The sequence below is a fragment of the Amblyomma maculatum genome, chromosome 1, assembly GCF_055883805.1.
Source record: "Amblyomma maculatum isolate TAMU_Amacu chromosome 1, ASM5588380v1, whole genome shotgun sequence".
Lineage (NCBI taxonomy): Eukaryota > Metazoa > Arthropoda > Arachnida > Ixodida > Ixodidae > Amblyomma > Amblyomma maculatum.
In genome coordinates, this window is record NC_139344.1 from 58,947,541 (window position 1) to 59,007,927 (window position 60,387).

General features: G+C 48.4%; 2 protein-coding genes and 18 non-coding genes across 20 annotated transcripts; all 20 read left to right on the plus strand.

Annotated features, from left to right (window-relative positions):
* The first annotated feature begins 5,578 nt into the window (after positions 1-5,578).
* On the plus strand, positions 5,579-5,650 carry TRNAH-GUG (transfer RNA histidin (anticodon GUG)). The gene has a single exon. It is a non-coding gene; the product is annotated as a tRNA-His (tRNA).
* A 5,473-nt stretch (positions 5,651-11,123) lies between these two features.
* TRNAH-GUG (transfer RNA histidin (anticodon GUG)) lies at positions 11,124-11,195 on the plus strand. The gene has a single exon. It is a non-coding gene; the product is annotated as a tRNA-His (tRNA).
* Positions 11,196-16,534: 5,339 nt separating this feature from the next.
* Positions 16,535-16,606, plus strand: TRNAH-GUG (transfer RNA histidin (anticodon GUG)). The gene has a single exon. It is a non-coding gene; the product is annotated as a tRNA-His (tRNA).
* A 222-nt stretch (positions 16,607-16,828) lies between these two features.
* LOC146202504 (uncharacterized) lies at positions 16,829-24,764 on the plus strand. Its single transcript, XM_084601438.1, has 2 exons — positions 16,829-17,729; positions 23,442-24,764. Exons 1-2 carry the CDS (start codon positions 16,846-16,848, stop codon positions 23,671-23,673), a joined length of 1,116 nt encoding a protein of 371 aa, XP_084457564.1. The 5' UTR covers positions 16,829-16,845; the 3' UTR covers positions 23,674-24,764.
* Positions 21,902-21,973, plus strand: TRNAH-GUG (transfer RNA histidin (anticodon GUG)). Its single transcript has one exon. It is a non-coding gene; the product is annotated as a tRNA-His (tRNA).
* Positions 22,125-22,196, plus strand: TRNAH-GUG (transfer RNA histidin (anticodon GUG)). The gene has a single exon. It is a non-coding gene; the product is annotated as a tRNA-His (tRNA).
* Positions 22,348-22,419, plus strand: TRNAH-GUG (transfer RNA histidin (anticodon GUG)). Its single transcript has one exon. It is a non-coding gene; the product is annotated as a tRNA-His (tRNA).
* Positions 22,570-22,641, plus strand: TRNAH-GUG (transfer RNA histidin (anticodon GUG)). Its single transcript has one exon. It is a non-coding gene; the product is annotated as a tRNA-His (tRNA).
* TRNAH-GUG (transfer RNA histidin (anticodon GUG)) lies at positions 22,793-22,864 on the plus strand. Its single transcript has one exon. It is a non-coding gene; the product is annotated as a tRNA-His (tRNA).
* Positions 23,016-23,087, plus strand: TRNAH-GUG (transfer RNA histidin (anticodon GUG)). The gene has a single exon. It is a non-coding gene; the product is annotated as a tRNA-His (tRNA).
* TRNAH-GUG (transfer RNA histidin (anticodon GUG)) lies at positions 23,239-23,310 on the plus strand. Its single transcript has one exon. It is a non-coding gene; the product is annotated as a tRNA-His (tRNA).
* Positions 24,765-27,248: 2,484 nt separating the features above from the next.
* Positions 27,249-27,320, plus strand: TRNAH-GUG (transfer RNA histidin (anticodon GUG)). Its single transcript has one exon. It is a non-coding gene; the product is annotated as a tRNA-His (tRNA).
* A 151-nt stretch (positions 27,321-27,471) lies between these two features.
* Positions 27,472-27,543, plus strand: TRNAH-GUG (transfer RNA histidin (anticodon GUG)). Its single transcript has one exon. It is a non-coding gene; the product is annotated as a tRNA-His (tRNA).
* A 151-nt stretch (positions 27,544-27,694) lies between these two features.
* Positions 27,695-27,766, plus strand: TRNAH-GUG (transfer RNA histidin (anticodon GUG)). The gene has a single exon. It is a non-coding gene; the product is annotated as a tRNA-His (tRNA).
* Positions 27,767-27,917: 151 nt separating this feature from the next.
* TRNAH-GUG (transfer RNA histidin (anticodon GUG)) lies at positions 27,918-27,989 on the plus strand. The gene has a single exon. It is a non-coding gene; the product is annotated as a tRNA-His (tRNA).
* A 151-nt stretch (positions 27,990-28,140) lies between these two features.
* TRNAH-GUG (transfer RNA histidin (anticodon GUG)) lies at positions 28,141-28,212 on the plus strand. Its single transcript has one exon. It is a non-coding gene; the product is annotated as a tRNA-His (tRNA).
* Positions 28,213-28,363: 151 nt separating this feature from the next.
* TRNAH-GUG (transfer RNA histidin (anticodon GUG)) lies at positions 28,364-28,435 on the plus strand. Its single transcript has one exon. It is a non-coding gene; the product is annotated as a tRNA-His (tRNA).
* A 7,352-nt stretch (positions 28,436-35,787) lies between these two features.
* TRNAH-GUG (transfer RNA histidin (anticodon GUG)) lies at positions 35,788-35,859 on the plus strand. Its single transcript has one exon. It is a non-coding gene; the product is annotated as a tRNA-His (tRNA).
* An 11,030-nt stretch (positions 35,860-46,889) lies between these two features.
* On the plus strand, positions 46,890-46,961 carry TRNAH-GUG (transfer RNA histidin (anticodon GUG)). The gene has a single exon. It is a non-coding gene; the product is annotated as a tRNA-His (tRNA).
* Positions 46,962-52,161: 5,200 nt separating this feature from the next.
* LOC146202520 (uncharacterized) lies at positions 52,162-53,081 on the plus strand. The gene is made up of 2 exons (XM_084601445.1): positions 52,162-52,966; positions 53,074-53,081. Exons 1-2 carry the CDS (start codon positions 52,162-52,164, stop codon positions 53,079-53,081), a joined length of 813 nt encoding a protein of 270 aa, XP_084457571.1.
* Positions 53,082-60,387: the final 7,306 nt, after the last annotated feature.

Sequence of the window (60,387 nt, forward strand, 5' to 3'; positions counted from 1 at the left end):
TATGTACGCGAAAGTTTTAGGAAGCAGCAGGATCCGCCGCCACAATGGCATTGTCTCTTTGATGAGTTAGTGCACTTGAAAAGATTTTAGCCACGTACGCGTCAGCTCAAGTGTAGTTGACGTTTTTTCATAATGTGTATTTTTTTTTAGTTTCACGGCAGTAAAGAAAAAAAAAGAAAAAAAGTACCTTGCGTGTTGGCCGCAATAACCCAGGTTCGAATCCTGGTCACGGCATTTTATTTTACTTTATTTCCCGATTTTTACAGCCCTTCGTTTCGCTCTCTTTGTCCCTCCTCTGTGGTTTCGTGCTACCTGTCCAAGGTTCTTTAGAACTAAATATCCTTGTCAAAGGCGCTTTCCACTTGCGCACCGTCCCTCTTGGACAGCCGTCATCGTATAGTGGTTAGTACCTTGCGTTGTGGCCGCAATAGACCAGGTTCGAATCCTGGTCACGGCATTTTATTTTACTTCATTTTCCGATTTTTACAAACCTTCTCTTCGCTCTCTTTGTCCCTCATCTGTGGTTTCGTGCTACCTGTCCAAGGTTCTTGAGAACTAGATATCCTTTTCAACGGCGCTTTTCATTTGCACACCGTCCCTCTCGGACAGCCGTGATTCTGCTTCCGGCCACGCCAGTAAACGGACGCAGGATGCAGGGCTCCTCAGGAGCGGCTTCAGCGGCCATATGTCAGGCCGCGGTAACAGGACTGCGGAACAGGACAATACTTACCAGGTTGTTTTGCCTGCACTGCCCACAGGTCGGTTTGTTTTGAATACCGTTTTTTTGCATGCCGATATCAGGGCCCGCCCGTACCGGGTGGAAGATTTCCGGGATGCTTTGGCGCAACACTCGCTAATCCCCGACGTTATCGCAATGGGGGCGTATCGGATGAGCCACGTCTGGGCCGTCACTCTCAAAGATACTGAAGCGGTGAACAAGATTGTAAGTGTAGGTGAGCTGTGTGTAAAAAACGGTCGCTGCTTGGTGATTGACCCGGCGAACCAGGACGTGTGACTCAAACTTCACTGGCTGCTACACAACGTGCCAGACGAGGATGTTCGTGCTGCATTTGCGCCGTACGGAAAGGTGTCGGAGGTTTCCCTGGAGCGCTGGCGTGTTAAATGTATGCTAGAAAAGGGCTCCACCACTAGACTCGTCACGCTGAAGCTGAAAGCTCGCTTGAAGCTCGACGACCTTCCGCATCAGTTGAATGTTAGCGGCGAGCTGGCGCTAGTGATTGTGCCAGGCAGACCCCCGTTGTGCCTACGCTGCCAGAGTACGGGTCACATCCGCAAAGAGTACCGGGTTCCTCGCTTCGGAACCTGTCGACGGTTCGGGCATGAAGAGAGCCAGTGTGCTCGTACCTACGCTAGCATTGCCGGGCCTGGAACCAGCGAAGACTCGTCCGAGTTAATTATGGACGAGGCGGATGCGGAGGAGGCTGCTGACATTAGAGGTCAGTCAACGAAACAGGACGCGCCTTCCATGACGGTTTTAAAGAAGAATAAGGTGACGGCTTCTAATGAACAGAATGAAACTCTGCATGTCTTGAACGTTCCATCCCAGGACCATGAAAGCACGTCAAAGGAAGCGTCAGAAGACGTAATCAAATTTTCTGATGCTGAGGACCATCTCAGTACTGAGCCTTCCTGTACTGATGCCATGGAGGTTGGGCCGGAGACAGCATCCTTAATTGCCGCGAAACGTCCGCACGAAGAAAGCGTCGAGGAGACTCAGCTGCCAGGCGGTGTTTGTGGTGAACCGCCTCCGAAAACTTCGGGCATCCGAAGAGCAACTTTGCGACCGAAGCCGAACTTCTCGGCCGACACGCGGCAGGCGGGGAAACCGCCTCCGTAGTTTTGTGGTGTCCTGAACGATTTGTGGGTCGGCTGCCTACCGACCAGCGTCAGGGACATTCTGCAACCAAGAGGGGCGTGTGTGGAAAAAAAATGAAAGACGGTGCTTGGACTTCGTTTGAATGCAGCCCGATGTTCTGCTGGGAGGACATTACATGCACACATACGCCGCTGTTCTTCAGAAGCGGAGGCCACGCAACCATGAAGAAACGGGCGTCTCTTTCTAATTCATGACTCTTAAGCTTAATTTACCGTTACACGTAGCTACTTTGAATGTCAGAGGGCTGGGAGCGAGAAGGCGACAATGCCAGCTCAGTCGCCTCCTTCTGGATAATGATATAGATATAGCAGCTGTGCGAGTGTCAAAGATTGGGAGCCAAGAAAGCACTGACCGTATGGTGCCTTCTTTTCAAGCAAACTTTTATGTGTGTGTATGCCATTCTGTTGGTGTATCGGGTGGATGCCTTTTATTTATACGTAACACGCTGGGAGTAAGTGTAGAGTTCGTTTTTGCCTGTCCAAGTGGTCCGCTTTTGGTTACTGATTTTACCTACTGTAATTTATGCTGGCGTGTTGTGTGTGTGTATGCTCCCAATTCAGAATGCGAACGTGAATTGTTTTTTGAGTCTATTGAATTGTAGTTGAAGGTCGACAAAATCTTGCTTGTACTTGGCGATTACAACTGTGTGTGCGCAGCTGTGGACCGAGCGGCGAAGTGTAAACCTTGAAGAGACAGAAGCTCCGAGCTGTTGAATGCACTTGTGCATGAATACGGCCTTGAGGATGTTGGTAGTTTTTTCTCCACTGGAAACCAACCAGAGTTCACGCACTTTCAGCGAGAGAGCCATGCTAGATTGGACAGGGTGTATGCCTCGGTTGATCTTGTTTCCCTATGTACTGCATATGAGGTCAAACCTGTGTCTTTCAGCGATCATTGTCTCGTGAGTGCAGTGTTCGGTAGGGCAGGAAAGAAATCGCGCTTTAACTGGTACCTATGGAAACTGAATGCCAAACTTCTCGCCGATGAAGAGTTCCTTACGGAAGTTAAGACCGAGTTTGAAGATCGTCTGGATATGCGACCAGTAAGTTTTGCAGCGGAATGTGACAGCTTCAAAGAGTGGGGGAAATTGAAATCCATAGAAAAGAGCAGTAAGGTGCGACATAAAGAGAAAGAAAAAGAAAAAGAACTGAATGAACAACTTCAGTTTTTTTTTTGAACATGGAAAGTACTGTGCCAGGGCATTTCGCCAGTAAAATACGAGAGATTAAAAGGGAGCTGGAAACAATCGACAGCGAAAGATACACAGCGGCTGTCATACGTGCAAGGGCTCAAAAACTTTGGGCTGGAGAAGTGCCGACAAAACGAGCCCTAGCAGACGAAAAAAGATACGCCTGCCAGAAAGAAATAAGGAGTATAAGGTATGCCGGCCATATCACTGAAGATGCTAAAGATATTCAGCGTGCGGTGGCAGAGCACTTCGAAGAACTGCTTAGCGCTAAGCTTGAGACTGTAGGCGGCTTTCAAACAGATTTTCTAAGACTGATGCCTGCACTGGATGACGAAAGTAAAGCGCGCCTAGAAACACCAATAACGTTGGAGGAGATAGAAACTGCAATAGATGACCTGACACCTGGGAAAGCACCTGGGCCGGATGGTCTAAGCGCTGCCTTCTTTAGAACCTTTCAGCAGTATGCGGCTCAGTTTATGCTCGATGTAATCACTGAAGCTTATGAACGTAATACTGTTCCATTGTCTTTCGCTACATCGCACATTGTGCTAATACCCAAGACAGATGATCCACAGAAACGACTGTTGGTGGGGTCATATCGACCGATTAGCCTCCCCAATGTTGACTACAAGGTGTATATGAAGGTTTTAGCAAAAAGACTGCAAAGCGTAATAAAAAAACTGGTTGGGTCTCATCAAACGTGCGGCGTCAAGGGTCGATCCATTGCCATGAATAAACATGTCGCAAGAACCGTACTAGAATGTGTTGATGCACTCGGTGGTCAGATAGCCATGATGCAGTTAGATTTGGCGAAAGCCTTTGACCGTGTTTCTCACGAAATACTTTTTCCATTCTGGAGCGTTCTAACCTTGGAAAAGTCATAGTGGAGGGTGTTAAAATGGTTTACGCGAACTGCACGACCCGTATTATAGTGAATGGTGAACTGACTGACAGCATCGCAGTCGTTCATCGGTAAGGCAGGGCTGCCCGCTCTCACCCCTGCTTTTGCACTGTATTTATCGCCACTTTGCTTGGATATCATTGATAGCGATCGCATTTTAGGGTTCAAGCTGCAATCAGCACACGTGAAAATGCTAGCATATGCTGATTACATAGCAGTGTTTTGTGCAACTAGAAAGAGCATCTGTGAAGTTACGGGTGTCGTCCAAACATTTTGTGTTCAAACCGGATGTAAGATCAATTGGGAGAAAAGCTCTGGGTTTTGGCACGGTGATTGGGACGCGGCACCTGATTTCTTCTGTAAGCTGCGATGGTCTGCTCTCCCAACGCGATATCTAGGCGTGCCTTTATATTGTTATCGAGATCCCAACGTGAACTGGATGGAAGAAACATCCAGAGCGAAAGAAAAAGCGGATGCCTAGCAAGGAAGGCAACTCTCAATGTTTTCGCGCGCTTCTAATTGCTATGTTTTTCTTATTTCGAGGCTGTGGTACCTCATGAATGTGTTGTGTGTCTCACGAACCTCAATTCAGAAAATGCACCGCGTTTTTGCTGTTTTTATTTGGGCATCCACATGGGAAAAAACCGCCCGGACGAATTTGTTTATTTCTGTTAAAAGGGGCGGGCTTGGCCTTGCCCATTTGTTCTTGCGTCAAGTTGTTTCGCGATTTATATTCCTGCGTGATCAAAAAGATACCTTTCTGAGAACTGTGATGCAAGTGCGATTGCAGAGGCTGCTCCCTGATTGGATTGTGTCATGTGAAAGCATGCCTGGTACTGTGACTGGCTACCTGCGCGAGGTTGTTTTTTCGTGCAAGTTGCTGGAAGTGCGGTTTTCTTTTGATTATCTTTTCAATGTTCCCAGAAAAAAACTGTATAAAGATCTCATTGATGTGATGCTACCGGTGCCTTTTTACCGGGCATTACACTGTGGAGGCCCAGGGCAGGACGTTTTGAAAAGAGTCAAGAAGATGCCCGTGAGGCCATCTGCTAAAACGTTCCTTTTCAAACTTCACTCTAATACGCTCCCTGTTAAAACCTGGCTGAATGAAAAAAGTATCTTCGTCCCATGGACAACAAATTGCCTGTTGTGCAAAAAACCGGAGACAATTGAGCACGTCTTCTTACAGTGTTGGGATGCTGTCTTTCTATGGGACGTCCTCCAAAGGACAATTAAAAAGGAACTTCCCCTAACTCCGTACGGTATCAGATTCCTTCCAGTGCAGAACGATGATGCACCTTATGATTTAATTATGCTTCTTGGCCTCCATAGTTTGTGGAAAACACGAACGCAGGTGCAGAACGCAGATATAAATACACGATCTGCGCGTGAAAACTTCAATGAAAGTGCGGTGTATATACGCGAAACTTTCAGGATGCAGCAGGATCCACCACAATGGCAATGTCTATTTGATGAGTTGGGGAACCTGAAAAGATTTTAGCCGCGTACGCGTTAGCTCAAGTGTAGTTGACGTGTTTTATCATGTGTATTTTTGTTTTGTGTTTCACGGCAATAAAAAAAAAATCGGACAGCCGTGATCGTATAGTGGTTAGTACCTTGCGTTGTGGCCGCAATAACCCAGGTTCGAATCCTGGTCACGGCATTTTATTTTACTTCATTTTCCGATTTTTACAACCCATCTCTTAGCTCTCTTTGTCCCTCCTCTGTGGTTTCGTGCTACTTGTCCAAGGTTCATTAGAAATAGATATCCTTGGCAACGGTGCTTTCCATTTGCACACCGTCCCTCTCGGACAGCCGTCATGGTATAGTGGTTAGTACCTTGCGTTGTGGCCGCAATAACCCAGGTTCAAATCGTGGTCACGGCATTTTATTTTACTTCATTTTCCGATTTTTACAACCATTCTCTTCGCTCTGTTTGTCCCTCCTCTGTGGTTTCGTGCTACTTGTCCAAGGTTCTTTAGAACTAGATATCCTTGTCAACGGCGCTTTCCATTTGCACACCGTCCCTCTCGGACAGCCGTGATCGTACAGATTCTGCTTCCGGCCACCGTAGTGAACGGTCGCAGAATCATGTGCTCCAGCGGAGCGGCGATAGCGGCCCTTTCCAGCCGCGGAAACAGGCTTGACGACATGGACGATAGCGAATATCAGATTATTCTGCCAACTTTGCCCACCGGACGCGTTGTTTTTAACACGCTTTTTTTGCACGGAGGTGTGCGAGTCAGGCCATACAGGGTCGAGGATTTCCGCGACGCTCTGGTCAAGGCTGGTGCGCTCCCCGACGTTGTGGCGTTGGGGGCGTATCAGATCAACCATGTTTGGGCGGTCACGTTAAGCAGCACAGAAGCAACGAAGAAATTGGCGGCTTTCAAGGAACTCGAAGTTAAGGGACGCCGTTGCCTCATTATTGATCCCGAAGACCAACAGGTGAAGCTGCGACTTCACTGGATGTTGCACGGTGTGGCAGACGACGACATCCGGACCGCTTTTGCTGCGTTTGGGAATGTGACCGAGGTGACCCGGGAAAGGTGGAGAGTTCAAGGCGTCCAGGAGAAGGGGTCCACCACGAGGACTGTGCTCCTCAAATTGAAACCCGGCATTAAGGTCGGCGACTTACCTCACCAGCTGCGAGTTGCCGGAGAGCTAGCCCTTGTCGTGGTGCCTGGGCGAGCGATGCAGTGCCTGCGCTGCCGCGGTACCGGTCACGTTCGACGTGAATGTAAGGTACCGCGTTGTCCAAAGTGTAGACGCTACGGACATGACGAGGCTGCCTGTGTGCTTTCGTACGCTTCGGCCGCGGGACATGGAACTGCGGAACGGTCGGCGGAGCTCACAATGGACGTGGTCGAGGCGGAGGAGGCGGCGAAGGGTGCCGGAGAGGTGCGAACGAAGACACGGGAGACGGATTCGTCGGTGGACTCGGCAGAAAGCGGCAATGCTGCGAGGGATGTGGGGAGAGCGGACTCTGCACCTGAGCTCCCTAGCAATGAGGAAGGCACGGCACTTGAGCCGGCAAACGGTATGGAGCAGGGTAATGGGGAGGAGCACTCGGACACCAGCGGTGTTCGTAAGCCAGGCGTCCCAGCCCCAGACAAGCGATCCCACACACAGTCCGAACCCGAAGGTAACCAGGTGTCAGCCCCAAGCGTCGACGAGCCACCAGCAAAAACGGGGCAATCCCGGCGGTCCACGCTACGTCCGCGGCCAAACATTTCATCAGAGAGACGGGCAGCGGATAAAGTGCCCCCGCTGCCGGGTCAGCCATTCGCACCGGACGGGGATGGATCCAATGACGGCGTCTAGCAACGCGCTAGACGGGAAAGGTAAGCACCATGCTTTCGGGCTCTTCACCCTTGATGAAAATGGCGCCCGAAACCACCTTAAGAGTAGCCACGTTAAGTGTCAGGGGATTGGCAGGCAAAAAGAAGCAGAGCCAGGTGCACCGGCTCTTAACTGACCACGATATTGACGTGCTTGCCGTGCAAGAATCTAAGGTTGATGGGGAGGAAGAGACCGGGAGCATGGTGCGACGTTTCACGGCTAGATTTTACGCCATTGTTAGCCACGCAGTTGGGACATCGGCCGGGTGTGTATTGTTCGTCAAAAAGCTGCCTGGTCTGGTTGTAAAGGGCTACTCCTCATGCTCTTCTGGACGGTGTGTAGTGGCTGATTGTGTATACAGCGGTGTTGAGTGGCGCATTATTTGTGTGTACGCTCCTAACTGTGTGGAGGAAAGAACAGTGTTTTTCGAGAATGTTATGCAGCAGTTAAGTACGGAAAGGCAGGTAGTATTGATGGGCGATTTTAACTGTGTACTGAATGCTCGAGACAAAACCAGCACACGCGGATTCAGAGACAAGACCACTGAAATGTTATGCCAGTTAACAAGCGAATGGAATATGGAGGATGTGGCTGATTGCTTGGAAGGACCGCGTGCCGTTCAGTACACGCACTTCCAAGGTTCTAGCCACGCGCGTCTGGACAGAATTTACGCGTCGCTGGATTTGATTCCTTCATGCAATGAATACCGAGTGGTGCCTATGACATTCACGGATCACTGTTTGGTGCAATGCTTATTCGGCACCAAAAAACGAAGCAATGCATTCAGCTGGGAGTTATGGAAATTTAACAATAAATTGCTTAGTGATGATGCCTTTAGACGCGTGGTATTGAATGAATTGATTAAAGTGAGGCCAGGGACTTTGCTCGAAATCTGGAAACAGTGGGAGTTGTGCAAGGAACAGATTAAAATTAAAGCCATTGACAGATCCAGTTGCCTGACGTACGAGAAGAAAATTACAGAAACCCAGCTTAAGGCTTTGCTCGCAAAACTACACGAACAGGAATGTAAGGCACCTGGCAGATGGATAGAGGATATTCGAAAAATAAAAGAACAGATTAACTTGATAGAAGAAGACAGATACCAAGGAGCGTTAGTGCGTGCAAGAGCGGAAAAATTGGCCATGGATGAGACGCCGACAAAAAGATCGTTGGGAATAGAAAAAGCAAATGCAAGGCGAAATCACGTGGCAGAGGTAGATTGGGCAGGACGCACAGAAACCGATAACGAAGGAATCGCGAAAGCTTTCCGGTAGTATTATGAAGATCTATTTTCGTCCCGAGAGGTTTATTTGGACCGTTTTAAAGAATCCTTTCTTGACGCGATGCCAAAAATTGACGAGGAACAAAAAGAAAGACTGGAGCGGCCAATAAGCGAAAAAGAAGTGCAGCAGGCAGTAGAAAATTTAAACCCAGGGAAATCACCCGGGCCTGATGGCCTGAGTGCGGCTTTTTATAAAGAGTTCAAGGAACAGCTATCTCCTTTGTTGTGTGCCTTATTTATTGAAGCGTATGAACTGAAGGCACTGCCTGCGTCTTTCGGATCGTCGCACACAGTACTTATTCCGAAAACTGACCAACCACATAAGCTTAGGCAGTTGTCGTCTTACAGGCCCATTGCTCTGACAAACGTTGATTACAAGATTTATATGAAGGTGTTTGCTGGCAGACTACAAACGGTTATATGCGAACTAGTGGGCCCACACCAAACGTGCGGTATCAAAGGGCGATCTATCTTTCAGAACATTCACAAAGCGCGAAGTGTGCTCGAATGCTGCGATGGAACTCATGCATGTGTTGCGTTACTGCAGTTGGACTTGGAGAAAGCTTTTGATTGTGTGGCACATACTATTCTGTTCAGTATATTAGACTATGTTAATGTCGGCTCTGTTATTCGAGAGGGAGTGGCTTTGGCGTACCGTAACTGCACTACGAGATTAATTGTCAATAAGTCACTGGGGGCCCCCATCAACGTACGACGTTCGGTGCGCCAAGGTTGCCCCCTCAGCCCTCTTTTGTTCGGCATTTATATTGAAACGTTGTGTTTAAGCATCCTACAAAACAATGACATTGATGGTTTTCGACTGCAGGGGTCAGAAGTCAAATTGCTGGCTTACGCAGACGACGTTGCGGTTTTTTGTGTAAATAAGGAGAGCATAAAGAGGACAGTGGATGTGGTAAAACATTTTAGCAATGTCACAGGGAGTAAAGTTAACTGGGGTAAGTGCCTGGGATTTTGGCACGGAGAATGGCAGCTGACCCCCGACACTTTCGCTAATATGTCGTGGGTTACAATGACTGCAAAGTACTTGGGTGTGCCCTTGAAATTTTACAAGGAAAGCCAGCCATACTGGCTAGAGCAGGTCAAAGAAACCAGTGAAAAAGCGGAGAAATGGAAAAGTGCTCAATTATCAATATTTGCAAGAGCCGCAGTTTGCAACCTGTTTTTAATTAGTAAGTTATGGTATGTTATGCAAGTGTTGCATTGCTCCCGTGTAAATGTGCAAAAATTGCATCGAGTTTTTGCGGTGTTTGTTTGGGCCTCGAGGTGGGAGAGGTGCAGTCGGACAAATTTGTTCCGGCAGGTGAAGCATGGGGGGCTTGGTCTCGGTCATTTGTTTGTGCGACAGATTGTCAACCGGTTTATGTTTTTTAGGGATGCCAGCGATCCATTCCTGCCCACAGTGTGTCAACAAAGACTTGGTCGAGCGTTGCCTGATTTCGTAGTTTATACTCAATGTATGCCTGGTTCTCTGTTTGGATTCTTTAGGGAAATTGTTTTGAGCGTGAAATTCTTAAGCGCACGTTTTTCGAAAGAGTATTTAAGTAATGTTAACAGGAGAACATTATACAAGGATGTTTGTGAAGTGGTCTTCCCGGTGCCCTTGTACCGAGCTTTATACTATGGAGGCACAGGAAGTAATGTATTAAAACGCGTAAAGAAAATGCAAGTTGCTCCGGGAGCTAAAACGTTTTTCTTTATGCTACATACCGGTACTTTGAGTGTAAAATCATTTATGGAGGAGAAGGGTATGTTCCTACCGTAGGGGGCCCAATGTCTCATCTGCAAACAGCCAGAGACAATAGATCACGTGTTTTTGCATTGCTGGGAGGGGGTATATTTGTGGGATGTTCTGCAAAGGACAATAAAGAAACAGTTGCCACTTCATTCCCATGGCATTAGGTATTTGCCATTGGATAACCACGATGATATGCCGTTAGGCCAGGTTATGTTAATGTGCCTCCACAGTATATGGCGCGCACGAATGGCTGGTTATCACTGCGATCCAGATGCACGGCCAGCCCGCATGTATTTCCGTGAAAGTGTGCAGCGATGGCTCCACGGGCTTAAAGTGCAACCATGTGCTCCTGAGTGGCTGTCAAAGCTGGAACCTTTGACGGTGCTCAAGGAATTTTAACATGACAATGCCTGCCCCTCAGTGGGTGTTAGGCCACGCTAGCTACCTTTGTGTACATATATTATTCCTTTTTTCCTGTTGTTTTGAGTTTCAGTGCGGTGTATTTGTGTCAAAGCCAGGCAATAAAGAAAAAAAAAAGACAGCCGTGATCGTATAGTGGTTAGTACCTTGCGTTGTGGCCGCAATAACCCAGGTTCGAATCCTGGTAACGGCGTTTTATTTTACTTCATTTTCCGAATTTTACAACCCTTCTCTTAGCTCTCTTTTTCCTTCCTCTGTGGTTTCGTGTTCCTTGTCCAAGGTTCTAGATATCCTTGTCAACGGCGCATTCCATTTGCACACCGTCCCTCTCGGACAGCCGTCATGGTATAGTGGTCAGTACCTTGCGTTGTGGCCGCAATAACCCAGGTTCGAATCCTGGTCACGGCATTTTATTTTACTTCATTTTCCGATTTTTACAACCCGTCTCTTAGCTCTCTTTGTCCCTCCTCTGTGGTTTCGTGCTACTTGTCCAAGGTTCATTAGAACTAGATATCCTTGTCAAAGGCGCTTTCCATTCGCACACCGTCCCTCTCGGACAGCCGTGATCGTATAGTGGTTAGTACCTTGCGTTGTGGCCGCAGTAACCCAGGTTCTAATCCTGGTCACGGCATTTTATTTTACTTCATTTCCCGATTTTTACAACCCTTCTCTTAGCTCTCTTTGTCCTTCCTCTGTGGTTTCGTGTTCCTTGTCCAAGGTTCTTTAGAACTAGATATCCTTGTCAACGGCGCTTTCCATTTGCACACCGTCCCTCTCGGACAGCCGTGATTCTGCTTCCGGCCACGCCAGTGAACGGACGCAGGATGCAGGGCTCCTCAGGAGCGGCTTCAGCGGCCATGTCAGGCCGCGGTAACAGGACTGCTGATCAGAATAGCACTTATCAAGTTGTTTTGCCTGCACTGCCAACAGGTCGGTTTGTTTTGAATACGGTGTTTTTGCGTGCCGATATCAGGGCCCGCCCGTACCGGATGGAAGATTTTCGCGACGCTTTGGCACAGCATTCGCTGATCCCCGATGTTGTTGCGATGGGGGCGTATCGGATGAGCCATGTCTGGGCTGTCACTCTCAAGGGTTCTGAAGCGGTGACCAAGCTTGTTAGTGTAGGCGAGTTGTGTGTGAAAAACGGTCGCTGCTTGGTAATTGACCCGGCGAACCAGGATGTGCGGCTGAAACTTTACTGGCTGCTACACAACGTGCCAGACGAGGATGTCCGTGCTGCCTTTGCGCCGTACGGAAAGGTATCCGAAGTTACACGGGAGCGCTGGCGAGTTAAAGGTATGTTAGAAAAGGGCTCAACTACTAGACACGTCACGCTGAAGCTGAAAGCTGGCATGAAGCTCGACGACCTGCCGCATCAGCTGAATGTTAGCGGTGAGCTGGCGCTCGTTATTGTGCCAGGCAGACCCCCGCTGTGCCTACGCTGCCGGAGTACGGGTCACATCCGCAAAGAGTGCCGGGTTCCTCGCTGCGGAACCTGTCGACGGTTCGGGCATGAAGACAGCCAGTGTGCTCGTACCTACGCTAGCATTGCCGGGCCTGGGACCAGCGAAGACTCGTCCGAGTTAATTATGGACGAGGCGGATGCGGAGTAGGCTGCTGACATTAGAGGTCAGTCAACGAAACAGGACGCGCCTTCCATGACGGTTTTAAAGAAGAATAAGGTGACGGTTTCTAATGAACAGAATGAAACTCTGCATGTCTTGAACGTTCCATCCCAGGACCATGAAAGCACGTCAAAGGAAGCGCCAGAAGACGTAATCAAATTTTCTGATGCTGAGGACCATCTCAGTACTGAGCCTTCCTGTACTGATGCCATGGAGGTTGGGCCGGAGACAGCAGCCTTAATTGCCGCGAAACGTCCGCACGAAGAAAGCGTCGAGGAGACTCAGCTGCCAGGCGGTGTTTGTGGTGAACCGCCTCCGAAGACTGCGAGCATCCGAAGAGCAACTTTGCGACCGAAGCCGAACTTCTCGGCCGACACGCGGCAGGCGGGGAAACCGCCTCCGTAGTTTTGTGGTGTCCTGAACGATTTGTGGGTCGGCTGCCTACCGACCAGCGTCAGGAACATTCTGCAACCAAGAGGGGCGTGTGCGGAAAAAAAAATGAAAGGCGGTGCTTGGACTTCGTTTGAATGCAGCCCGATGTTATGCTGGGAGGACATTACATGCACACATACGCCGCTGTTCTTCAGAAGCGGAGGCCACGCAACCATGAAGGTACGGGCGTCTCTTTCTAATTCATGCCTCTTAAGCTTAATTTGCCGTTACACGTAGGTACTTTGAATGTCAGAGGGCTGGGAGCGAGAAGGCGACAAAGCCAGCTCAGTCGCCTCCTTCTGGATAATGATATAGATATAGCAGCTGTGCAAGAGTCAAAGATTGAGAGCCAAGAAAGCACTGACCGTATGGTGGCTTCTTTTCAAGCAAACGTTTATGTGTGTGTATGCCATTCTGTTGGTGTATCGGGTGGATGCCTTTTATTTATACGTAACACGCTGGGAGTAAGTGTAGAGTTCGTTTTTGTCTGTCCAAGTGGTCGGCATTTGGTTACTGATTTTACCTACTGTAATTTATGCCGGCGTGTTGTGTGTGTGTATGCTCCCAATTCAGAATGCGAACGTGAATTGTTTTTTGAGTCTATTGAATTGTGGTTGAAGGTCGACAAAATCTTGCTTGTACTTGGCGATTACAACTGTGTGTGCGCATCTGTGGACCGAGCGGCGAAGTGTAAACCTCGAAGAGACAGAAGCTCCGAGCTGTTGAATGCACTTGTGCATGAATACGGCCTTGATGATGTTGGTAGTGTGTTCTCCACTGGAAACCAACCAGAGTTCACGCACTTTCAGCGAGATAGCCATGCTAGATTGGACAGGGTGTATGCCTCGGTTGATCTTGTTTCCCTATGTACTGCATATGAGGTCTAACCTGTGTCTTTCAGCGATCATTGTCTCGTGAGTGCAGTGTTCGGTAGGGCAGGAAAGAAATCGCGCTTTAACTGGTACCTATGGAAACTGAATGCCAAACTTCTCGCCGATGAAGAGTTCCTTACGGAAGTTAAGACCGAGTTTGAAGATTGTCTGGATATGCGACCAGTAAGTTTTGCAGCGGAATGGGACAGCTTCAAAGATTGGGTGAAATTGAAATCCATAGAAAAGAGCAGTAAGGTGCGGCATAAAGAGAAAGAAAAAGAACTGAATGAACAACTTCAGTTTTTTTTTAGCATGGAAAGTACTGTGCCAGGGCATTTCGCCAGTAAAATACGAGAGATTAAAAGGGAGCTGGAAACAATCGACAGCGAAAGATACACAGCGGCTGTCATACGTGCAAGGGCTGAAAAACTTTGGGCTGGAGAAGTGCCGACAAAACGAGCCCTAGCAGACGAAAAAAGATACGCCTGCCAGAAAGAAATAATAAGTATAAGGTATGCCGGCCATATCACTGAAGATGCTAAAGATATTCAGCGTGCGGTGGCAGAGCACTTCGAAGAACTGCTTAGCGCTAAGCTTGAGACTGTAGGCGGCTTTCAAACAGATTTTCTAAGACTGATGCCTGCACTGGATGACGAAAGTAGAGCGCGCCTAGAAACACCAATAACGTTGGAGGAGATAGAAACTGCAATAGATGACGTGACACCTGGGAAAGCACCTGGGCCGGATGGTCTAAGCGCTGCCTTCTTTAAAACCTTTCAGCAGTATGCGGCTCAGTTTATGCTCGATGTAATCACTGAAGCTTATGAACGTAATACTGTTCCATTGTCTTTCGCTACATCGCACATTGTGCTAATACCCAAGACAGATGATCCGCAGAAACGACTGTTGGTGGGGTCATATCGACCGATTAGCCTCCCCAATGTTGACTACAAGGTGTATATGAAGGTTTTAGCAAAAAGACTGCAAAGCGTAATAAAAAAAACTGGTTGGGTCTCATCAAACGTGCGGCATCAAGGGTCGATCCATTGCCATGAATATACATGTCGCAAGAACCGTACTAGAATGTGTTGATGCACTCGGTGGTCAGATAGCCATGATGCAGTTAGATTTGGCGAAAGCCTTTGACCGTGTTTCTCACGAAATACTTTTTTCCATTCTGGAGCATTCTAACCTTGGAAAAGTCATAGTGGAGGGTGTTAAAATGGTTTACGCGAACTGCACGACCCGCATTATAGTGCATGTTGAACTGACTGACAGCATCGCAGCACGTTCATCGGTAAGGCAGGGCTGCCCGCTCTCACCCCTGCTTTTTGCACTGTATTTAGAGCCACTTTGCTTGGCTATCATTGATAGCGATCGCATTATAGGGTTCAAGCTGCAATCAGCACACGTGAAAATGCTAGCATATGCTGATGACATAGCAGTGTTTTGTGCAACTAGAAAGAGCATCTGTGAAGTTACGGGTGTCGTCCAAACATTTTGTGTTCAAACCGGATGTAAGATCAATTGGGAGAAAAGCTCTGGGTTTTGGCACGGGGATTGGGACGCGGCACCTGATTTCTTCTGTAAGCTGCGATGGTCTGCTCTCCCAACGCGATATCTAGGCGTGCCTTTAGATTGTTATCGAGATCCCAACGTGAACTGGATGGAAGAAACATCCAGAGCGAAAGAAAAAGCGGATGCCTGGCAAGGAAGGCAACTCTCAATGTTTTCGCGTGCTTCTATTTGCTATGTTTTTCTTATTTCGAGGCTGTGGTACCTCATGAATGTGTTGTGTGTCTCACGAACCTCAATTCAGAAAATGCACCGCGTTTTTGCTGTTTTTATTTGGGCATCCACATGGGAAAAAACCGACCGGACGAATTTGTTTATTTCTGTTAAAAGGGGCGGGCTTGGCCTTGCCCATTTGTTCTTGCGTCAAGTTGTTTCGCTATTTATATTCCTGCGTGATCAAAAAGATACCTTTCTGAGAACTGTGATGCAAGTGCGATTGCACAGGCTTCTCCCTGATTGGATTGTGTCATGTGAAAGCATGCCTGGTACTGTGACTGGCTACCTGCGCGAGGTTGTTTTTTCGTGCAAGTTGCTGGAAGTGCGGTTTTCTTTTGATTATCTTTTCAATGTTCCCAGAAAAAACTGTATAAAGATCTCATTGACGTGATGCTACCGGTGCCTTTTTACCGGGCATTACACTGTGGAGGCCCAGGGCAGGACGTTTTGAAAAGAGTCAAGAAGATGCCCGTGAGGCCATCTGCTAAAACGTTCCTTTTCAAACTTCACTCTAATACGCTCCCTGTTAAAACCTGGCTGAATGAAAAAGGTATCTTCGTCCCATGGACAACAAATTGCCTGTTGTGCAAAAAACCGGAGACAATTGAGCACGTCTTCTTACAGTGTTGGGATGCTGTCTTTCTATGGGACGTCCTCCAAAGGACAATTAAAAAGGAACTTCCCCTAACTCCGTACGGTATCAGATTCATTCCAGTGCAGAACGATGATGCACCTTATGATTAAATTATGCTTCTTGGCCTCCATAGTTTGTGGAAAACACGAATGCAGGTGCCTCACGCAGATATAAATACACGATCTTCGCGTGAAAACTTCATTGAAAGTGCGGTGTATATACGCGAAACTTTCAGGATGCAGCAGGATCCACCACAATGGCAATGTCTATTTGATGAAATGGTGAACCTGAAAAGATTTTAGCCGCGTACGCGTTAGCTCAAGTGTAGTTGACGTGTTTTATCATGTGTATTTTGTCTTTGTGTTTCACGGCAATAAAGAAAAAAAAAAGACAGCCGTGATCGTATAGTGGTTAGTACCTTGCGTTGTGGCCGCAATAACCCAGGTTCGAATCCTGGTCACGGCATTTTATTTTACTTCATTTTCCGATTTTTACAACCCTTCTCTTCGCTCTCTTTGTCCCTCCTCTGTGGTTTCGTGCTACTTGTCCAAGGTTCATTAGAACTAGATATCCTTGTCAACGGAGCTTTCCATTTGCACAGCGTCCCTCCCGGACAGCCGTGAAATGGCGAAAGATTATTTCGTATATTGATGAGGAACTAGAGCGTTCTATTTCCGGCCACCGGCGTGTACGGACGCAGAAGCATGAGCTCCGGCGGAGCGGCGTTTGCGGCCCAGGCCGGCCGCGGAAACAGGTTTTTTGACGCTTCGGCTGACGAGTATCAGGTGATTCTGCCAAGTTTGCCAACCGGGCGCATTGTGCTTAATACTGTTTTCATGCATGGTGATGTGAAGGCTCGGCCATACCGAGTTGAAGACTTCAGGGACGCGTTGGTTCGTCTTGGATTGCTCCCAGAGGTGGTCGCCCTGGGGGCGTACCAAATGAACCACGTTTGGGCAGTGACGTTTAAAGACGCCGAGGCCACACGTAAGCTGCTCGCTGTCAGTGATGTGAAAGTGAAGGACCATCGCTGTGTAATCGTCGACCCCAACAACCAGGGCGTCCGGTTAAAGATTCACTGGCTGTTGCATGGCGTTCCTGACGAAGACGTGCGAGCCGCACTGTTGCCGTATGGGACGGTGTCTGACATCGCAAGGGAAAGGTGGCGCGCACAAGGAGTTACCGACAAAGGGTCAACTACGCGCACCGTGTCCCTAAAGCTGAAGACAGGGGTGAAAATTGACGACATCCCACACCAGCTGCGAATTGCCGGTGAGCCAGCGCTCGTCGTCGTTCTGGGCAGGGCTCCCCTGTGCCTTCGCTGCAAGACGACGGGTCACATCCGGAAGGAGTGCCAGGTTCCGCGCTGTGCTCGTTGTCGTCGTTTCGGCCACGACGAACCGCAGTGTGTAAAGACATATGCAAACGTCGCAGGGCCCGTGAGGAACGACGACATGTCGGAACACCTCATGGACGAGGCGGATGCGGAAGAAGCAGCTAAGGAGTCAGGCACCAGCTCAGCAGAAACAACGGTCACTCCCCCCTCCCCAAACGCGGACGAGGTGAAGGAACAAGGTGTCAAGAATTTGCAAGCGTGTTCCGTCGGCGTCGCGGACGCTAAGGTGGCCAGCAGCAGCAACTCAACTGGGGACACGGAGGTCAGTCACAGCACAGTATTCATTCATGAGACATACAGCATGGTCGAATCTGAGGCAGCGAACTCGGCAGCGGTAGCGAAGCGGACACACGACGACACGGAGGACCGAACACCAGGTCACGAAAATGCAGACGTCGAAGGACCGCCGACAAAGACTTCCACGGCGGTACGGCGGGCGTCCTATCGGACTAGGTCGAACTTGTTAGAGAAAAGAGGAAGGGGCTGCATCGCTCCCACCTCAGACTTAACACCTGACACCATGGAGGGGTGCTCGGCCACAGACATCACTAAAGGTATGACCATGCTCCCGGGTATTCGTTCATCACCAATGATTTGCCTAGACAAAGCCATTAGATTCGCGACTATTAATGTTCGAGGGCTCGCAGCAAGGCGCAAGCAAAATCAACTGTTTCGTTTGGTTAGCGAGCTGGAGCTAGACGTCATCGCGATTCAGGAAACTAAAGTTGATGGTGAAGAAGAAACCGGGAGAATGGTTAGCCTTCTTACTTCAAGATACAATGCCGTTGTAAGTCATGCAGTTGGAGCAGCGGCTGGTTGTGTGCTGTTTGTGCGTCAGTGCCTTGGTGTCACAATTCAAGCTGTCACGACTTGTGCGTATGGCCGCTTCGTTGTTTGCGATCTCGTGCTGTATTCATACGAATGGCGCATCATTTGTGTTTATGCACCGAACAGCGTGGGCGAAAGGCGCGATTTCTTTGAAGGTATTCGTCAGTATTGCAACTCTGAAAGGCTAACTGTGATAATGGGAGACTTCAATTGTGTACTCTCCGCATCAGATAAAACGAGTAGAAGGCCGCATAGTGATGCCAGCACCTGTGTTCTCGCAGAATTGGTAAATGAGTTTAACCTTGTTGATGTGGCTGGGTGTCTGGAGGGTGGACGAGCGGCACAGTTCACTCATTTCCAGGCTTCTAGCCACGCTCGACTCGATAGGATGTACAGTACTCACGGATTGAAATAGGACACTCGGAGCGTGTGGCCGTCGCTGCATGCAAGGCAGTGTGGTAAACAACAGGCCGGCTGATTGGCGACCGGAAGGAGCAGTTCTGCTTTTTAGAAGTTCTCCCCCTCGCGCTATACCACAATGCAGCACCTTGGTTCCATGAGCATCCGCGGGCGGCGCTGCATGCAGCGACGGCCACGCGCTCCGAGTGTCCTATTTCAATCCGTGAGTACTGTACATATCTCTTGATCTGGTGCCTGTATGCCACGAATACCACGTTGCCAGTATCGCTCAGCGATCACTGCTTGGTCACCGTCACTATCGCTGGGAACAAAACTAAAAGTCAAGGATTTGACTGGCAAATGTGGAAGTTAAATTCAAAATTATTATCTGATGACAGTTTCCAAGCCGACGTTGAAAGGCATATAGCAAATATGAATGACAAAGGCGTAACAAAGTTAGGGGCTAAATGGGAGGTTTTTAAACAGAATGTCAAAATGACAGCATTGGAAAGATCGAGCGCTATAGCCAGACAAGAAAGGGCCGAAGAAAGGTCCCTTCGCGTGAATCTACAGCGTCTAATCGATGTGGAAAGCAATAACCCGGTTTGTTCATAGACGACATACGAGCCCTTAAGGGCAAGCTTGAACTACTCGACGCTGACCGATATCGCGGTGCCCTTGTCAGAGCTAGAGCCGAACGGCTGATAAGGGGGGAAGGTCCGACAAAAAGGGCGTTAGGCACAGAAAAGTGGCACGCTCGAAGGAATCAGATAGATGAAATTGAATACCAAGGGACCATTACCAATGAAAAAAAAGAAATCCAGCAAGCTTTCTTCGAGCATTATCGTCAGCAGTTCGCACGATGTGCAGTTGATATCGAGAGTTTCAAGAGAGTTTATTTGCCTTTAATGCCACAACTCGACGAAAAGACGACACGTGTGCTAGAGACCCCCATCACGGAGGACGAAGTGAAATGCGCTATTGGGAATTTGAACCCCGGCAAATCGCCTGGCCCTGATGGACTTAGCGCCGCATTTTATAAAGCTTTCCAGGATTTTCTCTCGCCGGTACTGGAAAAAGTGTATAATGAAGCATATGACCTTAATGTGCTGCCGCCGTCCTTTGCATCTTCTCATACTGTGCTAATTCCCAAAACGGAGGACCGAGGTCAATTACGCAGTGTTACCTCTTACCGGCCGATTAGTTTAACCAATGTCGACTATAAAATTTTTATGAAAATACTAGCTAAAAGTCTGCAAACAGTTATTAAAGATATTGTTGGAGACCACCAAACATGCGGTATTAAAGACAGGTCCATTTTTACGAACATTCACATCGCGAGGGCCATTCTTGAATGTTGCGATGCTGGTGGACTTGGAGTAGCAATGCTCCAAATAGATCTTGAAAAGGCTTTTGATAGAGTGCCCCACGACTTGCTTTTGTGTATATTAGACTATGTCAAGGTCGGATGCGTCATCAGAGAAGGAGTGGCTATGGCTTATAGTGCTTGTACAACTAGACTAATTGTGAACAAATCTGTCGGTGACAGTATTGCTGTCCAACGCTCAGTTCGTCAAGGTTGCCCCCTTTCACCTCTTCTCTTTTGTATCTATCTTGAACCCTTATGTTTAAGCACTATCAAGCATGAGAAAATGCGGAGCTTCAAGCTGCATCAAGCAGAAGTGAAGCTTTTGGCTTATGCCGATGATGTCGCGATGTTTTGTGTAGACTACGAAAGCATCGTAGAAGTTGTGAAAACTGTAAAAGATTTTTGCGCTGTAAGCGGCAGTGCTGTTAACTGGGGCAAGTGCCTGGGCTTCTGGCACGGTGACTGGCCAGCGACCCCAGGCATTTTTGCTAACATGAAATTTGTTACCAACCCTGTCAGCCACCTTGGTGCCCCTCTTGAATCGTATCGGGACAGTGACCCATACTGGAAAAACCAAGTCGGTAAATTGAAAGATAGAGTGGACAAATGGAATGGATGGCAGTGGTCTGTGTTTGCGAAGGCCACGATTTGTAATTTGTTTTTAGTGACAAAAGTTTCGTACGTGCTTCAAGTGTTATATTGTTCAAGAGCTAATGTCCAAAAGATGCATCGTATCTTTGCCGTCTTTGTGTGGGGGTCTTCGTGGGAACGGACAAGTCGGACAAATCTCTTCCGCCGGGTGAAGGACGGCGGGCTTGGTTTGGCACATCTGTTTCTGCGCCAGTTAGTCAATCGTTTCATGTTTTTCAGGAATGTGAAAAATCCATTTCTTCGTACGGTCTGTCAGTTACGCCTGGGTCAAGCTCTCCCGGGAATTGTCGTTTCTTCTGACCGCATGTCAGGAGGTGTCCACGGGTATCTAAGGGAAGTGGTCTTGGCGTACAGGTTCTTGATGGTGCGGTTTACTTTAGACTATTTGTGGAGTGTAAACCGGAAAAAAATGTATAAAGACTTGTGCGATGTGGTGCTTCCAGAACCGTTGTACAGAGCTGTGTACTCGTCTACCGGGGGCAAAAATGTTCTTAAAAGAGTGAAGAGGATGATGGTGCCGGCAGGGATGAAAACGTTCTTTTTAAGCTGCACACTGGAACATTGGAGGTAAAGAAATGGAAGGAACAGAAAGGGCTTTTTGTACCCTGGGGTGTCCACTGCATAATATACAGGAAAGAGGAGACGATTGAACACGTGTTTCTCGAATGCTGGGACGCCGTATTTTTATGGGACGTGCTCCAGAGGACGCTTAAAAAGGAACTACCCATAAGCCCACATGGTATTCGATTCTTGCCAGTAGAAGCGAACAATGATACACCGTTGGATCTTTTGATGCTACTGGCTCTCCACAGCATATGGAAAAGCAGAATGGCTGTAGAGCATGGTGACGTCGATGCACGTTCAAAGAGACAGCTATTTAGAGAGAGCATACGGGCATATGTGGATGAACAGAAAGCGTTAAAACTAGAGTCAGAATGGTTGGTTAGTTTTGAAGGGTTGTCACATATGAGGGATTTTTAATCCGACAACTTCAGCTAAGGAAGGCCGAAGCTTTAAGTCAATGCTTGATCTTTTATTTTGTCATGTTATTGATGTCACATGCGTCTTTTTTGTGTACGTCCTCGGTCAGGAAATAAAGAAAAAAAAATCCCGGACAGCCGTGATCGTATAGTGGTTAGTATCTTGCGTTGTGGCCGCAATAACCCAGGTTCGAATCCTGGTCACGGCATTTTATTTTACTTCATTTTCCGATTTTTACAACCCTTCTCTTCGCTCTCTTTGTCCCTCCTCTGTGGTTTCGTGCTACTTGTCCAAGGTTCATCAGAACTAGATATCCTTGTCAACGGAGCTTTCCATTTGCACAGCGTCCCCCCCGGACAGCCGTGATGGTATAGTGGTTAGTACCTTGCGTTGTGGCCGCAATAACCCAGGTTCGAATCCTGGTCACGGCATTTTATTTTACTTCATTTTCCGATTTTTACAACCCTTCTCTTCGCTCTCTTTGTCCCTCCTCTGTGGTTTCGTGCTACTTGTCCAAGGTTCATTAGAACTAGATTCCCTTGTCAACGGAGCTTTCCATTTGCACAGCGTCCCCCCCGGACAGCCGTGATCGTATAGTGGTTAGTACCTTGCGTTGTGGCCGCAATAACCCAGGTTCGAATCCTGGTCACGGCATTTTATTTTACTTCATTTTCCGATTTTTACAACCCTTCTCTTCGCTCTCTTTGTCCCTCCTCTGTGGTTTCGTGCTACTTGTCCAAGGTTCATCAGAACTAGATATCCTTGTCAACGGAGCTTTCCATTTGCACAGCGTCCCCCCGGACAGCCGTGATGGTATAGTGGTTAGTACCTTGCGTTGTGGCCGCAATAACCCAGGTTCGAATCCTGGTCACGGCATTTTATTTTACTTCATTTTCCGATTTTTACAACCCTTCTCTTCGCTCTCTTTGTCCCTCCTCTGTGGTTTCGTGCTACTTGTCCAAGGTTCATCAGAACTAGATATCCTTGTCAACGGAGCTTTCCATTTGCACAGCGTCCCCCCCGGACAGCCGTGATGGTATAGTGGTTAGTACCTTGCGTTGTGGCCGCAATAACCCAGGTTCGAATCCTGGTCACGGCATTTTATTTTACTTCATTTTCCGATTTTTACAACCCTTCTCTTCGCTCTCTTTGTCCCTCCTCTGTGGTTTCGTGCTACTTGTCCAAGGTTCATTAGAACTAGATTCCCTTGTCAACGGAGCTTTCCATTTGCACAGCGTCCCCCCCGGACAGCCGTGATCGTATAGTGGTTAGTACCTTGCGTTGTGGCCGCAATAACCCAGGTTCGAATCCTGGTCACGGCATTTTATTTTACTTCATTTTCCGATTTTTACAACCCTTCTCTTCGCTCTCTTTGTCCCTCCTCTGTGGTTTCGTGCTACTTGTCCAAGGTTCATCAGAACTAGATATCCTTGTCAACGGAGCTTTCCATTTGCACAGCGTCCCCCCCGGACAGCCGTGATGGTATAGTGGTTAGTACCTTGCGTTGTGGCCGCAATAACCCAGGTTCGAATCCTGGTCACGGCATTTTATTTTACTTCATTTTCCGATTTTTACAACCCTTCTCTTCGCTCTCTTTGTCCCTCCTCTGTGGTTTCGTGCTACTTGTCCAAGGTTCATTAGAACTAGATTCCCTTGTCAACGGAGCTTTCCATCAGTGGGAGTTCAGTGGGTGCCGGAACTGCAATTAAACGCCCCCACGACGCAGCCGGCGATCTCGACGACATGCCGTATACAAGCAGTGTTGACGAGCCGCCTGTGAAAGCGGTGCAGGGACGGCGGTCGTCCTTCAAGCCGCGACCTAACATCGCAGCGGAACGAAAACCTGTCGACAAGCCACCCCCGCCGAAAAGCGAGACCGGCCAGCCGGGCGGCTCCGGAGGCGTCTAGCGGCTTGCTAGACGTTAAAGGTAAGCACCATGCTCCTGGGCCTACCTCATGATTAGAGCAACAATGGCACCTGAACCGTCTCTAAGTGTAGCCACGTTGAATGTCAGAGGACTAGCGAGCAAAAGAAAACAAAGTCAATTGTATCGGCTGATAACAGATAATGACATTGACGTACTAGCTGTTCAGGAGACAAAAGTCGAGGGAGAAGAGGAGACTGGGAGCATGGTGCTGCGTTTTACCTCAAGGTACTACGCTCTGGTTAGCCACGCTGTTGGGTTGTCGGCAGGATGCGTACTCTTTGTCAAAAAGTTACCGGGTCTTACTGTGCAGAGCATCACATCAGGGTCCTCTGGAAGACTCGTTATTTGTGATTTTAGTTATTGCCAAAGAGAATATCGGGTTATTTGCATATACGCACCAAATGCAGTGGATGAGAGATATAATTTTTTCGCTATGGTTCAGCAATATGTGGACCCTGAAAAATGCCTCATTATTTTGGGGGACTATAACTGTGTACTGAATTCTAGAGACAAAACCAGCGGCACGGCTTTCCGAGATAAGAGCACAGATTTATTAGCCGATATTGTTACCGCAGCCGAGTTAATCGACGTGGCCGAAGTCCTAGAGAGTGGACAGGCAGTGAAGTACACTCATTTCCAGGGGACAAGCCACGCACGCCTAGACCGGGTTTATGTAGCACTCGACTTGATCTCAAAATGCCGCACTTACACCGTGCTACCGCTGTGTTTTACTGACCACTGTCTGGTTAAGTGCGTAATAGGAACAAAGAAAGAAGTTAGGAAGTTTGCTTGGGATATGTGGAAAATGAACGTTAAGCTTCTCAACGACGAATATTTTGTAGCAAAAGTGACAGAAGAAACCAACAGAATAAATATGAACGATTACTGTAAGGTGGGACAACAGTGGGAACTATGCAAAGAGCAAATCAAAATCACAGCGATTGATAGGGCCAGTTCGATTCGATTTCACGAAAAAATTAAAGAAAACGAACTGCAGAAAACACTAAAGATGTTAATAACAGAGGAATGCAAAAAGCCAGGCGTTTTCAAAGATGACGTGAGGATTATAAAACAGCAATTACAGCTGATCGATGAGGAGCGAGCTAGAACAAATGCACTAAAAGCGGGCGAAGTACCTACGAAGCGGGCTTTAGGTTTGGAAAAAACGAACGGCCAACGAAACCACGTATGCGAGATAGAGCGGAACGGCGTTGTGGTGTCAGATAACGACGGCATTGGGCGAGAGTTCTTTGAGCATTATCAGGCGTTATTCGCGTTTCATGAAGCTGACTTGGACGGTTTCAAAAAGATGTTTCTGGGTCAGATGCCGCGACTGGCCGACGAGGTAAAAGAAGTTTTGGAGCGGCCAATAACCGAAAGAGAAGTGTGCCGAGCAATTGAAAACTTGAACGACGGAAAGTCGCCTGGGCCCGATGGCTTGAGTGCCGCGTTCTACAAGTTTTTCAAAGATAAGTTGTCTGCAGTGCTTACAGCTGTATTCAATGAGGCATACCAACTGAAAGAATTACCACCGTCATATAGTACATCACATACTGTTCTCATACCAAAAACTGACGATACAGAAAGACTTCGCCTTGTAACGAGTTACAGGCCCATCTCTTTAACCAATGTTGACTATAAAATATTCATGAAAGTCTTAGCAGCTAGGCTCCAGACAGTGATTAAGGACATAGTAGGGTGCCACCAGACATGTGGAATCAAGGGAAGGTCTATAGTAAGCAACATACACAAGATGCGGTGCGTGCTTGAGTGCTGTGATGTCATGCAATCTGGCGTCGCGGTTTTGCAGCTCGACCTAGAGAAGGCCTTTGACTGTGTATCACATGTTATCCTGTTCGCCATTCTTGACCATATTAATGTCGGTTCGGTTATCAGAGAGGGTGTGGTCATGGCGTACAGGAGTTGCTCAACGCGGCTTATTGTAAACAAGTCACTGGGGGCCCCCATTGCCATGCAGCGTGCGGTACGCCAAGGCTGCCCCATCAGCCCACTTTTATTTTGTCTGTACATCGAATCACTATGCTTGACTATTATTAAAAATGATTCTGTTCACGGTTTTCGACTCCAAGCTGCCGAAGTGAAGCTCTTAGCATATGCCGACGACGTCGCAGTATGTTGTATTGATAGAGAAAGTATTATAGCAGTGGTCGAAGAGGTAAAATGTTTTCGGGACATCACAGGGAGTTTGATCAATTGGGAAAAATGCCTGGGATTTTGGCATGGAGAATGGGCGTCAACCCCAGACACGTTTGCAGGCGTAACGTGGGTGAAGACCCCAGTGAAGTACCTGGGTGTCCCTCTGCAATTCTACGAAAGCAATGATGGCCTCTGGAGAAGCCAGGCGCATGAAATACGTGAGAAAGCAGACAGATGGAAGGGGGTTCCTCTCTCGTTTTTTGCCAAGGCAACTGTGTGTAATCTTTTTTTTATAAGCAAATTATGGTATCTAATGCAGGTTTTGCATTGCTCGCGGCTAAATGTGCAAAAGCTGCACAGAGTGTTTGCCACCTTTATTTGGGCATCGCAGTGGGAAAGGTGCAGCCGAACAAATTTGTTCAGAAAGGTGGAGGACGGCGGTCTTGGTCTGGCGCACCTCTTTGTGCGACAGCTTCTTAACAGGTTTCTGTTTTTCCGGGACACAAAAGACTCTTTCTTACGAACGGTGTGCCAAATGAGATTAAGACGGGCGTTGCCAAACTTTGTGATCGGCACGAATGAAATGCCAGGGCCAATTAAGGGCTTTTTCAAGGAGGTGGTGATGAGCGTATGTTTCTTGACAGTACGATTTTCCAACGATTATTTGTCTGCGGTGAAAAGGAAAACACTGTACAAAGATGTGTGCAACAGCATACTTCCTGTACCGATGTACAGAGCCATGCACAGTGGAGAGCCGGGCCAGAATGTGTTAAAACGGGTGAAGAAAATGCAGGTGACACCAGGCATGAAGTCCTTTTTTTTTTAAACTTCATACTGAAACACTTCCAGTCAAAACATTCCTTGAACAACGAGGTTTTTTCTTGCCATGGGGAACTAACTGTCTAATCTGCAAGATACCCGAAACTATAGATCATGTTTTTCTTCACTGCTGGGAAGGAGTGTATTTCTGGGATGTTCTGCAGAGAACAGTGAAAAAGGATTTCCCTCTAGATCCACACGGGATCAGATATTTGGCGACAGATAACGAAGATGGTTTTCCTTTCGATCTCGTAATGTTGGCTGGCCTCCACTCTGTATGGCGCTCCCGCATGGCCGGCTTCTATTGTGATCCTGATGCGAGGCCTGCACGGTTGTATTTTCGGGAGAGCATTTCCCGCTTCGTTGAGGTGCAGAAGACACTTGAATGTGTGCCGCAGTGGCTGCCAAGGCTGGAAGCCTTGGCAGGCCTAAGGGAATTTTAAGTGACAATGTCAGTACAAAACTGACAGCGTTTCCTTTTTTGTTCCACGTCTTGCCTGTGTTTGTATATAGTGTATCGTGATGTACTGAATTGGTTGTCGGAGCCCGGCAATAAAGAAAAAAAAAAAAAAAAAGACAGCCGTGATCGTATAGTGGTTAGTACCTTGCGTTGTGGCCGCAATAACCCAGGTTCGAATCCTGGTCACGGCATTTTATTTTACTTCATTTTCCGATTTTTACAACCCTTCTCTTCGCTCTCTTTGTCCCTCCTCTGTGGTTTCGTGCTACTTGTCCAAGGTTCATTAGAACTAGATTCCCTTGTCTACGGAGCTTTCCATTTGCACAGCGTCCCCCCCGGACAGCCGTGATCGTATAGTGGTTAGTACCTTGCGTTGTGGCCGCAATAACCCAGGTTCGAATCCTGGTCACGGCATTTTATTTTACTTCATTTTCCGATTTTTACAACCCTTCTCTTCGCTCTCTTTGTCCCTCCTCTGTGGTTTCGTGCTACTTGTCCAAAGTTCATTAGAACTAGATTCCCTTGTCAACGGAGCTTTCCATTTGCACAGCGTCCCCCCCGGACAGCCGTGATGGTATAGTGGTTAGTACCTTGCGCTGTGGCCGCAATAACCCAGGTTCGAATCCTGGTCACGGCATTTTATTTTACTTCATTTTCCGATTTTTACAACCCTTCTCTTCGCTCTCTTTGTCCCTCCTCTGTGGTTTCGTGCTACTTGTCCAAGGTTCATTAGAACTAGATTCCCTTGTCAACGGAGCTTTCCATTTGCACAGCGTCCCCCCCGGACAGCCGTGATCGTATAGTGGTTAGTACCTTGCGTTGTGGCCGCAATAACCCAGGTTCGAATCCTGGTCACGGCATTTTATTTTACTTCATTTTCCGATTTTTACAACCCTTCTCTTCGCTCTCTTTGTCCCTCCTCTGTGGTTTCGTGCTACTTGTCCAAGGTTCATTAGAACTAGATTCCCTTGTCAACGGAGCTTTCCATTTGCACAGCGTCCCCCCCGGACAGCCGTGATCGTATAGTGGTTAGTACCTTGCGTTGTGGCCGCAATAACCCAGGTTCGAATCCTGGTCACGGCATTTTATTTTACTTCATTTTCCGATTTTTACAACCCTTCTCTTCGCTCTCTTTGTCCCTCCTCTGTGGTTTCGTGCTACTTGTCCAAGGTTCATTAGAACTAGATTCCCTTGTCAACGGAGCTTTCCATTTGCACAGCGTCCCCCCCGGACAGCCGTGATCGTATAGTGGTTAGTACCTTGCGTTGTGGCCGCAATAACCCAGGTTCGAATCCTGGTCACGGCATTTTATTTTACTTCATTTTCCGATTTTTACAACCCTTCTCTTAGCTCTCTTTCTCCTTCCTCTGTGGTTTCGTGTTCCTTGTCTAAGGTTCTTTAGAACTAGATTGCCTTGTCAACTGCGCTTTCCATTTGCGCACCGTCCCTCTTGGACAGCCGTGATTCTGCTTCCGGCCACGCCAGTGAACGGACGCAGGATGCAGGGCTCCTCAGGAGCGGCTTCAGCGGCCATGTCAGGCCGCGGTAACAGGACTGCTGAACAGGATGGTACTTATCAAGTTGTTTTGCCTGCACTGCCAACAGGTCGGTTTGTTTTGAATACGGTTTTTTTGCACGCCGATATCAGGGCCCGCCCTTACCGGGTGGAAGATATCCGCGACGCGTTGGCACAGCATTCGCTGATCCCCGATGTTGTTGCGATTGGGGCGTATCGGATGAGCCACGTCTGGGCTGTCACTCTCAAGGATCCTGAAGCGGTGACCAAGCTTATTAGTGTCGGTGAGTTGTGTGTGAATAACGGTCGCTGCTTGGTAATTGACCCGGCCAACCAGGACATGCGACTGAAACTTCACTGGCTTTTACACAACGTGCCAGACGAGGATGTGCGTGCTGCCTTTACGCCGTATGGAAAGGTGTTGGAAGTTACAAGGGAGCGCTCGCGTGTGAAAGGTATGGTAGAAAAAGGCTCGACTACTAGACTTGTCACGCTTAAGTTGAAAGCTGGCGTGAAGCTGGATGACCTGCCACATCAGTTGAACGTTAGCGGTGAGCTGGCGCTCGTTGTTGTGCCAGGCAGACCTCCCTTGTGCCTACGCTGTCGGAGTACGGGTCACATCCGCAAGGAGTGCCGGGTTCGTCGCTGCGGAACCTCTCGACGGTTCGGTCATGAAGACAGCCAGTGTGCACGTACCTACGCAAGCATTGCCGGACCTGGGACCAGCGAGGACACGTCCGAGTTGATAATGAATGAGGTGGATGCGGAGGAGGCGGCCGACATTAGAGGACAGTCAAATAAACAGGACGCGCCTTCCATTACGGTTTTAACTAAGCATAAGGTGACGGTCTCAAGTGAAAAGAATAAAACTCGGCACGTCTCGCACGTTCCATCGCAGGACCAACAGGACCACGAAAGCGCTTCAAAGGAAGCGTCAGAAGACGTAATCAAGTTTTCTGACGCTGAGGAGCATCTGAGCACTGAGCCTCCTTGCGCTGATGCCATGGAAGTTGGGCCGAAGACAGCGGCCTTAATTGCCTCAAAACGTCCACACGAGGAAAGCTTCGAGGAGACTCAGCTGCCAGGCGGCGTTTGTGGTGAACCGCCGCCGAAAACTGCGGGCATCCGAAGATCGACTTTGAGACCGAAGCCGAACTTCTCTGCCGACACGCGGCAGGCGGGGAAACCGCCTCCGTAGGTTTTGTGGTGTCCTGAACGATTTGTGGGTCGGCTGCCTACCGACCAGCGTCAGGAACATTCTTCAACCAAGCTGGGCGTGTGTGGAAAAAACAATGAAAAACGGTGCTTGGACTTCGTTTGAATGCAGCCCGACGTTCTGCTGGGAGGACAATACGTGCACACATATGCCGCTCTTCTTCAGAAGCGGAGGCCACGCAACCATGAAGGTAGGCCCCATGCGGGTACGGGCGGCCCTTTCTAACACATGACTCTCAAGCTTAATTCGGCGTTACACGTAGCTACTTTGAAGGTCAGAGGGCTGGGAGCGAGAAGGCGACAATGCCAGCTCAGTTGCCTCCTTGTGGACAATGATATAGATATAGCAGCTGTGCAGGAGTCAAAGATTGAGAGCCAAGAAAGCACTGACCGTATGGTGGCTTCTTTTCAAACAAACTTTTATGTGTGTGTATGCCATTCTGTTGGTGTGTCGGGTGGATGCCTTTTATTTATACGTAACACGCTGGAAGTAAGTGTAGAGTTCGTTTTTGCCTGTCCAAGTGGTCAGCTTTTGGTTACTGATTTTACCTACTGTAACTTATGCTGGCGTGTTGTGTGTGTGTATGCTCCCAATTCAGAATGCGAACGTGAATTGTTTTTTGAGTCTATTGAATTGTGGTTGAAGGTCGGCAAAATCTTGCTTGTACTTGGCGATTACAACTGTGAGTGCGCAGCTGTGGACCGAGCGGCGAAGTGTAAACCTCGAAGAGACAGAAGCTCCGAGCTGTTGAATGCACTTGTGCATGAATACGGCCTTGAGGATGTTGGTAGTGTGTTCTCCACTGGAAACCAACCAAAGTTCACGCACTTTCAGCGAGATAGCCATGCTAGATTGGACAGGGTGTATGCCTCGGTTGATCTTGTTTCCCTATGTACTGCATATGAGGTCAAACCTGTGTCTTTCAGCGATCATTGTCTCGTGAGTGCAGTGTTCGGTAGGGCAGGAAAGAAATCGCGCTTTAACTGGTACTTATGGAAACTGAATGCCAAACTTCTCGCCGATGAAGAGTTCCTTACGGAAGTTAAGACCGAGTTTGAAGATCGTCTGGCTATGCGATCAGTAAGTTTTGCAGCGGAATGGGACAGCTTCAAAGAGTGGGTGAAATTGAAATCCATAGAAAAGAGCAGTAAGGTGCGGCATAAAGAGATAGAAAATAAAAAGAATTGAATGAACAACTTCAGTTTTTTTTGAGCATGGAAAGTACTGTGCCAGGGCATTTCGCCAGTAAAATACGAGAGATTAAAAGGGAGCTGGAAACAATCGACAGCGAAAGATGCACAGCGGCTGTCATACGTGCAAGGGCTGAAAAATTTTGGGCTGGAGAAGTGCCGACAAAACGAGCCCTAGCAGACGAAAAAAGATACGCCTGCCAGAAAGAAATAAGGAGTATAAGGTATGCCGGCCATATCACTGAAGATGCTAAAGGTATTCAGCGTGCGGTAGCAGAGCACTTCGAAGAACTGCTTAGCGCTAAGCTTGAGACTGTAGGCGGCTTTCAAACAGATTTTCTAAGACTCATGCCTGCACTGGATGACGAAAGTAAAGCGCTCCTCAGTTCAGTTCAGTTCAGGCGTTCAGTCGTGTCCGACTCTTCGTGACCCTATGGACCATGTCACGCCACGCTTTCCGGTCTCTCACTATCTTCTTAACATCACATAGCTTCATCTGCAATGCCTCGAGAATGCCATCTAACCATCGCGTTCGCTGCCTACCCCTTCTCCGGCGACCCTCAACCTTTCCCAACATCAAATCTTTCTCCAGCGACTCCTCTCTTCTCATCAGATGACCAAAGTAGCTGAGCTTTAACTTTAGAATTTGACCCTCCAATGAGCAGTCAGGGTTTATGGTCGACAATATCGACTGATTTGATCTTCTGGCAGTCCAAGGAACTCTTAAGAGTCTTCGCCAGCACCACAATTCAAACGCGTCAATTCTTCGGCGGTCAGCCTTTTTCACAGTCCAACTCTCGCATCCATACATCACAACTGGAAAGACCATAGCACGGGTTATACGGATCTTGGTTGGCAGACTAATGTCTCTGCTCTTTACTAGGCGGTCAAGGCTAACCATTGCTCTCTTTCCCAGAAGCAGGCGTCTCCTAATTTCATGGCTGCAGTCTCCTTCCGAGGTAATCTTGGCGCCCAAGAACAGAAAATCTGTCACAGCTTCCACTTCTTGTCCATTGATGCTCCAGGACTTGATAGGGCAAGACGCCATGATCTTCGTCTTTTTAATGTTCAGTTTAAGCCCAAACTTCTCACTCTCTTCTTGTACGCGCATCAGAAGTCTCTTGAGATCCAATTCACTTTCTGCCATTAAAGTGGTATCATCCGCATATCTAAGGTTGTTGATGCGTTTTCCAGCGATCTTCACTCCAGCTGAAGACTCGTCCAGACCGGCCTTCCTCATGATGCACTCTGCATATAGGTTAAATAGGCAGGGCGACAGTATGCAGCCTTGCCTCACCCCTTTCTCAATCGGAAACCAATCAGTAAGACCATGCCCAGTTCTGACTGTGGCCTCTTGCCCTTCATAAAGGTTCCTGAGGAGACAGATGAGGTGAATTGGAACTCCCATCTCTTGGAGAGCTTGCCACAATCTGCTGTGATCTACGCAGTCAAACGCTTTCGCATAATCAATAAAGCAGAAGTAAATGGGTTTCTGGAACTCTCTTGCTTTTTCCATGATCCAGCGAAGGTTGGCAATTTGGTCTCTAGTTCCTCTGCCCTTGCGAAACCCAGCTTGCACGTCCGGAAGCTCCCGATTCACATACTGCTGCAGCCTACCTTGCAGGATTTTTAACATCACCTTGGTAGCATGCGAAATAAGCGCGATCGTGCGGTAGTTGGAACAATCTTTGGCACTGCCTTTCTTTGGAATGGGGATGTAAACTGACCTCCTCCAATCCTGTGGCCACTTCAGTGTTGTCCAAATCTTTTGACATAATGTATGCAGTGCGTTAACAGCGTCGTGGTTGAGGTTTTGAAGCAACTCAGCTGGAATACCATCAATTCCGCTAGCTTTGTTCTTAGCAAGGCTGGCTAAGGCCCATTCAACTTCACTCTTCAGGATGCCCGGCTCGAGATCAGTAATCACAACCGTCCTATGTTGGGTTTGCACATCCCGGTCCTTCTTGTACAGTTCTTCTGTGTATTCCTGCCACCTCTTCTTTATCTCTGAGGCTTCAGTGAGGTCCTTGCCTCGTTTGTCCTTTATCACGCCCAGCTTAGCACAGAAGCTTCCTTTGATATCTTTGATTGTCTTATACAGAGCTCTTGTGTTCCTTAATTGGCTGTTGTCCTCAACTGCTTGACACTGTATGTTCAAGAAGGCATTCTTATCTCTCCTTGCTATTTTCTGAAAATCCGCATTGAGAACCTTGTATCTTTCTCTTTCCCCCATACCTTTTGCCATCCTCCTTTCCTCAGCTATTTGCAAAGCCTCTTCAGATAACCAGTTTGCTTTTTTGCATTTCTTTTGCTTTGGAACTACCTTAGTAGCAACACCTTGTATTATATCACGAACATAGAAACACCGATAACGTTGCAGGAGATAGAAACTGCAATAGATGACCTGACACCTGGGAAAGCACCTGGGCCGGATGGTCTAAGCTCTGCCTTCTTTAAAACCTTTCAGCAGTATGCGGCTCAGTGTATGCTCGATGTAATCACTGAAGCTTATGAACGTAATACTGTTCCATTGTCTTTCGCTACATCGCACATTGTGCTAATACCCAAGACAGATGATCCAGAGAAACGACTGTTGGTGGGGTCATATCGACCGATTAGCCTCACCAATGTTGACTACAAGGTGTATATGAAGGTTTTAGCAAAAAGACTGCAAAGCGTAATAAAAAAACTGGTTGGGTCTCATCAAACGTGCGGCATCAAGGGTCGATCCATTGCCATGAATATACATGTCGCAAGAACCGTACTAGAATGTGTTGATGCACTCAGTGGTCAGATAGCCATGATGCAGTTAGATTTGGCGAAAGCCTTTGACCGTGTTTCTCAAGAAATACTTTTTTCCATTCTGGAGCATTCTAACCTTGGAAAAGTCATAGTGGAGGGTGTTAAAATGGTTTGCACGAACTGCACGACCCGTATTATAGTGAATGGTGAACTGATCGACTGACAGCATCGCAGTACGTTCATCGGTAAGGCAGGGCTGCCCGATCTCACCCCTGATTTTTGCACTGTATTTAGAGCCACTTTGCTTGGCTATCATTGATAGCGATCGCATTTTAGGGTTCAAGCTGCAATCAGCACACGTGAAAATGCTAGCATATGCTGATGACATAGCAGTGTTTTGAGCAAACTAGAAAGAGCATCTGTGAAGTTACGGGTGTCGTCCAAACATTTTGTGTTCAAACCGGATGTAGGATCAATTGGGAGAAAAGCTCTGGGTTTTGGCACGGTGATTGGGACGCGGCACCTGATTTCTTCTGTAAGCTGCGATGGTCCGCTCTCCCAACGCGATATCTAGGCGTGCCTTTAGATTGTTATCGAGATCCCAACGTGCACTGGATGGAAGAAACATCCAGAGCGAAAGAAAAAGCGGATGACTGGAAAGGAAGGCAACTCTCAATCTTTTCGCGCGCTTCTATTTGCAATGTTTTTCTTATTTCGAGGCTGTGGTACCTCATGAATGTGTTGTGTGTCTCACGAACCTCAATTCAGAAAATGCACCGCGTTTTTGTTGTTTTTATTTGGGCATCCACATTGGAAAAAACCGCCCGGACGAATTTGTTTATTTCTGTTAAAAGGGGCGGGCTTGGCCTTGCCCATTTGTTCTTGCGTCAAGTTGTTTCGCGATTTATATTCCTGCGCGATCAAAAAGATACATTTCTGAGAACTGTGATGCAAGTGCGATTGCAGAGGCTGCTCCCTGATTGGATTGTGTCATGTGAAAGCATGCCTGGTACTGTGACTGGCTACCTGCGCGAGGTTGTTTTTTCGTGCAAGTTGCTGGAAGTGCGGTTTTCTTTTGATTATCTTTTCAATGTTCCCAGAAAAAACTGTATAAAGATCTCATTGACGTGATGCTGCCGGTGCCTTTTTACCGGGCATTACACTGTGGAGGCCCAGGGCAGGACGTTTTGAAAAGAGTCAAGAAGATGCCCGTGAGGCCATCTGCTAAAACGTTCCTTTTCAAACTTCACTCTAATACGCTCCCTGTTAAAACCTGGCTGAATGAAAAAGGTATCTTCGTCTCATGGACAACAAATTGCCTGTTGTGCAAAAAAACGGAGACAATTGAGCACGTCTTCTTACAGTGTTGGGATGCTGTCTTTCTATGGGACGTCCTCCAAAGGACAATTAAAAAGGAACTTCCCCTAACTCCGTACGGTATCAGATTCCTTCCAGTGCAGAACGATGATGCACCTTATGATTAAATTATGCTTCTTGGCCTCCATAGTTTGTGGAAAACACGAATGCAGGTGCGTCACGCAGATATAAATACACGATCTTCGCGTGAAAACTTCAATCAAAGTGCGGTGTATATACGCGAAACTTTCAGGATGCAGCAGGATCCACCACAATGGCAATGTCTTTTTGATGACTTGGTGAACCTGAAAAGATTTTAGCCGCGTACGCGTTAGCTCAAGTGTAGTTGACGTGTTTTATCATGTGTATTTTTGTTTTGTGTTTCACGGCAATAAAGAAAAAAAAATCTCTGACAGCCGTGATCGTATTGTGGTTAGTCACTTGCGTTGTGTCCGCAATAACCCAGGTTCGAATCCTGGTCATGGCATTTTATTTTACTTCATTTTCCGATTTTTACAACCCTTCTCTTCGCTCTCTTTGTCCCTCCTCTGTGGTTTCGTGCTACTTGTCCAAGGTTCATTAGAACTAGATATCCTTGTCAACGGAGCTTTCCATTTGCACACCGTCCCTCCCGGACAGCCGTGATCGTATAGTGGTTAGTACCTTGCGTTGTGGCCGCAATAACCCAGGTTCGAATCCTGGTCACGGCATTTTATTTTACTTCATTTTCCGATTTTTACAACCCTTCTCTTCGCTCTCTTTGTCCCTCCTCTGTGGTTTCGTGCTACTTGTCCAAGGTTCATTAGAACTAGATATCCTTGTAAACGGCGCTTTCCATATGCACACCGTCCCTCCCGGACAGTCGTGATCGTATAGTGGTTAGTGCCTTGCGTTGTGGCCGCAATAACCCAGGTTTGAATCCTGGCCACGGCATTTTATTTTACTTCATTTTCCGATTTTTACAACCCTTCTCTTAGCTCTCTTTCTCCTTCCTCTGTGGTTTCGTGTTCCTTGTCTAAGGTTCTTTAGAACTAGATTGCCTTGTCAACTGCGCTTTCCATTTGCGCACCGTCCCTCTCGGACAGCCGTCATTCTGCTTCCGGCCACGCCAGTGAACGGACGCAGTATGCAGGGCTCCTCAGGAGCGGCTTCAGCGGCCATGTCAGGCCGCGGTAACAGGACTGCTGAACAGGATGGTACTTATCAAGTTGTTTTGCCTGCACTGCCAACAGGTCGGTTTGTTTTGAATACGGTTTTTTTGCACGCCGATATCAGGGCCCGCCCTTACCGGGTGGAAGATATCCGCGACGCGTTGGCACAGCATTCGCTGATCCCCGATGTTGTTGCGATGGGGGCGTATCGGATGAGCCACGTCTGGGCTGTCACTCTCAAGGATCCTGAAGCGGTGACCAAGCTTATTAGTGTCGGTGAGTTGTGTGTGAATAACGGTCGCTGCTTGGTAATTGACCCGGCCAACCAGGACATGCGACTGAAACTTCACTGGCTTTTACACAACGTGCCAGACGAGGATGTGCGTGCTGCCTTTACGCCGTATGGAAAGGTGTTGGAAGTTACAAGGGAGCGCTCGCGTGTGAAAGGTATGGTAGAAAAAGGCTCGACTACTAGACTTGTCACGCTTAAGTTGAAAGCTGGCGTGAAGCTGGATGACCTGCCACATCAGTTGAACGTTAGCGGTGAGCTGGCGCTCGTTGTTGTGCCAGGCAGACCTCCCTTGTGCCTACGCTGTCGGAGTACGGGTCACATCCGCAAGGAGTGCCGGGTTCGTCGCTGCGGAACCTGTCGACGGTTCGGTCATGAAGACAGCCAGTGTGCACGTACCTACGCAAGCATTGCCGGACCTGGGACCAGCGAGGACACGTCCGAGTTGATAATGGATGAGGTGGATGCGGAGGAGGCGGCCGACATTACAGGACAGTCAAAGAAACAGGACGCGCCTTCCATTACGGTTTTAACTAAGCATAAGGTGACGGTCTCAAGTGAAAAGAATGAAACTCGGCACGTCTCGCACGTTCCATCGCAGGACCAACAGGACCACGAAAGCGCTTCAAAGGAAGCGTCAGAAGACGTAATCAAGTTTTCTGACGCTGAGGAGCATCTGAGCACTGAGCCTCCTTGCACTGATGCCATGGAAGTTGGGCCGGAGACAGCGGCCTTAATTGCCTCAAAACGTCCACAAGAGGAAAGCTTCGAGGAGACTCAGCTGCCAGGCGGCGTTTGTGGTGAACCGCCGCCGAAAACTGCGGGTATCCGAAGATCGACTTTGAGACCGAAGCCGAACTTCTCTGCCGACACGCGGCAGGCGAGGAAACCGCCTCCGTAGGTTTTGTGGTGTCCTGAACGATTTTTGGGTCGGCTGCCTACCGACCAGCGTCAGGAACATTCTGCAACCAAGCGGGGCGTGTGTGGAAAAAAAAATGAAAAACGGTGCTTGGACTGCGTTTGAATGCAGCCCGACGTTCTGCTGGGAGGACAATACGTGCACACATATGCCGCTCTTCTTCAGAAGCGGAGGCCACGCAACGATGAAGGTAGGCCCCATGCGGGTACGGGCGGCCCTTTCTAACACATGACTCTCAAGCTTAATTCGGCGTTACACGTAGCTACTTTGAATGTCAGAGGGCTGGGAGCGAGAAGGCGACAATGCCAGCTCAGTTGCCTCCTTGTGGAGAATGATATAGATCTAGCAGCTGTGCAAGAGTCAAAGATTGATAGCCAAGAAAGCACTGACCGTATGGTGGCTTCTTTTCACACAAACTTTTATGTGTGTGTATGCCATTCTGTTGGTGTGTCGGGTGGATGCCTTTTATTTATACGTAATACGCTGGGAGTAAGTGTAGAGTTCGTTTTTGCCTGTCCAAGTGGTCGGCTTTTGGTTACTGACTTTACCTACTGTAACTTATGCTGGCGTGTTGTGTGTGTGTATGCTCCCAATTCAGAATGCGAACGTGAATTGTTTTTTGAGTCTATTGAATTGTGGTTGAAGGTCGGCAAAATCTTGCTTGTACTTGGCGATTACAACTGTGTGTGCGCAGCTGTGGACCGAGCGGCGAAGTGTAAACCTCGAAGAGACAGAAGCTCCGAGCTGTTGAATGCACTTGTGCATGAATACGGCCTTGAGGATGTTGGTAGTGTGTTCTCCACTGGAAACCAACCAGAGTTCACGCACTTTCAGCGAGATAGCCATGCTAGATTGGACAGGGTGTATGCCTCGGTTGATCTTGTTTCCCTATGTATTGCATATGAGGTCAAACCTGTGTCTTTCAGCGATCATTGTCTCGTGAGTGCAGTGTTCGGTAGGGCAGGAAAGAAATCGCGCTTTAACTGGTACTTATGGAAACTGAATGCCAAACTTCTCGCCGATGAAGAGTTCCTTACGGACGTTAAGACCGAGTTTGAAGATCGTCTGGCTATGCGATCAGTAAGTTTTGCAGCGTAATGGGGCAGCTTCAAAGAGTGGGTGAAATTGAAATCCATAGAAAAGAGCAGTAAGGTGCGGCATAAAGAGAAAGAAAAAGAAAAAGAATTGAATGAACAACTTCAGTTTTTTTGAGCATGGAAAGTACTGTGCCAGGGCATTTCGCCAGTAAAATACGAGAGATTAAAAGGGGGCTGGAAACAATCGACGGCGAAAGATACACAGCGGCTGTCATACGTGCAAGGGCTGAAAAACTTTGGGCTGGAGAAGTGCCGACAAAACGAGCCCTAGCAGACGAAAAAAGATACGCCTGCCAGAAAGAAATAAGGAGTATAAGGTATGCCGGCCATATCACTGAAGATGCTAAAGATATTCAGCGTGCGGTAGCAGAGCACTTCGAAGAACTGCTTAGCGCTAAGCTTGAGACTGTAGGCGGATTTCAAACACATTTTCTAAGTCTTATGCCTGCACTGGATGACGAAAGTAAAGCGCGCCTAGAAACACCAATAACGTTGGAGGAGATAGAAACTGCAATAGATGACCTGACACCTGGGAAAGCACCTGGGCCGGATGGTCTAAGCTCTGCCTTCTTTAAAACCTTTCAGCAGTATGCGGCTCAGTTTATGCTCGATGTAATCACTGAAGCTTATGAACGTAATACTGTTCCATTGTCTTTCGCTACATCGCACATTGTGCTAATACCCAAGACAGATGATCCACAGAAACGACTGTTGGGGGGGTCATATCGACCGATTAGCCTCACCAATGTTGACTACAAGGTGTATATGAAGGTTTTAGCAAAAAGACTGCAAAGCGTAATAAAAAAACTGGTTGGGTCTCATCAAACGTGCGGCATCAAGGGTCGATCCATTGCCACGAATATACATGTCGCAAGAACCGTATTAGAATGTGTTGATGCACTCGGTGGTCAGATAGCCATGATGCAGTTAGATTTGGCGAAAGCCTTTGACCGTGTTTCTCACGAAATACTTTTTTCCATTCTGGAGCATTCTAACCTTGGAAAAGTCATAGTGGAGGGTGTTAAAATGGCGTATGCGAACTGCACGACCCGTATTATATTGAATGGTGAACTGACTGACAGCATCGCAGTACGTTCATCGGTAAGGCAGGGCTGCCCGCTCTCACCCCTGCTTTTTGCACTGTATTTAGAGCCACTTTGCTTGGCTATCATTGATAGCGATCGCATTTTAGGGTTCAAGTTGCAATCAGCACACGTGAAAATGCTAGCATATGCTGATGACATAGCAGTGTTTTGTGCAACTAGAAAGAGCATCTGTGAAGTTACGGGTGTCGTCCAAACGTTTTGTGATCGAACCGGATGTAAGATGAATTGGGAGAAAAGCTCTGGGTTTTTGCACGGTGATTGGGACGTGACCCCTGATTTCTTCTGTAAGCTGCGATGGTCTGCTCTCCCAAAGCGATATCTAGGCGTGCCTTTAGATTGTTATCGAGATCCCAACGTGCACTGGATGGAAGAAACATCCAGAGCGAAAGAAAAAGCGGATGCCTGGCAAGGAAGGCAATTCTCAATGTTTTCGCGCGCTTCTGTTTGCAATGTTTTTCTTATTTCGAGGCTGTGGTACCTCATGAATGTGTTGTGTGTCTCACGAACCTCAATTCAGAAAATGCACCGCGTTTTTGCTGTTTTTATTTGGGCATCCACATGGGAAAAAACCGCCCGGACGAATTTGTTTATTTTTGTTAAAAGGGGCGGGCTTGGCCTTGCCCATTTGTTCTTGCGTCAAGTGGTTTCGCGATTTATATTCCTGCGTGATCAAGAAGATACCTTTCTGAGAACTGTGATGCAAGTGCGATTGCAGAGGCTGCTCCCTGAATGGATTGTGTCATGTGAAAGCATGCCTGGTACTGTGACTGGCTACCTGCGTGAGGTTGTTTTTTCGTGCAAGTTGCTGGAAGTGCGGTTTTCTTTTGATTATCTTTTCAATGTTCCCAGAAAAAAACTGTATAAAGACCTCATTGACGTGATGCTGCCGGTGCCTTTTTACCGGGCATTACACTGTGGAGGCCCAGGGCAAGACGTTTTGAAAAGAGTCAAGAAGATGCTCGTGAGGCCATCTGCTAAAAAGTTCCTTTTCAAACTTCACTCTAATACGCTCCCTGTTAAAACCTGGCTGAATGAAAAAGGTATCTTCGTCTCATGGACAACAAATTGCCTGTTGTGCAAAAAACCGGAGACAATTGAGCACGTCTTCTTACAGTGTTGGGATGCTGTCTTTCTATGGGACGTCCTCCAAAGGACAACTAAAAAGTACCTTCCCTTAACTCCGTACAGTATAAGATTCCTACCAGTGCAGAACGATGATGCACCGTTTGATTTAATTATGCTCTTTGGCCTCCATAGTTTGTGGAAAACACGAATGCAGGTGCGTCACGCAGATATAAATACACGATCTTCGCGTGAAAACTTCATTGAAAGTGCGGTGTATATACGCGAAACTTTCAGGATGCAGCAGGATCCACCACAATGGCAATGTCTATTTGATGAAATGGTGAACCTGAAAAGATTTTAGCCGCGTACGCGTTAGCTCAAGTGTAGTTGACGTGTTTTATCATGTGTATTTTGTCTTTGTGTTTCACGGCAATAAAGAAAAAAAAAAGACAGCCGTGATCGTATAGTGGTTAGTACCTTGCGTTGTGGCCGCAATAACCCAGGTTCGAATCCTGTTCACGGCATTTTATTTTACTTCATTTTCCGAATTTTACAACCCTTCTCTTCGCTCTCTTTGTCCCTCCTCTATGGTTTCGTGCTACTTGTCCAAGGTTCATCAGAACTAGATATCCTTGTCAACGGCGCTTTCCATTTGCACACCGTCCCTCTCGGACAGCCGTGGAGTTGATTCTGCTTCCGGCCACGCCAGTGAACGGACGCAGGATGCAGGGCTCCTCAGGAGCGGCTTCAGCGGCCATGTCAGGCCGCGGTAACAGGACTGCTGAACAGGACAACACTTACCAGGTCGTTTTGCCTGCACTTCCAACAGGTCGGTTTGTTTTGAATACCGTTTTTTTGCACGCCGATATCAGGGCCCGCCCGTACCGGGTGGAAGATTTCCGGGATGCTTTAGCACAACACTCGCTAATCCCCGAAGTTATCGCTATGGGGGCGTATCGGATGAGCCACGTCTGGGCCGTCACTCTCAAGGATACTGAAGCCGTCAACAAGATTGTCAGTGTAGGGGAGCTGTCTGTGAAAAACGGTCGCTGCTTGGTGATTGACCCGGCGAACCAGGACGTGCGACTCAAACTTCACTGACTACTTCACAACGTGCCAGATGAAGATGTTCGTGCTGCATTTGCGCCGTACGGAAAGGTGTCAGACGTTTCCCGGGAGCGCTGGCATGTTAAAGGTATGCTGGAAAAGGGCTCTACAACTAGACTCGTCACGCTGAAGCTGAAAGCTGGCATGAAGCTCGACGACCTGCCGCATCAGCTGAATGTTAGCGCTGAGCTCGCGCTCGTCATTGTGCCAGGCAGACCCCCGTTGTGCCTACGCTGCCGGAGTACGGGTCACATCCGCAAAGAGTGCCAGGTTCCTCGCTGCGGAACCTGCCGACGGTTCGGGCTTGAAGACAACCAGTGTGCATGAACCTACGCTAGCATTGCCGGACCTGGGACCAGCGAAGACTCGTCCGAGTTAATTATGGACGAGGCGGATGCGGAGGAGGCTGCTGACATTAGAGGTCAGTCAACGAAACAGGACGCGCCTTCCATGACGGTTTTAACAAAGGATAAGGTGACGGTCTCAAATGAAAAGAATGAACCTCGGCATGTCTTGAACGCTCCATCCCAGGACCATGAAATCGAGTCAAAGGAAGGGTCAGAAGACTTAACCAAATTTTCTGACGCTGAGGATCATCTCAGTACTGAGCCTTCCTGTACTGATGCCATGGAGGTTGGACCGGAGATAGCAGCCTTAATTGCCGCGAAACGTCCGCATGAGGAAAGCGTCGAGGAGACTCAGCTGCCAGGCGGTGTTTGTGGTGAGCCGCCGCCAAAAACTTCTGGCATCTGAAGAGCCACGTTAAGACCGAAGCCGAACTTCTCGGCCGACACGCGGCAGGCGGGGAAACCGCCTCCGTAGTTTTTGTGGTGACCTGAACGATTTGTGGGTCGGCTGCCTACCGACCAGCGTCACGAACCTTCTACAACCAAGTGGTGCGTGTGTTAGCAAAAATGAAACAATGGGCTTGGACTTCGTTTGAATGCATCCCGACATTCTGCTGGCAGGACATTACATGCATGCATACGCCGCTCTTTGTCAGAAGCGGAGGCCACGCAACCATGAAGGTAGGCACCATGCCGGTACTGGCCTCTCTCTAGTACATGACTCTCAAGCTTAATTCGCCGTTACACGTAGCTGCTTTGAATGTTAGAGGACTGGGAGCGAGAAGGCGACAATGCCAGCTCAGTCGCCTCCTTGTGGATAATGATATAGATATAGCAGCTGTGCAAGAGTCAAAGATCGAGAGCCAAGAAAGCACTGACAGTATGGTGGCTTCTTTTCAAACAAACTTTTATGTGTGTGTATGCCATTCTGTTGGTGTATCGGGTGGATGCCTTTTATTTATACGTAACACGCTGGGAGTAAGCGTAGAGTCCGTTTTTGCCTGTCCAAGTGGTCGGCTTTTGGTTACCGATTTTACCTACTCTAATTTATGCTGGCGTGTTGTGTGTGTGTATGCTCCCAATTCAGGGCGTGAGCGTGAATTGTTTTTTCAGTCTATTGAGTTGTGGTTGAAGGTCGACAAAATCTTGCTTGTACTTGGTGACTACAACTGTGTGTGCTCAGCTGTGGACCGAGCGGCGAAGTGTAAACCTCGAAGAGAGAGAAGCTCCGAGCAGTTGAATGCACTTGTGCATGAGTATAGCCTTGAGGATGTTGGTAGTGTGTTCTCCACTGGAAACCAGCCAGAGTTCACGCACTTTCAGCGAGATAGCCATGCCAGATTGGACAGGGTGTATGCCTCGGTAGATCTTGTTTCCCTATGTACTGCATATGAGGTCAAACCTGTGTCTTTCAGCGATCATTGTCTCGTGAGTGCAGTGTTTGGTCGCAAAGGAAAGAAATCGCGCTTTAACTGGTACCTATGGAAACTGAATGCCAAACTTCTTGCCGATGAAGAGTTCCTTACTGAAGTTAAGACAGAGTTTGAAAATCGTCTTGCTATGCGACCAGTAAGTTTTGCAGCGGAATGGGACAGCTTCAAAGAGTGGGTCAAATTTAAAGCAATAGAAAAGAGTAGTAAGCTGCGGTACAAAGAGAAAGAAAAGGAAAAAGAACTGAATGAACAACTTGCTCTTTTTTTGAGCATGGAAAGTACTGTGCCAGGGCATTTCGCCAGTAAAATACGAGAGCTTAAAAGTGAGCTGGAAACAATCGACAGCGAAAGATACACAGCGGCTGTCATACGTGCAAGGGCTGAAAAACTTTGGGCTGGAGAAGTGCCGACAAAACGAGCCCTAGCAGACGAGAAAGGATACGCCTGCCAGAAAGAAATTAGGAGTATAAGGTATGGCGGCCATATCACAGAAGATGCTAAAGATATTCAGCATGCGTTAGCAGAGCACTTCGAAGAACTGCTTAGCGCTAAGCTTGAGACTGTAGGCGGCTTTCAAACAGACTTTCTAAGACTGATGCCTGCACTGGATGACGAAAGTAAAGCGCGCCTAGAAACACCGATAACGTTACAGGAGATAGAATCTGCAATAGATGACCTGTCACCTGGGAAAGCCCCTGGGCCCGATGGTCTGAGCGCTGTCTTCTTTAAAACGTTTCAGCACTATGCGGCTCAGTTTATGCTCGATGTAATCACTGAAGCTTACGAACGTAATGCTGTTCCATTGTCTTTCTCTACATCGCACATTGTTCTAATACCCAAGACAGAGGATCCGGAGAAACGACATCTGGTGGGGTCATATCGACCGATAAGCCTCACCAATGTTGACTACAAGGTGTACATGAAGGTTTTAGCAAAAAGACTGTAAAGCGTAATAAAGGAATTGGTTGGGTCTCATCAAACGTGCGGCATCAGGGGTCGATCCATTGCCACGAATATACATGTCGCAAGAACCGTACTAGAATGTGTTGATGCTCTCGGTGGTCAGATAGCCATGATGCAGTTAGATTTGTCGTAAGCCTTTGACCGTGTTTCCCACGAAATTCTTTTTTCCATTTTGGAGCATTCTAACCTTGGAAAAGTCATAGTGAAGGGTGTTAAAATGGCTTACGCGAACTGCATGACCCGTATTATAGTGAATGGTGAACTGACTGACAGCATCGTAGTACGTTCATCGGTAAGGCAGGGCTGCCCGCTCTCACCCCTGCTTTTTGCACTGTATTTAGAGCCACTTTGCTTGGCTATCATTGATAGCGATCGCATTTTAGGGTTCAAGCTGCAATCAGCACACGTGAAAATGCTAGCATATGCTGATGACATAGCAGTGTTTTGTGCAACTAGAAAGAGCATCTGTGAAGTTACGGGTGTCGTCCAAACATTTTGTGATCAAACCGGATGCAAGATCAATTGGGAGAAAAGCTCTGGGTTTTGGCACGGTGATTGGGACGTGACACCTGATTTCTTCTGTAAGCTGCGATGGTCTGCTCTCCCAACGCGATATCTAGGCGTGCCTTTAGATTGTTATCGAGATCCCAACGTGCACTGGATGGAAGAAACATCCAGGGCGAAAGAAAAAGCGGATGCGTGGCAAGGAAGGTAACTCTCAATGTTTTCGCGCGCTTCTATTTGCAATGTTTTTCTTATTTCGAGGCTGTGGTACCTCATGAATGTGTTGTGTGTCTCACGAACCTCAATTCAGAAAATGCACCGCGTTTTTGCTGTTTTTATTTGGGCATCCACATGGGAAAAAACCGCCCGGACGAATTTGTTTATTTCTGTTAAAAGGGGCGGGCTTGGCCTTGTCCATTTGTTTTTGCTTCAAGTGGTTTCGCAATTTATATTCCTGCGTGATCAAAAAGATATCTTTCTAAGAACTGTGATGCAAGTGCGATTGCAGAGGTTGCTCCCTGCATGGATTGTGTCATGTGAAAGCATGCCTGGTACTGTGACTGGCTACCTGCGCGAGGTTGTTTTTTCGTGCAAGTTGCTGGAAGTGCGGTTTTCTTTTGATTACCTTTTCAATGTTCCAAAAAAAAACTGTATAAAGATCTCATTGACGTGATGCTGCCGGTGCCTTTTCACCGGGCATTACACTGTGGAGGCCCAGGGCAGGACGTTTTGAAAAGAGTCAAGAAGATGCCCTTGAGGCCATCTGCTAAAACGTTCCTTTTCAAACTTCACTCTAATACGCTCCCTGTTAAAACCTGGCTGAATGAAAAAGGTATCTTCGTCCCATGGACAATGAATTGCCTGTTGTGCAAAAAACCGGAGACAATTGAACACGTCTTCTTACAGTGTTGGGATGCTGTCTTTCTATGGGACGTCCTCCAAAGGACAATTAAAAAGTAACTTCCCCTAACTCCGTACGGTATCAGATTCCTACCAGTGCAGAACGATGATGCACCTTATGATTTAATTATGCTTCTTGGCCTTCATAGTTTGTGGAAAACACGAATGCAGGTGCGTCACGCAGATATAAATACACGATCTGCGCGTGAAAACTTCATTGAAAGTGCGGTGTATATACGCGAATCTTTCAGGATGCTGCAGGATCCACCACAATGGCAATGTCTATTTGATGAGTTGGTGAACCTGAAAAGATTTTAGCCGCGTACGCGTTAGCTCAAGTGTAGTTGACGTGTTTTATCATGTGTATTTTGCTTTTTTTTTCACGGCAATAAAGAAAAAAAAAATCTCGGACAGCCGTGATCGTATAGTGGTTAGTACCTTGCGTTGTGGCCGCAATAACCCAGGCTCGAATCCTGGTCACGGTATTTTATTTTACTTCATTTTCCGATTTTTACAACCCTTCTCTTCGCTCTCTTTGTCCCTCCTCTGTGGTTTCGTGCTACTTGTCCAAGGTTCTTTAGAACTAGATATCCTTGTCAACGGCACTTTCCATTTGCACACCGTCCCTCTCGGACAGCCGTGATCGTATAGTGGTTAGTACCTTGCGTTGTGGCCGCAATAACCCACGTTCCAATCCTGGTCACGGCATTTTATTTTACTTCATTTTCCGATTTTTACAACTCTTCTCTAAGCTTTCTTTGTCCCTCCTCTGTGGTTTCGTGCTGCTTGTCCAAGGTTCATTAGAACTAGATATCCTTGTCAACGGTGCTTTCCATTTGCACACCGTCCCTCTCGGACAGCCGTGATCGTATAGTGGTTAGTACCTTGCGTTGTGGCCGCAATAACCCAGGTTCGAATCCTGGTCACGGCATTTTATTTTACTTCATTTTCCGATTTTTTACAACCCTTCTCTTAGCTCTCTTTCTCCTTCCTCTGTGGTTTCGTGTTCCTTGTCCAAGGTTCTTTAGAACTAGATTGCCTTGTCAACGGCGCTTTCCATTTGCGCACCGTCCTTCTCGGACAGCCGTGATCGTATACTGGTTAGTAGAGTCCACTTCCGGCCACCGAGCGTGACGGACGTGTTATGACGAGCTCCGTTGGAGCGGCTACAGCGGCCATGTCGAGCCGCGGTGACAGGATTTTTGCATCGGGCAAAGAATACCAGGTCGTATTGCCTAGTTTACCTACAGGACGATTCGTTCTAAACACTGTTTTCTTGCACGGAGACATCAGGGTCCGCCCATACCGGGTGGAAGATTTCCGGGATGCGCTCGCTCCCCTATCGCTCCTGCCGGAAGTTGTCGCCCTCGGGGCGTACCGCGTGAGCCACGTGTGGGCCGTAACTTTTAAGGACGACGTGGGCGTAAAGAAGATTGTGCAAATGGGTGAGCTGAAAGTGAAATCTGCTCGATGCCTCGTGATTGACCTGGCGAACCGAGACATCCGAATGAAGCTACCTTGGCTGCTGCTCAGCGTACCGGACGAGGACTTGCGGCTCGCTTTCGCGCCGTTCGGCAAAGTGACCGACATATCTAAGGAGCGGTGGCGCGCACAGGGTGTGGCGGATAAGGGTTCGACCACGAGGCTGGTGACGTTGAAGTTGAATGCCGGCGTGAAGCTGGACGACCTGCCCCACCAGGTGAACGTCGCTGGAGAGCTAGCCCTTGTGGTCGTTGCGGGCAGGGCTCCCCTCTGTCTGCGGTGTCGAGGCACGGGCCACATTCGGCGTGACTGCCGCATTTCACGGTGCGGTTCCTGCCGTCGCTTCGGACATGACGAGACCCAGTGTTCTCGGACGTACGCCAGCGTCACCGGGCCCGTGAGCAGCGTAGACGCTGCCGAACTGCTCATGGATGAAGCCGACGCGGAGGAAGCATCGAGAGTGGTTTTTCAACGCCCGAGAAGTCTTCCCCAGAGTCTGCATCGGCCGTCGCCGTCGTTTCGAATGGTGCGGCTGTGACATTATCTGACTCCGTGGTTAGCGACACCCAGCCCATGGACGTTCTCGGTACAGCGGTCAGCCAAACGGTCGGAAAACGGCCGCACGAGCAACTCGCTCCTAATGTGCCCCAACTTGGTGCCAGTGGCGGAGACGAGCCGCCGACTAAAACATCAGGTATGAGGCGTTCGACCTTGAAGCCGCGTCCGAACATTCCTGTAGAAACACGGCAGGCGGGTAAACCGCCTCCGTAGTTTTGTGTATTTCATGCCATAGAGAGGTGGCATGGGGTTCCGGGGTTTGTCGTTTAGGTAGACACCATGAGATAGGGTCCTTTCCTTTCTTCGACATGGCAATCAACCTCCCAGAAGCGCTACGTGTAGCTACAATAAACTTACGGGGCCTCGGAGCAAGAAGGCGACAGTGCCAGCTTAACCGCCTTTTCATTGAGAACTATCTGCACGTAGTAGCTGTTCAAGAAACCAAAATTGATAGCCAAGAAGCGACAGATCGAATGGTGTCCGCTTTCCGACTGCATTTCGACGTTAGTGTGTGTCATTCAGTTAGTTCCTCTGGCGGCTGTGCCCTTTTCATACGTAACAATGTTGGTATAAATGTGCAGTCGCTGTTTTCGTGTCAAAGTGGCCGGCTCCTGATTGTTGATTTTTCACATTACGATGTAAACTTTAGAGTTGTGTGTGTGTATGCGCCTAATATAGCTTCCGAGAGAATGTTTTTTGAACGTTTCCAGACGTACCTAGATTGTGAAAAGGTCATAGTTTTATTGGGCGATTTCAACTGTGTTTGTCGCGCTGAAGACCGTGTAAAATGCTTGACAGTGAAGGATAAGAGTGCGGAGATCCTGAATTCCGTTATTCACGGTCACAACTTGGAAGATGTTGGATGTGTGTTTGCAAATGCTACTCAACTGCAATTCACTCATTTTCAAGGCAGTAGCCACGCACGACTTGATCGGTTGTATGAATCGCTTGAATTAGTGCCGCTGTGTACATCGTATGAGGTTAGACCAGTGTGCTTTAGTGATCACTGTCTAGTGATTGCAAACTTCGGCAGAAATCAAAGCAAAAACAGCTTTAATTGGGACCTATGGAAACTAAACACGAAATTGTTGGAGGACGAGGGTTATGTTAAGGACGTTGAGGAGGAGCTAAAAACGTTGCTTGCAGAGCAGCCGATAAGTGTTGCCGTGGGCTGGAAAGAATTTAAACAGGCAGTAAAACTGAAGGCAATTGAAAAAAGTAGTAAACTGCGATATGAACAGAAACAAAACGAAAAACACCTGTGTGAGCAACTAGAATTCCTTACTGGTATAGAATGCGCTCAACAAGGTACATTTTCCCAAAGAACTAAGGAGCATCAAGATACAGTTGGAAAGATTAGATACAGATAAGTACAGAGCGGCGGTTATTCGCGCACGGTCTGAGAAGCTGTGGGCCGCTGAAGCACCTACAAAGCGTGCTTTATCGGACGAAAAGCGATACGCGAGCCGTAAGGAAATACGGAAAATACGAAGTGGGAATGATGTTTCGTCGGATGGCAGTGTTATCAAACATGTAATTGCCGGTCATTTCAGAGACCTACTTGGTCACCCGCGAAAAATGGTAGGGGATTTTGAAGCAGAGTTTTTGCCTCTAATGCCCAAGCTTGATGATGAAGAAAAGGAGCGATTAGAAATGCCAATTTGCGTCGAAGAAATAGAGGACGCAATCGACGCTCTGCCAGCTGGTAAAGCACCGGGCCCTGACGGATTAGGGGCGTCCTTTTATAAAATGTTTAAGCCAATGATAGCTCACCTCCTCCTGAAGGTTATCAATGAAGCTTACGAGCAAAACCGTGTTCCACTGTCCTTCAGAACTTCTCATATCACACTGATTCCGAAAACTGAGGAGCCGGAAAAGCGTTTGTTGGTGGGCTCTTATCGCCCGATAAGCCTCACCAACGTTGATTATAAAATATTTATGAAAGTGTTGGCAAGACGACTACAATGTGTGATAACAAAGCTGGTTGGCACGCTTCAGACTTGTGGCATAAAGGGACGGAGCATCGCCACGAACATTCACGTAGCGCGAAGCGTACTATAATGTTGTGACGCACTTGGTGACCGTGTGGCAATGATCCAACTGGATCTCGCAAAAGCATTTGACCGGGTGTCGCATGATGTGCTGTTTGCCATATTGGATCACTCCAATGTTGGGGATTTAATAACAGACGGCCTCAGAATGGCGTATGCCAACTGCACAACGCGAATTATAGTGAACGGAGAACTGACCGAAAGCCTGCAAGTGCGGTCGTCAGTTAGGCAGGGCTGTCCCATGTCGCCCCTGTTGTTTGCACTCTACCTTGAGCCTCTTTGCTTGGCTATCCGAATTAATGAGAGCGTAACGGGCTTCAGGCTACAGTCAGCGCATGTTAAAATATTGGCCTATGCCGATGATATTGCGGTTTCCTGTTCAGAAAAAGATAACATCTGTGAAGCCACAAATGTAGTCCACAAATATTGTCAGTTTACGGGCTGTTAATAAACTGGGAAAAGAGCTATGGCTTCTGGCACGGCAGTTGGGAAGACACGCCAGAGTACTACACTCGACTGCAGTGGTCAACGATTCCTACAATGTATCTAGGTGTACCTCTCCAAGCATACCTGGACCCTGATTCGTATTGGAGAGATGAAACTTTAAATGCAAAAGAAAAGGCTGATGCGTGGCAAGGAAGGCAATTATCTGTAGTTTCGCGGGCTACCGTGTGCAATTTATTTCTCACTGCAAAAATATGGTATGTCATGAATGTGCTCAGCGCCTCTCGGATCAGCATTCAAAAATTGCACCGTGTTTTCGCCGTTTTTACTTGGGCATCGACGTGGGAAAGAACCAGTCGGACAAACTTGTTCCTGTCTGCAAAAAAAGGTGGGCTAGGCCTTGCACATTTGTTTTTAAGGCAAGTCGTCTCACGATTTATGTTTCTGCGAAATCAAAATGACATGCTCCTGCGCACAGTTGTTCACCTCCGACTGTGCAGACTCCTTCAGGATATGTGGTATGCTCTTGTCATGCTATGGGTGGGGCTGTGAGAGGGTACCTACGCGAAGTGGTACTTGCATACGGGATGCTGCATGCGCGAATTTCGATGCAATACTTGAGTGATGTCACGCGGAAAAAATTGTACTCAGATTTATTGGATGCAATGATTCCGGTTCCACTTTACCGTTTGCCATTATGTGGAAGCCCAGGAGGAGATGTTTTGCACAGAGTGAAGAGAATGCCGGTGTTACCCTCGGTCAAATCCTTTTTCTTTAAACTTCATACTAACACGTTATCAGTAAACAGTAAAAACATGGCTTCATGAAAAAGGTCTTTTTGTACCCTGGACAACGAACTGTTACCTATGTAAGAAAGCTGAAACCATAGAACACGTATTCCTGGATTGTTGGGATCCCATCTTTTTCTGGGATGTGCTTCAAAGGACTTTTAAAAAAGAATTACCCCTAGATATGTACGGCATAAGATTCCTTCCGGTTTTACACGCTGACAATAGTCCACTGGATACGATCATGCTCCTCGGCCTCCACATCTTGTGGAAAACGCGAATGCAGTTCAACAATGCAGATGTTCATGTGCGCCCTGTGCGGGAACATTTTATAGAAAGTGTTGTACGTTTGAGGGAAGTGTATCGAACACTCCCCGAACCACCAGAATGGATAGACCAGCTTAACAGCTTGGTAGAGATGAATAAATTTTAACGCGTCGTGTCCGCTAAAGGTTTGCTGACACGTTTTAATCACTTTTGTATGTTGTGTATTGTGTGTCGAAGCCGGCAATAAAGAAAACAAAAACCGTCCCTCTCGGACAGCCGTGATCGTATAGTGGTTACTACCTTGCGTTGTGGCCGCAATAACCCAGGTTCGAATCCTGGTCACGGCATTTTATTTTACTTCATTTTCCGATTTTTACAACCCTTCTCTTCGCTCTCTTTGTTCCTCCTCAGTGGTTTCATGCTACTTGTCCAAGGTTGTTTAGAACTAGATATCCTTGTCAACGGCGCTTTCCCCTTGCACACCGTCCCTCTCGGACAGCCGTGGATTCTGCTTCCGGCCACGCCAGTGAACGGACGCAGGATGCAGGGCTCCTCAGGAGCGGCTTCAGCGGCCATGTCAGGCCGCGGTAACAGGACTGCTGAACAGGACAATACTTACCAGGTTGTTTTGCCTGCACTGCCAACAGGTCGGTTTGTTTTGAATACCGTTTTTTTGCACGCCGATATCAGGGCCCGCCCGTACCGGGTGGAAGATTTCCGGGATGCTTTGGCGCAACACTCGCTAATCCCCGACGTTATCGCAATGGGGGCGTATCGGATGAGCCACGTCTGGGCCGTCACTCTCAAAGATACTGAAGCGGTGAACAAGCTAGTAAGTGTAGGTGAGCTGTGTGTAAAAAACGGTCGCTGCTTGGTGATTGACCCGGCGAACCAGGACGTGCGACTCAAACTTCACTGGCTGCTACACAACGTGCCAGACGAGGATGTTCGTGCTGCATTTGCGCCGTACAGAAAGGTGTCGGAGTTTTCCCGAGAGCGCTGCCGGGTTAAAGGTATGCTAGAAAAGGGCTCTACAACTAGATTCGTCACTCTGAAGCTGAAAGCTGGCATGAAGCTCGACGATCTGCCGCATCAGTTGAATGTTAGCGGCGAGCTGGCGCTTGTCATTGTGCCAGGCAGACCCCCGTTGTGCCTACGCTGCCGGAGTACGGGTCACATTCGCAAAGAGTGCCGGGTTCCTCGCTGCGGAACCTGTCGACAGTTCGGGCATGAAGACAGCCAGTGTGCACGAACCTACGCTAGCATTGCCGGACCTGGGACCAGCGAAGACTCGTCCGAGTTAATTATGGACGAGGCGGATGCGGAGGAGGCTGCTGACATTAGAGGTCAGTCAACAAAACAGGCCGCGCCTTCCATAACTGTTTTAACAAAGAAAAAGGTGACGGTCCTCAGTCAAGAGAATGAAGCTCGAGCCTTGCAATTTTCATCACAGGACCATGAAGGCGCGTCAAAGAAAGCTTCAGAAGTTGTAAACGATTTTTTCTGACGCTCAGGAGCAGCTCAGTACTGAGCCTCCCTGTACTGATGCCATGGAGGTTGGGCCGGAGACAGCAGCCTTAATTGCCGCGAAACGTCCGCACGAGGAGAGCGTCGAGGAGACTCAGCTGCCAGGCGGTGTTTGTGGTGAGCCGCCGCCGAAAACTGCGGGCATCCGAAGAGCAACTTTGCGACCGAAGCCGAACTTCTCGGCCGACACGCGGCAGGCGGGGAAACCGCCTCCGTAGTTTTGTGGTGTCCTGAACGATTTGTGGGTCGGCTGCCTACCGACCAGCGTCAGGAACATTCTACAATCAAGAGGGGCGTGTGGAAAAAAAAATGCAAGACTGTGCTTGGACTTCGTTTGAAAGCAGCCCGATGTTTTGCTGGGAGGACATTACATGCACACATACGCCGCTGTTCTTCAGAAGCGGAGGCCACGCAACCATGAAGGTAGGCACCATGCGGGTACGGGCGTCTCTTTCTAATACATGACTCTTAATCTTAATTCGCCGTTACATGTAGCTACTTTGAATGTCAGAGGGCTGGGAGCGAGAAGGCGACAATGCCTTCTCAGTCGCCTCCTTTTGGATAATGATATAGATATAGCAGCTGTACAAGAGTCAAAGATTGAGAGCCAAGAAAGCACTGAACGTATGGTGGCTTCTTTTCAAGCAAACTTTCATGTGTGTGTATGCCATTCTTTTGGTGTATCGGGTGGATGCCTTTTATTTATACGTAACACGCTGGGAGTAAGCGTAGAGTCCGTTTTTGCCTGTCCAAGCGGTCGGCTTTTGGTTACCGATTTTACCTACTCTAATTTATGCTGGCGTGTTGTGTGTGTGTGTATGCTCCCAATTCAGGATGTGAGCGTGAATTGCTATTTGAGTCTATTGAGGTGTGGTTCAAGGTCGACAAAATCTTGCTTGTACTTGGTGACAACTGTGTGTGCGCAGCTGTGGACCGAGCGGCGAAGTGTAAACCTCGAAGAGACAGAAGCTCCGAGCTGCTGAATGCACTTGTGCATGAGTATGGCCTTGAGGATGTTGGTAGTGTGTTCTCCACTGGAAACCAGCCAGAGTTGACGCACTTTCAGCGAGATAGCCGTGCTAGATTGGACAGGGTGTATGCCTCGGTTGATCTTGTTTCCCTATGTACTGCACATGAGGTCAAACCCGTGTCTTTCAGCGATCATTGTCTCGTGAGTGCAGTGTTTGGTAGGGAAGGAAAGAAATCTCTCTTTAACTGGTACCTATGGAAACTGAATGCCAAGCTTCTTGCCGATGAAGAGTTCCTTACAGAAGTTAAGACCGAGTTTGAAAATCGTCTTGCTATGCGACCAGTAAGTTTTGCAGAGGAATGGGACAGCTTCAAAGAGTGGGTCAAATTGAAATCCATAGAAAAGAGCAGTAAGGTGCGGCATTAAGAGAAAGAAAAAGAAAAAGAACTGAATGAACAACTCGAGTTTCTTTTGAGCATGGAAAGTTCAGTGCCAGGGCATTTCGCCAGTAAAATACGATAGATTAAAAGGGAGCTGGAAACAATCGACAGTGAAAGATACACAGCGGCTGTTATACGTGCAAGGGCTGAAAAACTTTGGACTGGAGAAGTACCGACAAAACGAGCGCTAGCAGACGAGAAAAGATACGCCTGCCAGAAAGAAATAAGGAGTATAAGGTATGCCGGCCATATCACTGAAGATGCTAAAGATATTCAGCGTGCGGTAGCGGAGCACTTCGAAGAACTGCTTAGCGCTAAGCTTCAGACTGTAGGTGGCGTTCAAACAGATTTTCAAAGACTGATGCCTGCACTGGATGACGAAAGTAAAGCGCGCCTAGAAACACCGATAACGTTGCAGGAGATAGAATCTGCAATAGATGACCTGACACCTGGGAAAGCACCTGGGCCGGATGGTCTAAGCGCTGCCTTCTTTAAAACCTTTCAGCAGTATGCGGCTCAGTTTATGCTCGATGTAATCACTGAAGCTTATGAACGTAATACTGTTCCATTGTCTTTCGCTACATCGCACATTGTGCTAATACCCAAGACAGATGATCCACAGAAATGACTGTTGGGGAGGGTCATATCGACCGATTAGCCTCACCAATGTTGACTACAAGGTGTATATGAAAGTTTTAGCAAAAAGACTGCAAAGCGTAATAAAAAAACTGGTTGGGTCTCATCAAACGTGCGGCATCAAGGGTCGATCCATTGCCACGAATATACATGTCGCAAGAACCGTGCTAGAATGTGTTGATGCACTCGGTGGTCAGATACCCATGATGCAGTTAGATTTGGCGAAAGCCTTTGACCGTGTTTCTCACGAAATACTTTTTTCCATTCTGGAGCATTCTAACCTTGGAAAAGTCATAGTGGAGGGTGTTAAAATGGCGTATGCGAACTGCACGACCCATATTATAGTGAATGGTGAACTGACTGACAGCATCGCAGTACGTTCATCGGTAAGGCAGGGCTGCCCGCTCTCACCCCTGCTTTTTGCACTGTATTTAGAGCCACTTTGCTTGGCTATCATTGATAGCGATCGCATTTTAGGGTTCAAGCTGCAATCAGCACATGTGAAAATGCTAGCATATGCTGATGACATAGCAGTGTTTTGTGCAACTAGAAAGAGCATCTGTGAAGTTACGGGTGTCGTCCAAACGTTTTGTGATCGAACCGGATGTAAGATGAATTGGGACAAAAGCTCTGGGTTTTTGCGCGGTGATTGGGACGTGAAACCTGATTTCTTCTGTAAGCTGCGATGGTCTGCTCTCCCAACGCGATATCTAGGCGTGCCTTTAGATTGTTATCGAGATCCCAACGTGCACTGGATGGAAGAAACATCCAGAGCGAAAGAAAAAGCGGATGCCTGGCAAGGAAGGCAACTCTCAATGTTTTCGCGCGCTTCTATTTGCAATGTTTTTCTTATTTCGAGGCTGTGGTACCTCATGAATGTGTTGTGTGTCGCACGAACCTCAATTCAGAAAATGCACCGCGTTTTTGCTGTTTTTATTTGGGCATCCACATGGGAAAAAACCGCCCGGACGAATTTGTTTATTTTTGTTAAAAGGGGCGGGCTTGGCCTTGCCCATTTGTTCTTGCGTCAAGTGGTTTCGCGATTTATATTCCTGCGTGATCAAAAAGATACCTTTCTGAGAACTGTGATGCAAGTGCGATTGCAGAGGCTGCTCCCTGAATGGATTGTGTCATGTGAAAGCATGCCCGGTACTGTGACTGGCTACCTGCGCGAGGTTGTTTTTTCGTGCAAGTTGCTGGAAGTGCGGTTTTCTTTTGATTATCTTTTCAATGTTCCCAGAAAAAAACTGTGTAAAGACCTCATTGACGTGATGCTGCCGGTGCCTTTTTACCGGGCATTACACTGTGGAGGCCCTGGGCAAGACGTTTTGAAAAGAGTCAAGAAAATGCTCGTGAGGCCATCTGCTAAAAAGTTCCTTTTCAAACTTCACTCTAATACGCTCCCTGTTAAAACCTGGCTGAATGAAAAAGGTATCTTCGTCTCATGGACAACAAATTGCCTGTTGTGCAAAAAACCGGAGACAATTGAGCACGTCTTCTTACAGTGTTGGGATGCTGTCTTTCTATGGGACGTCCTCCAAAGGACAACTAAAAAGTACCTTCCCTTAACTCCGTACAGTATGAGATTCCTACCAGTGCAGAACGATGATGCACCGTTTGATTTAATTATGCTCCTTGGCCTCCATAGTTTGTGGAAAACACGAATGCAGGTGCGACATGCAGATATAGAGACACGATCTGCCCCTGAAAACTGTATTGAAAGTGCGGTGTACATACGCGAAACTTTCAGGATGCAGCAGGATCCACCACAATGGCAATGTCGATTTGATGAGTTGGTGCACCTGAAAAGATATTAGCTGCGTACGCGTTAGCTCAAGTGTAGTTGACGTGTTTTATCATGCGTATTTTTGTTTTGTGTTTCACGGCAATAAAGAAAAAAAAAATCTCGGACAGCCGTGATCGTATAGTGGTTACTACCTTGCGTTGTGGCCGCAATAAGCCAGGTTCTAATCCTGTTCACGTGCGATGTGGATTTAATAGTTCGTTTGAACGTCTAGCGCTGCCAGTAATTCGGGCAGAGCAGGGTCGAATTGCCAGCCGCAGGGCACAGCTTCAGCACGAGAGATGGGCGCCGGAGCCAAGCGATGGTGATGGCGATGCCGCAGCATTTTCCGTTCTTTGTCTTCTTTACATTTCCCCCACGTGAAGAAGTCGCCATCCTGGCGACTCAGGGAGAAGAGACGACCAGAGGGTTGTAATATGGCTTGAGGCGGCTAACGTGGACAATCTCGCGGCCGCGACGGCGGTGGTCGGAAGAAGGGGTGACTGGCTCGATGACGTAGTTCACAGGGGATGTGCGTTCCAAGACGCGATAAGGTCCGTGGTATTTGGTGTCTAGTTTGTTGGTGGCAGGAACGCATAGCCAAACGAAGCTGTCGGCCTGGAACGTGGGAGCAGGAGTATCGGTATCATGCTGATCTTTGCGATAGCCTTGAGTGTTGGAGGTAAACGTGCGAGCTAGCTGACGGCATTCCTCGGCCTTCTGTACAATGTCTGACAAAGCACTGTACTCAGAGGCATCTGGATGGTATGGCAAAATTGTGTCCAGAGTACATGATGGTTCACGGCCGTATAAGAGGAAGAAGGGCGAAAAACCAGTTGTTGCTTGGGTGGCAGTGTTGTAAGCGAACGTTACGAATGGCAGTACTTGGTCCCAGTTCGAGCTTCCAGATTCAGATGTAACATACATTGCGAGCATGTCCCCAAGCGTACGGTTGAAGCGCTCCGTGAGGCCATTTGTTTGCGGGTGGTACGCAGTTGTAGCTCGATGTATCGATTTACAAGACGACAGGAGCTCTTGGACTACTTCGGAAAGAAAGACACGACCTCTATCACTCAGTAGCTCGCGGGGGGCGCCGTGTCGAAGAATGAAGTGGTGCAGAAGAAAATGGGCTACCTCTCGAGCTGTCGCCGCGGGAAGTGCAGCAGTCTCGGCGTAACGGGTCAGGTGGTCGACGGCGACGATGACCCATCGATTACCAGCGGCACTGCATGGTAGCGGACCATAGAGGTCGATTCCCACGCGATCAAACGGGCGAGCTGGACACGGTAAAGGCTGAAGAGGGCCAGCAGGGTGGCGAGAAATCTTGCGTTGTTGACAGGCGGTACAAGAGCGAATGTAGCGACGTACGAAATTGTACATTCCCCGCCAGTAGTACCTTTGACGAATTCGATCATATGTTTTGAGGACGCCGGCATGAGCGCTTTGCGGGTCACTATGATGGTGGGCACAAACCTCGGAGCGGAGGTGGCGCGGAATGACAAGAAGCCACGTTCTGCCGTCTGAGTTGTAGTTCCTTCGGTAGAGAAGGCCTTCCCGAATGGCGAAATGGGAGGCCTGTCGGCGGAGTGCCCGAGGATGCGTAGCCGCGGAAGTAGTGCCAAGGATATCTAGCAGGTTAGAAACCCAAGGATCTTGTCGTTGCTCGAAAGGCATATCCTCAATGGTGAGTGCTGACAAGAGTGTTTGAGGAGGGGACGATGAGTTAGGCGAGCACACCGGTGACCGAGAAAGAGCGTCGGCGTCAGAGTGCTTGCGGCCAGAGCGGTACACTACACGGATGTCGTATTCCTGAAGCCTGAGAGCCCAGCGCCCGAGACGGCCAGACGGATCCTTGAGAGACGCGAGCCAGCAGAGAGCGTGATGATCTGTAACTACCTCGAAGGAGTGGCCGTATAAGTAAGGGCGGAACTTCGATACAGCCCACACGATTGCTAAGCACTCCTTTTCGGTAACGGAGTAGTTGGACTCGGCTTTGGTGAGAGCACGGCTGGCGTAGGCGACAACGTATTCGGAGAAGCCAGGCTTGCGCTGGGCGAGGACGGCGCCGAGGCCGACACCACTGGCATCGGTGTGAAGTTCTGTAGGTGCAGTAGGGTCGTAATGGCGAAGGATTGGCGGTGACGTTAGAACATTGCGCAGTGTCGCGAATGCATCATCGCAGGCTGGCGACCAAGAGGCGAGGTTAGGGGTGCCTTTCAAGAGCTGTGTAAGGGGGGCGATGATGGTTGCGAAATTCCGAACAAAACGACGAAAGTACGAGCAGAGGCCCACGAAGCTTCGCAGTTGTTTCAAAGTGGTCGGTTTCGGAAAGTCAGCGACGGCGCGCAGCTTCTCAGGATCAGGCAGAACTCCATCTTTACACACAACATGTCCGAGTATTGTGAGCTGGCGGGCACCAAAGCGGCACTTTTTGAGGTTCAGTTGAAGACCGGCGCGGGTTAGGCAGGTGAAGACCTGGCGAAGTCGAGTCAGGTGGGTCGGGAAGTCGGTTGAAAAGACGACGATATCATCAAGGTAGCATAAACAGATGTTCCATTTCAGGCCGCGCAGTACAGTGTCCATCATTCTTTCAAATGTGGCTGGGGCGTTACAGAGTCCGAATGGCATAACATTAAATTCGTATAGTCCGTCTGGAGTAATAAAGGCGGTCTTAGGACGATCCGTCTCTGCCATGGGCACCTGCCAATACCCGGAGCGTAAATCGAGTGAGGAAAAGAATTCTGCGCCTTGCAAGCAGTCTAGGGCATCGTCGATTCGTGGGAGGGGGTACACATCACGACGAGTGATTTTGTTGAGACGGCGATAATCAACACAAAATCGTATGGAGCCATCCTTCTTTTTAACTAGGACCACAGGAGACGACCATGGGCTACAGGATTCTCTAATTATTCCGCGTTGGAGCATGTCATCGACTTGTTGGGCAATAACACGGCGCTCAGTCGGCGACACACGATACGGCCGCTGATGGAGAGGTGGATGAGCGCCAGTGTCGATGAGGTGGGAAATGGTCGTCGTGCGGCCCAAGGAAGATTGCGGGATGTCGAAGGAGGAGCGGAATTGGTGTAGAAGGTCAAGAAGTTGCTCGCGGTGGCGCGGCTCTAGAGCGCTGTCCACAGAATGGTCAAAAAGGTCCCGCTGTAGCGGATCGGAAGCCACACGAGTTGGGGTCAAGGCGTCAACTTGGCAAACAGGGAATGACACATCATCAAAGGCGAACAGAAGGTCCACGGGCTCGATGCGGCCAAGGCACTCCCCTTCGATCAACGTAGCGGGAGACGCAAGAGGATTGGCTACCAGAAGTGTGCTAGCGCCGTTGTTCATGTCAAGGACGGCAAACGGCAGCGGTAAGTGGCGGCGGCGGCAGACAACGTTAGAGGGCACAAAGAGGAC

Bases quoted from the DNA above. Each gene is read 5' to 3' on its own strand.
- LOC146202504 (XM_084601438.1), top strand. From the start codon at position 16,846: ATGAGCTCCGGCGGAGCGGCGTTTGCGGCCCAGGCCGGCCGCGGAAAC. The intron at 17,730-23,441 runs GCAAGCGTGTTC...GCTTTCCATCAG, and splicing joins GAACAAGGTGTCAAGAATTT to TGGGAGTTCAGTGGGTGCCG.
- LOC146202520 (XM_084601445.1), top strand. From the start codon at position 52,162: ATGCAGGGCTCCTCAGGAGCGGCTTCAGCGGCCATGTCAGGCCGCGGT.